The sequence below is a fragment of the Camelina sativa genome, chromosome 2, assembly GCF_030686135.1.
Source record: "Camelina sativa cultivar CO46 ecotype springtype chromosome 2, ASM3068613v1".
NCBI classification, from domain to species: domain Eukaryota; kingdom Viridiplantae; phylum Streptophyta; class Magnoliopsida; order Brassicales; family Brassicaceae; genus Camelina; species Camelina sativa.
The window spans coordinates 3327918-3380005 of record NC_141881.1 but is presented as its reverse complement, the minus strand read 5'-3'; the positions used below and the strand labels follow the sequence as shown (position 1 = coordinate 3380005).

At 33.9% G+C, this 52088-nt stretch overlaps 6 protein-coding genes, 1 long non-coding RNA gene and 3 pseudogenes across 14 annotated transcripts in view; 7 read left to right on the top strand and 3 right to left on the bottom strand.

Moving 5' to 3' along the window:
- LOC104716671 (uncharacterized) overlaps positions 1 to 813 on the top strand; it is a 1026-nt gene extending 213 nt beyond the window's left edge. The window contains exons 1-3 of one of the 3 annotated variants that reach the window (XR_015576861.1): positions 1 to 35; positions 275 to 413; positions 492 to 813. The exon at positions 1 to 35 is cut by the window's left edge and continues 213 nt beyond it. This is a non-coding gene — a long non-coding RNA (uncharacterized LOC104716671). The other 2 variants (XR_756130.3, XR_015576850.1) reach the window with 2 other exon arrangements.
- Positions 814 to 2005: 1192 nt separating this feature from the next.
- On the top strand, positions 2006 to 3631 carry LOC104747887 (putative F-box protein At3g23950 pseudogene; annotated as a pseudogene).
- A 2835-nt stretch (positions 3632 to 6466) lies between these two features.
- On the bottom strand, positions 6467 to 7088 carry LOC104716660 (uncharacterized). Its single transcript, XM_010434082.2, has one exon. The coding sequence runs from the start codon at positions 7073 to 7075 to the stop codon at positions 6575 to 6577; it is 501 nt and encodes a 166-aa protein (XP_010432384.1). The 5' UTR covers positions 7076 to 7088; the 3' UTR covers positions 6467 to 6574.
- A 2463-nt stretch (positions 7089 to 9551) lies between these two features.
- Positions 9552 to 13977, top strand: LOC104716603 (sugar transporter ERD6-like 14; annotated as a pseudogene). Its single transcript, XR_015576819.1, has 18 exons — positions 9552 to 9848; positions 9959 to 10027; positions 10160 to 10250; positions 10349 to 10408; positions 10521 to 10586; positions 11063 to 11128; positions 11220 to 11295; positions 11413 to 11477; positions 11770 to 11862; positions 11962 to 12087; positions 12136 to 12220; positions 12307 to 12350; positions 12470 to 12532; positions 12615 to 12674; positions 12762 to 12815; positions 12903 to 12962; positions 13064 to 13178; positions 13704 to 13977. The product of XR_015576819.1 is annotated as a sugar transporter ERD6-like 14 (transcript).
- Positions 13978 to 14206: 229 nt separating this feature from the next.
- LOC104716612 (sugar transporter ERD6-like 14) lies at positions 14207 to 18166 on the top strand. 3 transcript variants are annotated; one of them, XR_015576768.1, is made up of 20 exons: positions 14207 to 14345; positions 14461 to 14564; positions 14674 to 14835; positions 14929 to 14991; positions 15121 to 15210; positions 15311 to 15370; positions 15502 to 15567; positions 15700 to 15765; positions 15856 to 15931; positions 16036 to 16100; positions 16248 to 16340; positions 16444 to 16555; positions 16638 to 16722; positions 16797 to 16840; positions 16955 to 17017; positions 17128 to 17187; positions 17302 to 17355; positions 17467 to 17526; positions 17620 to 17734; positions 17838 to 18166. XR_015576768.1 is itself a non-coding variant. In XM_087480012.1 (20 exons), exons 3-20 carry the CDS (start codon positions 14686 to 14688, stop codon positions 17978 to 17980), a joined length of 1422 nt encoding a protein of 473 aa, XP_087336138.1. In that variant the 5' UTR covers positions 14207 to 14345; positions 14461 to 14564; positions 14674 to 14685; the 3' UTR covers positions 17981 to 18166. The 3 variants fall into 3 exon arrangements, 2 of the variants coding, with proteins under 2 accessions (XP_087336138.1, XP_010432317.1); XM_087480012.1 differs by having other exon boundaries at positions 15502 to 15546; positions 16444 to 16533; XM_010434015.3 differs by having other exon boundaries at positions 16444 to 16533.
- Positions 18167 to 18502: 336 nt separating this feature from the next.
- On the top strand, positions 18503 to 23699 carry LOC104716622 (sugar transporter ERD6-like 15). Its single transcript, XM_010434026.2, has 18 exons — positions 18503 to 18829; positions 18964 to 19026; positions 19140 to 19229; positions 19339 to 19398; positions 19545 to 19610; positions 19815 to 19880; positions 19954 to 20029; positions 20142 to 20206; positions 21726 to 21818; positions 21907 to 21996; positions 22095 to 22179; positions 22277 to 22320; positions 22425 to 22487; positions 22582 to 22641; positions 22736 to 22789; positions 23019 to 23078; positions 23161 to 23275; positions 23424 to 23699. Exons 1-18 carry the CDS (start codon positions 18686 to 18688, stop codon positions 23564 to 23566), a joined length of 1437 nt encoding a protein of 478 aa, XP_010432328.2. The 5' UTR covers positions 18503 to 18685; the 3' UTR covers positions 23567 to 23699.
- Positions 23700 to 30334: 6635 nt separating this feature from the next.
- LOC109126298 (secreted RxLR effector protein 161-like) lies at positions 30335 to 31003 on the bottom strand. Its single transcript, XM_087465769.1, has 2 exons — positions 30824 to 31003; positions 30335 to 30655 (listed from the first exon to the last, which is right to left on the bottom strand). Exons 1-2 carry the CDS (start codon positions 31001 to 31003, stop codon positions 30335 to 30337), a joined length of 501 nt encoding a protein of 166 aa, XP_087321895.1.
- Positions 31004 to 37212: 6209 nt separating this feature from the next.
- Positions 37213 to 43851, top strand: LOC104716625 (sugar transporter ERD6-like 14; annotated as a pseudogene). Its single transcript, XR_015566258.1, has 9 exons — positions 37213 to 37275; positions 42482 to 42565; positions 42652 to 42706; positions 42826 to 42901; positions 43008 to 43059; positions 43155 to 43207; positions 43294 to 43353; positions 43455 to 43568; positions 43687 to 43851. The product of XR_015566258.1 is annotated as a sugar transporter ERD6-like 14 (transcript).
- A 342-nt stretch (positions 43852 to 44193) lies between these two features.
- Positions 44194 to 49641, top strand: LOC104716629 (sugar transporter ERD6-like 15). Of its 2 annotated transcripts, XM_019233833.2 has the most exons (19): positions 44194 to 44586; positions 44696 to 44844; positions 44950 to 45012; positions 45168 to 45257; positions 45377 to 45436; positions 45554 to 45619; positions 46080 to 46145; positions 46219 to 46294; positions 46399 to 46463; positions 47731 to 47823; positions 47910 to 47999; positions 48092 to 48176; positions 48270 to 48313; positions 48419 to 48481; positions 48569 to 48628; positions 48732 to 48785; positions 49009 to 49068; positions 49166 to 49280; positions 49385 to 49641. In XM_019233833.2, the coding sequence occupies exons 2-19, from the start codon at positions 44707 to 44709 to the stop codon at positions 49525 to 49527; spliced, it is 1431 nt and encodes a 476-aa protein (XP_019089378.1). In that variant the 5' UTR covers positions 44194 to 44586; positions 44696 to 44706; the 3' UTR covers positions 49528 to 49641. The 2 variants fall into 2 exon arrangements, with proteins under 2 accessions (XP_019089378.1, XP_087336139.1); XM_087480013.1 differs by lacking the exon at positions 44950 to 45012 and having other exon boundaries at positions 44279 to 44586.
- On the bottom strand, positions 49551 to 51731 carry LOC104716648 (iron-sulfur cluster assembly SufBD family protein ABCI8, chloroplastic). The gene is made up of 2 exons (XM_010434072.3): positions 50134 to 51731; positions 49551 to 50002 (listed from the first exon to the last, which is right to left on the bottom strand). Exons 1-2 carry the CDS (start codon positions 51571 to 51573, stop codon positions 49784 to 49786), a joined length of 1659 nt encoding a protein of 552 aa, XP_010432374.2. The 5' UTR covers positions 51574 to 51731; the 3' UTR covers positions 49551 to 49783.
- Between the last annotated feature and the right edge of the window lie 357 nt (positions 51732 to 52088).

Sequence of the window (52088 nt, the reverse complement as noted above, 5' to 3'; positions counted from 1 at the left end):
TTTAAGTCAACCAAATGTGGATAACGTATTTATTGGTATGTTTTTTCTGCTACTCTACATTTCACTTTACTCTGAAATTCTCCATGATAAAACGACAGAAGGATTTGTTTAAAATTAGTCAATTTATATCTGTTATTACTATGTTTCTTCAGGGTTGTTTGTGTTTCATTATCGGAATTTGAGTCACAAACTTAAGGGCCTGAGCTTTGTATTATCCACACGATTTATTCATCTCACTGTAGCCGAACTCCTGATTTTGAACCGCATCTTGCAGACATCGAGTTTTATCGGGCGAATCAGAAGGATTGATACGATCTACTTGACGAGGGCTTCCAAAGATGACGAGTCTGGGACTTGGATGATGTTCCACTTCCACACTTCTCCGCCTCTTCTTCGTCGTGGCTTCTTCATTGGTGAGTACAAAAATTAGTGGCTTCTGATTTTAAATTTGTAACAATATTGTTGTGACTTGTGAGTGACCCTTGAAACAGAGGACACAAAGAAGACCACAACAACAATTGAAGAGCAGCCCAGTTAAACAAATGAAGCACCCAAGCTACACCACAGTCAACACGTCTCTTCGTGTATCAGATTAGAGAAGCAGGCCGGTGCATGTGCAAAGATGAAGGAGCAATTCATCACTCCAAATAGGTTTGATATTCTCCATTCTCAAGCCAATCACTCAACATTTGATAAGCATCGTTTGAAATCAATAATATTGAGATTTCATATTGTTTTACTTTGGTGTATAAAACCCTTTTGAGTGAATGTAATACGTAAGATGAAACCAATAATATGAGATTTTTCTATAAATTTATTTTAATTCACAATGGCAGCATCCTTCTGTGTCTAAAATTCTGTCACCACTCTTTTTCTTATTTAAATGATTATATTTTGTTTGCAAATATCATGTACAACTCATGTAAGTTTCGGTTGGAATTTCTTATGATTCGTTTTCGAAGTTTTGCTTACATGTCTTTAGTCATTTGAGCCAAAGCTCTTTGTAAGGCTTGTGATAAAACCCAGTAACCAAAAGACTTGGGATTATAATATTCCAGAAAACAAATCCTCTCTATTTTTTTTCAATAACTGTATATGTTTAACATATTTAAGAATTCTCTTCTAATTTTTTACCAAAAAAAAAAGAATTCTCTCCTAATACTTTGGTTCTTTCTTCCTGAATTGTCAGGTTTATCAGCGAAAGAAAAAATAAAAAGAAAAGAAATTGGATCTGTTACGTGTTTATTGCTCTAATGTACAGTTAACAAATCACTGGTTTGCGAAAACTCTAATTTTTCAACTTAATATTGTTTTGGAAGCCTTTTCAGAACATAAATGTATTACTGTATATATCATTAATTATTGTTAGTGTTGAAAGTAACTTCTCACGAAAAATAAATCAGTTGGTTCACTTCTTTCTGATTTATATGGAGACTGGAGTACACAAGAATTCCTAACGTTCCTAAAAAATAAAAAATAAAGCTTTATTGCTTTAACTCCAGTAATATTCGATGATTAAACTATTACTTACTTGAAGTTATTTTGTGAGTTCATGCGATTAAATGAATCTAAGCCTATTGTAAATTACATGATTAATTATCTTGATTTTCATTTTCTTAATATAAAATTATATGTTGACAAAAAAAATATATATAAAATTATTTGACAAATTTTGCCCCGAAGTATGGGCTTAATACTAGTATCATATATTGTAACACTTTCTACGACGACTAACAAAAAAAAAAAAAATCCCTAGATCTAAATCTAGAAAAGTATAAAAAAAATTATTTGGTTTTAAACTTTTTCTTTTAAATTAAGTTGATTATGGTGAATACTGATGAGTTATTTAAATTTTAATTAATTTATTTTATAATATACTTTTAAATATTGCTTTTTAAGACATGTTATAAAATTAGTTTAATTTTTCTTAATCGTAAAGATAAACCTGGAAAAATCTGAAAAGTTTTGTATTCTTGACTTCCTGTTAAGGTCAGGCTGCGTCTAACTCAAACATATACGGGTTTTGTGGATTTCGGGCCGAACCGAGCCGGACCACCCTGATTGACACCCCTATATTCCTAAGGAGTTCAACAAAAGCTGGTAGAACAAACCTAATCTAACTACTGTATATTGTAACACTTTCTACCACGACCAAAGAAAAAAAGAGAACCCTATCTGGATCTAATAAATCTAGGAATGGAGAAAAAACAAAAACAAAATTTGGTGCCAGAGGAAGCATGGGTGAAGATATTGACTAGATTATCATTGAGAAGCATCGCTAGATTCAGATCAGTCTGCAAAGAATGGAAATCTACGATCGATTCCGACTTCTTCCGAGATCTCTACGAGTCTGTGAGCTCTTCCTCATCCTCCGTTTCGTGGTCAATCTTCATGAACAATTGTAACAGAACAGAGATCATAGGACACCATAGATGCGAGAGATGGGGACTTACCGATTCCTTAGGCTCTTTCATTACGCGTCCCATTGAGACCACCACCACAGTGAGAAAAACTTGTGTCTTGAGCTGCACGGATGGATTGGTATTGCTTTACACCGAAACCATCGAAGGAGCACCAATGTATCATGTCGGAAACCCGTTGTTGCGACAATGGGTTCTGATCCCTTTTCCTCCGCATCTCTCAGGTTATGATGTCGTGAGGTTACAGGAGACTCAATATTTTAACGACAATGGACTGGTCACAAAGATAGAAAAGGGTATTGTCGTGGGTTACAAGGTTGTCTGGACGTCGGTCTCTCGTGTTGTGTCTAATCAACTCACTTTTATGATATATTCCTCTGAAACAGGATCGTGGATGACAAAAGAGGTTCGTTGTCGCCAAAGCTTAATCTGGACTAGATTAGCGCATTCGGTTCCTTTAAACGGGCGTCTTCACTGGCTTGCTACGATTGATAACTCCTCCATGGACGCAAATTATGTTGTCTACTATGATTTCTATAGTGGAGGTGATGAGTCTACTATGATTCCTTTTCCTGATATCCAACAATATCAAGACACTCGGCGTTTCAAGAGAACAATCACAACCTCTGCTGGATCCTTGATGTATTGCAACGTTTTCAGTGATAATAATAGTGCACTCTGTACAATCAGGGTTTGGAGGCTGGTCGGTACGCATGAGCATCCTAATTCATGGCATCTCTTTTGGCAAGTCATCGCCAGGGGTAATGGTGTTGATTATTTCCCCCTGGTGATGCATCCTTTCAACTCTGATATCATGTACTGTTGGAGTTGTAACAGGGACTCTCTGGTCATGTTTAACTTGAGGGCACGCAAGTGTAGTCTTTACAAGGAGGGAATGAAGAACAAGTCTATGGATGGTTGTATCATGAGAATTAGCGGTTGCAAGGAGTTTATGGACACCATCTATCCAAAGCTCGCCAATGATATGTACGCTCCTTCTCACAATCTCTTCGTTTCGCAGTTCGTTCTCCCACGCTGGCTAAACCCGCTCCCTCAGCTTGCTTCTTGATTATGCTGCATCTTTCTTAGGGTTTTTTTTTCTTTCTTTATGAGAAGAACCTTATTTATTAGGATTTCCATTGCTCTTTGTCCACCTAATTGGTCAGCATCTCTCAGATTACGTTCTTGCTTTGATTCGAGAAAACCGACAATGTTTTTTTCGTAGCTTCACTTCCCACAAACCCAACTCCCGCTTCCACAGTACGTAGCATGACCAACTCCAACTGTTTGCTCTTTTGAACACTGCGTAAATGAGCCTTTTAATTGAATTATGCGCTTATAAAACCTGATTCACATATAGAAGATTGTGTGAAACGTGAAATGCTTGTTTATACTTGATACAAATTAAAAGGCATGCACATATAATATATAGCGAGGGACGAGTTGGAGATGGCGATGAAGGAACATGTTGTGAGAGATGAAGGTAGCATGCATCAAACAAATTATAATTAAAGAAGTCTCTACCTACTACTGATGATGTTAATGTATGTTAGTCAGGTACATCAAACATTAAAATTAAGCTAGCATGATGAGCAGTACGCAGCCATAAGACCATCTTAGTGGAGGAAAGATGAAACATTTTTCAGGAAATTAAAAAATATATTTTTTTTTTATTCTTATTTATGTATTTTTAATATATTTACCATTGAGTACATGACACCTGTCTAATTTACTTCAAGCAACGTTTCTTTAGTTCCTTGCACAAGCACCGATTCTCTTTGTTTTATGTTCTCTGTCTTCTTTTTATTGTTTTTTTAATAAGAGCATTTCAATGAGTAACCCCCAGTAAAACTGCCCTAAGGGGGAACTTCTTCCTATCAATTGTTCTTGTGTAACCCAAAATAGCGGCTTAGGAGAAAAACGAGGTTGAAAATTAAAATTTAATCAATTTTTTTGTAAAATCCACTTTAAAGAGTATTTTTTTTTTTGGGTAGGAATAAAGAGTATTTCTTTTGGTATTTGTTTGCTTGTTTCCCTTCGAAAGTGGGTATCAATTAACTTTAATAAGTAAACTGACATATATATGAATATGGAAAATGATTTTAACAGAAATATTCACACAAACCCAAGGATATGTGAAAATGACTAAAACCTTTCAAAAATATAAATTTAATGTCTTTTGTCCATTTTGTTGAAAAATATAAATCTAAAATATAATGAAATTTGACCTTTAAAATTTTCAAAGGAATTAATGGTAAAAGTTTTGAATTCTATCTTGTTTTAGAAAAGAAAACTTCTATTTTTATGTTGGAGAATATTCCACTTCATAATTACAAAACTTTTGAATTTCGAACTGTGAATATTGATTTTTTGTTTTCCATATAGTATATCAAATCTTTTAGCTTGAGAAAAATATATGGAGGTTTGAAATTGGGCCTATTGAAAGGCCTTAATGGGGTCTTTTACAATATCGAATCATCATTTTGGCGATGGTTGATGAGTGACGAGAGAAAGTTAAGTTTCATAATTGGGCCTTTTAATAAGTCGGTTATCGTTGATTTTGTTTTGTTGGTTAAAATATTTAAAAATAATTAATTATAATACTGTTATATGCTTAAACAAATCTATAATAAATAATAATTTTTTTCAATTTAGATTTGTTTTATCTACAATATACTGTTATGATAAATAATTATTTTTTATCAATTTAGATTATACATAAAAGACATGATAAAAAGAACTAGGTCAACGTTCTACCCAAATAAAACCGTAAAGTCAACAGTAAAGAGCTAAAATGGCTTTGAAAGTTTGATCAAAAGAAGTAAAAGAACCGACAAGATCGTGATGGATGAATGAGTTATGTGGCCATGTTCGGTCTTACAGCTTTTTCCAGTTTCTCTCGCACACAACCATTTTCCCATTTATTCCTTCAAATTGTATAGTTTTAAATTGAGTTAAAGTATATCATATTTTCCAAAAGATTAATAAAAGTCGTAACGCATTACAACTATTTTCCCCTCGTCATTCTTATGTGGTTGAGAATATTATGACATTTTGCTTTGGACGAAAACAAAATTTAGGTAAAACATAGTTGTCTTAATTTCTTGGACCATAAGGTACGTATCAACGTATGGCCCTGCGTATATGGCAAGCTAGAACTTCCAAAAATATATGTAGTTTTTTCAACTAGACTGCGACTTCCATCTGCTATACTTAGACGATGTCATGTATACAACAGAATATGCTCAGCATCGTTATCCTCGATTTTGAGTGGTGATATCTCAGTTAAAACCACTTTGATTCACGACTGATGATAAATGTATAATGTCGTCATAGAGTCATAGTGCACTGCATATAGAAATATGTTTCCTTTGCAAATAGATGCAACAAATATAATATTCTGGTCTCTTTCGTACTCACTTTCGTCGTCTTTCAACTTGTGAGTAAGAGTAAGGGCCGATATGTTTGACAAAATTTGCTTTAATTTACATAATGTATATATTTTGGGTTTGGTTTTTTTTTTTTTTTTTTTTTAAATCTCAGTACTGAAATGATGACAGTTTTTATGTTTTGTTGGCTTTCCATAACTAGAATTGATATCTCGTCAAATTTCTTAGTTTATAATAATAAAAAGTTTGGCATGATTAAATTAAAATATCATCTCTCTAATTCTTCACTTTTTCGTTCTCTTTTTTTGTTTTAAAACCATGCATTACTTAAAAATTAATTGGCTCGTTGAGGTCGTTCAATGTAGACGAAAATAATGAAACATCATATATATATAGTCACTTTTCATATAACTTATTTGATAAAATGTATTTTCCTGAAGTCCTAACTTTCTCATGGGCCCGCTTGAACCTACTTCCAGTCTAACAAGTCATATGCATGCGAGAAACCTTTTCACTAAATCAATTATTCCTCAATATACATCTAAAACATGAGCTCTAAAAAAAATGAAGTGTCTAACATTTGAAATGTTTAGTGACCTTCAAAGGTTAATCAAATGAGTCTTATGATATTTCAACCACAATGTTTTAACAATCAAAGATCCCAAAGCATATTTTAGCTCGATATCATATATAATTATATATTTTTTACAATAGGAAGCATATATCATCATAACATATAATATTAAAACAAAAAGATCAAGATCATCAAACTTGTATAGAGAAGAGAGGAGGAAGATCAGAGATAGTTCGAGAAGAAGAAGATGAAGAAGTAGAAGAACACAAGAAACGTTTAAAAGATTTGAGGAAACGAGAGATGAGATTATTGCAGACACAACTGTTGTTCTTCCTCAGCTTCCTTAGCTTCTTACCAATTCTCATTCGTATCCCAACCACTCGGATCATAATCAACGGTCCAGATGATCTCCTCCTCTGTTGCTGCTGTCTGGTCTTGTTGTCGGCTCGTTCTAAGACCTTCTGGATTAGGAACTGAGCTCTTCTGTGAATTAGCTCCTGTGGGTCTTCTTTCTCCATCTTTGTGTACTCGTACGGACGATTCTTCACCATTAATGCCATTGATTGATCTTTTTTGAGTTCTTGTTCTGTTGAAGTATTAAGAAAGATTGAGTAGGCTATAATAACATGAAGTACACAAACATTTATAGTATGAGAGGGAGGGAGGGAGAGAGAGAGAGAGGGAGAGACCATGTGAGGATTATTAATTAAGTATATGACTATACGAGTTATATTAATGTGCACATACATGTGTATTAAATTATATACTATTATTTTCTAAGTTTGCCTGCCAATACTATTCACTCACACACGCATATATAAAACACAGCGTAATTATTTGATTAATAGTCCTTTCATTCATTAAAAAATTTGAACATGTTAATGTCATTCCACGATGAACCATTAAACCTGCAGGGAAAATTATAAATTATAAAAAGGCTTTTTTCTTGGATTATAAATGTAAAAAACTCGAGTCTAGAAAATTATCTCCTAAAAATATAAGATTGACTACCTGCAATAATTCGCATATTATACAAGACCTCAGATTTTAAGAAAGCCATTTTATCTATAAATTATACCATATTATAGAAAGAAAAAAAGAGTTGATGTCAAAGAAAAATAAAAAAGAGAGTTATTTTCTATATTTTTCATACTTTCATTTTCACAAAAAAAAAGAGGTGAAATGATGTAATTAAACCAGTTAATATCATGCATGGATAAACTTTCTAGTCTCGGTTAATTAGTTTGATATGGTTTATCAAGATTAAAACAACGTTAATGGCGGCCGTGTCCTGTCCATAACATTGATAAATTTAGCAAGCTTTGACCTCATATGATTATAAAATAAATCATTATTGACCTTTGGTATATGTTAATTATATGTTAAGTTTGCTTTGGTTTTTTTGCCTTTTGGTGGCATTTAGATGGCACGACTTGCATGCATGTAACTCTCCTTTTTTTCTAAGGTATCCGATGATGGAAGCAACATGATAAGGAATCTCCCATTAATAATATATTGCATTAAATAATATATTACTCGATGAATATCCAACGACGAAGTAAAACGAATGAACAGCTACCATGAGTAATTAATATTCTAGTTTCTTTATCAAAAGTATTTTGAAAATGGTGAAACGTAGATGACAAATACAATTCGCTATAGTATTTTGGTTGTTCTAATTTCTAAGCAATATTTGATATAAAATAATTTCTTTACGAAAAACTCAAATTTATATATAAATTTCAGCATTTGAATTGAAGAAATCGAACGTTCAATACTATTTTGATAAAATTTAAATATTATATATAGTGCATTACTAGTTGCTTGAAAGTTTGTTTTGGTCATATATGAAATTGGTAAATATTTTTTTCTTACATATGCTATATATATAAGCTGTGAAGAAAGTGATGAGTTCGAAAGAATTACATTTGTACATGATTAGATCTGGATACAATCAAACACAACTTTTTCACCACTAATCATCATTCGTCAGACGCAATTATGTGAAACTAAAAATAATTGAAAAAAAAATACATAATCCTATATCGTAGCTGACGCATTTATTTCATACAGCATGCCGGCAAAAACGTCAACATAAATTAAATAAAAATGAAAAGACAAAATTTTCCACCGGCATTAAGCTTTAAAAATTATTTTCCTGTCATCTCATATGCTACTACTAATAATAATAATAAAGAAAAATAATGATGATGATAATGAAAAACAAAACAAACGGTGTCATAAATAATGATGGGGACAAGGTGAGTTCAGATCTGTGTGAGTGATTACTTGAAAAGTCAACTCACCGGCTAAGGAACTCGGCTTTTGCCAGCTCTCTCTCTCTCTCTAACGCTTCTTTAGCTCAATCATATGAAACAATCCTCTTGTATAGTTGGAATAAGCTACAAATTTTCTATGTATTTTTTATATTAGAAACTAATGCAACTAATTGTTTAGAACAACCATTTTTTGGATTTGAATTTTGTAACAAGGGTTATTTTCTTAACATTCAACTTTTATTTAGTTTTTTTTTTTTTTAAGTTCTCAATTTAAGTAGGGTGAAATGAAATAAGAGTAGAGTTATTTTACATAATCCAATTAAAATATTGAGTTATTTTACATAATCCAATTAAAATATTGAGTTATTTTTTAAAAATTTTCCCTTAAAAATAACTAAAACTTTTCTACTATGTTTACCCGAAATGATCATACCTTCTAGGCTTCTATTTTAATTTTAATCGCACCAAATTATATATATCTAAAAGAACGAAAAGGAAAATAAGAATAAATTATAAACAATAATGAATACATGTTTCTTTAAACGGGCCTGTGTAAGAAGGAATGCACATACGATTTTAATCTACGTGTAACCATTGGACTATAAAAAGTTTTTTCAGTAGTCCACAAGCCCATAAATCCATACGTTGAGGTTGAATAGACTCAAGTTCCCAACAGACGGTGTGGATGCTCTGAGTCCGAGTCCGAAAGACGCAAAAGATTTGTGGGGATAGGAGGTAGTTGACACGTGATTAAGTATAACCCTTGCGTGGAGCGTGGTTGTTAGGCTATGCATTATTGTTTGTTTTGATGTGCCCCACTCCCCACTTTGGATACAACGTACATGGTGTCGTTAATGAGCTCGACGTTTTCTACAGAACACAAGTAATTAAAGCCTCCATACATTATCACAATTTTTTTGTTTCCAAGATTTTATCTCTTCTTTCTTTTAAGAGATTTTATGCTTTCTTTTGATTGTGTTACACTGTTGATTTTATAATCTCAGATTCTAAAAAACAAAAAATGCCGGAAGAATCTTTATTATTACATTCTCATACAGAAGATTTATCAAATGCTTCTCCTACTAAATCTTCTTCACTTCTGTCTGAACTATCAAATGCTTCCACGAGACCTTTCGTTCTTGCCTTCATTGCATGTTCTTCTGGTGCCTTCAGCTATGGTTGCATTGTGAGTTCAGTTTAAAAGAACAAAAAAAAAATTCAGATCGAAATCAAATTTGGGTTAATGGCATGTTTTCAATTTTAATTTTCAACCAACCAAAACTTTTGTTTCTACAGGTTGGGTATACGTACGGCTCCTACACAGACCAGTATCATGAAAGACTTGAATCTATAGCTGATGCAAGTGTTCAATTATTACTTTGCTCTTTTGGTTTATTCCGGTTATATGTTTATGGTTTGATTGGATTTGGTTATGGTTCAGCTAATTTTCAATTATTTGTTTTGTTTTTTTTTTTTTTTTTTTGTCGTTTTTATCAGTTTTCAATTTTTTTGATCGATATTGACGGTAGGGGTAATCCTTGGAGCATTGGTTTGTGGGAAATTAGCAGATTTGGTTGGTCGTTTCTATGTAAGTTTCCAATTCAAAAACAATGATTAAGTTATCTCGGTTTACAAATTTTAATTATTCAGTTAGGTGTGTAAACCCATTTTTTTTTCTAGAACTAGACGATATGGATTACAAACACTCTCTTTTTACTCGGCTGGTTCGCTATTGCATGTGCCAAGGTTTGTGATTTTCTGATTATTCTTTTAATTATGAAATGCCGTTGTTAAATAAACTCGATAAGTGGTTTTAATTATCTTTTTTTAAAAATCTTTTTTTGTTATGTTACAAAAGGATGCATGGCTGCTCAATGTTGGAAGGTTATTGCAAGGGATTTCGGGAGGAATTAACACATATTTGGTATGAATAAATAATTAAAAAAAACCCTAGAGGTGTCTAATCAAGAAAAAATACCTTAAAATACTCCAAAACAAGTCTAATTAGATTTAAGTAACCATTCCTCAATCTAAGTTTTGTGGATTTGTTGGAAGTTTTAAGGTCTCTCTGTTGGCAATGTTGGACATAAAATGTGTAGTTTTATTTCCACCGAAAGTTAACCTTTCATCAAAAAACTTTGTTTGATTTTGGTTTAGTAGGGTTATATGTTCTCTGATATTTTGGTCTGACAACTCTGATGCATGGTGGGTATATATATACCATTCTTTGCTTGTAAATGTACGTGTTTAGTTTTAGATGTGTTATATGGTAAATTCAAAATGTGTAACTTTGACATTTGGATTTACTGAAAAACGAGATTTTCAAATAGGATTCTGGTAATTTCTTGGCATGGACTTTTGTAATAAAGCATATAATCTATGATAATGATTTAATCACAGGGGCCTATTTACATCAGCGAGGTAGCACCAAAAAACTTACGAGGAACTGTTTCTTCCTTGGTGCAGGTAAACTTATATATGAGAACCAAAATCCTTTAAAACTATTAGAAAAAATGTAATTACCTTCCTACAATACAAGATTTTGAATGTTCTACAGTTATTCCTTGATGTTGGTATATCGGTCTTTTATGTACTTGGAACACTAGTTGATTGGCGCAATTTAGCCATTTTGGGTATGTAAAGGAGACTTGTTCATATCAATTCACAGATCGAACATTCTTGTTTGTTTCCTTCAAAGGAGACATAATATTGTACTAATGATGATTTTGTGTTCTGTCATTATTGGACAGGATCTATACCTTCTCTAGTGGTTCTACCTCTTCTTTTCTTCGTCCCAGAATCTCTTAGATGGCTAGTAAGCACTTGTTTGTTTTATCCATTTGCATTTTGCTTGTTTGGTAAAAATACATTTGCATTTATGCTTGTGTTCACATGCTTAGTTTCATATATAGGATTCCAGTGTCCCTTATATACTATTCTAGGTCGTCCCATTAAACTTCACATGTAAACATAACATTGCATTATTAAAAAAAATCAAATCCTGTTTGCTTAGCATAATCTCTTGTTTTCTTGTCCAACCCATAAATATGATAAAAGTACCAAAGGCTTATAAAATACTCTTTATCATTGACAAAATCTGTTTGTAGGCTAAAGTAGGAAGGGGGAAGGAGGTTGAGGCGGTTTTGTTAAGCTTGCGAGGAGCAAAGTCTGATGTATTAGATGAAGCAACACATATATTAGTAAGGATATATAAATCTATATGCACTGAATAGTCATGATATATGATAGATCCATATATATACTTTACATTGATTTCCCAACACTTTGATAATTATCAGGACTATACACAGCATGTTGAGGAACAACAAGACGTTGAGGGACATGGTTTCTTCAAATTGTTCCAGCGAAAATACAGTAACTCTTCAAAAAGAGGTTTAACTAAAACTGAAACTGAAAACATTACTGTCTTTGCATTTTCTTGATTATATTATTTAACACATTGTTTTACACAGATTGGAGTTGTTCTTATATCTATGCCTCAGCTTGGAGGTCTTAATGGTTATACTTTTTACACTGATACAATTTTTACATCTATCGGTAAATAAAAACCTTATTATTCTTCTTCTTCTTTCATATATCTTTTTTTTCTTTTTTCGAACAATCAATGATTATATGATTAACAGGTGTATCAAGTGAGGTTGGATTCATATTGACATCTATTGTTCAGGTTGTACTATTGTAAGATCATAAAGCATCACTATAAGTCATACATATTATTCTTTCCTTTTTTTCGCTTAACACACAATACATATTCTTTTAATGATCATTTAAAGCACATTCTTGTAGATGTGTGGAGGCATTTCAGGTGTTGTGCTTGTGGATATATCCGGAAGACGTTCTCTCCTACTGGTAAAAAAAATTAAAACCTAAACCGCAAGTGTAATTTGAGAAAATTCTTTCGAAAAATATTTTTTTTTGGGAGTGATTGTAGGTTTCTCAAGCTGGAATGTTCTTGGGTTGTCTTGTAACAGCCATCTCATTCTTCTTGCAGGCATGCTTTACTAATCTATATGCTATATGGTTTCAATTTTGAAAAATCGGTATGTAATCTTTTTTTTTATTATTATTACTCATGCAGAAGATCAATTGGTGAGGTAATGGAACACCAATATTGGCTCTCATTAGTGTTATGGTAATATTAATAAACAATTTTAATCAGAAGACAATTATTTAAACAATGCCAAAGCTATGAAATTGTGTTTTGTGTATATCGTATTAGGTGTATTTTGGATCATACGGATTAGGCATGGGACCGATACCATGGATGATAGCATCAGAGGTAAATTAAACAAAATTTAACAAAAGAAAAAAAAATCAAAATAGCTAAATTGTTAATTCATTGTAAATTAAAAATTTATTTTTTACCATTATCTTTGTTAGATTTATGCAGTAGACGTGAAAGGAGCAGCAGGAACAGTGTGTAACTTGGTCAGCTCTATAAACTCATGGCTTGTTACTTACTTCTTCAATTTCTTGCTTCAGTGGAGTTCCACAGGTAACTAATTAGTCTATACTAATAATAACCCCTTTATAATAAAACGGAAGTACACAATCTTTTTTTTGTAGACTATATAATATGAGTTATAAGATTACTTATTTGATTATTTGATAGATTATAGGTTATATGAGTTGTAACCATTAGTTAAATCTTGATTTTAAATAATATTCTAAAAAATAAAATAAAATCTCCACAGAATATTTAATTAACCATATATAGACAACAAAATCTCAAAAATTAATCACTCTTCTGCGGATTAAGAGTGATTTTTGATTATACTAGCACGGGTCTTAATCTAGCATAACCATGTATAGGACACTATAAATTATCCATATTATTTATGTTTTATTAGATAAATAAAAAGAATTTCAATCTGTACTCAAGCACGGGTCCTAATCTAGTATATATATATATATATATATATATATATATATATTATACACAAAACAATGTTATAAACTATCTACAAATTAATGATCTTCTTCATGCATGAACTTGGGAAATAAAACTATTGTATTGCAGGAACATTTGTGATATTTGCGGCAGTGTTGTGCATTGGATATGTGTTCACTGCCAAGCTTGTTCCAGAGACCAAAGGCAAATCTTTAGAAGAAATACAATCTCTTTTCACCGATTCTCCTCCTGAAGATTCTACAATTTTCTGAAAAGATAAGTATAAAAGGACCATGTGCTTTTCTACAATAGTTAAACTTACGATTGAGACAACAAAGTGGTTCTTGATATGCTTTTTACGATTGGGCCATGTGCGAATTAATATGTTAAATATTCCCATAAATTACGTAGGGTTTTGATCGCCCAAGTATATAAATTAAGTATAAAAAAAATAATCGCGCGAAATTATATTAAGGGAAAAAGGAAAATAAGAATAAACAATAATGAATATACACATGCTTCTTTAAATGGACATGTGTAACAACTAACAAGAAGTGCGCAAGTTATTTAAATATACATGTGGAATCATTAGGACTATAAAAGTTTATTCATTAAGCCACAACTCACGAGTATACAAGCCCATAAAACATACGTTGAAAGTCTCAGGAGTACTCTCAACTCTCAAGTCACACAACAGCCGGTGGATGCTCTGTGTCCGAGTTCCGAAGAAGCAAAAAGTTGTGTGGGGGATATATATTTGGTAGTTGGCACGTGAGTACATGACCCTGCGTGGTTGTTGGCTGATGATAGTCTTTATTTGTTTTATTGCTGTGCCCAGCCCCCACTTTTGTTACAAAATTTCTTGCTAATTAATTCCAACTTACAGCATAAAAGGGGAAAGGGGAAACACAACCTGTGTTTTTTTGTGTAGTTCCCACTAATTCAGGAGACCAACAATCTTCCAAATTCAAAAAAAAAAAAAAAACAAAGGTTTTTTACATTTTTCCAAGATTTATATATATATCTCCTTCTTTCTTTGATGAACTTTAATTATGCTTTCTTGTGATTGTGTTAATTACACTTTGATTTATAATCTCAGAGATTCTAAAAGATGGCAGAAGAATCTTTATTATTACAATCTCCAAATGCTTCTCCTAGTAAATCCTCTTCACTTCTGTCTGAAATATCAAATGCTTCCACGAGGCCTTTTGTTTTTGCCTTCACTGCCGTTTCTTGTGGTGCCTATACCTTTGGTTGCATTGTGAGTTCCTAACTCAAATTTATTTATTTTTTTTTAATCATCAACCACATGTTTCAATTTTAATTTTCATCAACCACATTTTTTTTTCTACAGGTCGGATATACGGCTCCTACACAGACAAGTATCATAAAAGACTTGAATCTATCCATAGCTGATGCAAGTGTTCAATTATTAATTTTTATTTTATTTTCTCTTTCGGTTTATTCCGGTTTGATCGGATTTTTTTTTTGGTTCAGCTAATTTTCAATTATTATTAGTTATTTTTTTCGTTTTTGATTCTCTCAGTTTTCATTTTTTGGATCGATATTGACGGTGGGGCTAATTCTTGGAGCATTAATCTGTGGGAAATTAACAGATTTGGTTGGTCGTGTCTACGTAAGTTTCTACCGAAGAATGATTAGTTCTCAATGTTAAAAGTTAATTGTAGTACAATTAGTAATGGTCTAATCTTTTTTGTGATTCTTTTTCAACCCAGACAATATGGATCACTAACATCCTCTTCGTAATCGGCTGGTTTGCTATTGCATTTGCTAAGGTTTGCGATTTTTATTGAGTTTTCTTAATTTATGCTACTTACGTTACAATCAATAATGAAATGCAGTTGTTTAACTTTATAAGTGATTTTAATTCTCTTAAATATTGTTGTTATTCCTTTTTGTCACAAAGGATGTTTGGCTGCTCAATGTTGGAAGGTTATTGCAAGGGGTTTCGGTAGGAATTTTCTCGTATTTGGTATGAATGAATTAAAACCCTAGCTAGTAGCTAGAGGTGTTTAAATGAGATTTCAAATTAGATTTGAGTTATTTGTTGGCATGAAATTTTGCAATAAAGCATATAATCTGATAATGATTAATAAAATCATAGGGGCCTTTTTACATCAGCGAGATAGCACCAAAAAACCTGCGAGGAGCTGCTTCTTCCTTGGTGCAGGTAAATTAAGGGAACCAAATTCCTAAAAAAAACTGTTATAAAAAATGCAATATACCTTCATACAATAAAATTTTTAAATGTTCTATACAGTTATTCACAGGTGTTGGTCTATCGGTTATCTATGCACTTGGAACAGTCGTTGATTGGCGTAATTTAGCCATTTTGGGTATGTGAAGGAGATTGATTCATATCGAATTGCACAAATGGAACATTCCTTCAAAAACTAAATTTGTACTAATGTTTATTTTTGTGTGTTCTGTCGTTGGACAGCATCTATACCTTCTCTAATGGTTCTGCCTCTTCTTTTCTTTGTCCCAGAATCTCCTAGATGGCTAGTAAGCACTTGTTTGTTTTATCCATTTGCATTTACTTGTTTGGTCAAAATACATTTAACTTCACATGTATATATATGGATCTTAGCATTGTTAAATTCTTGGTCTTAAATGATGTTATCATTGATTATAAAAAAAATCGGTTTGTAGGCTAAAGTGGGAAGGGAAAATGAGGTTGAGGCGGTTTTGTTAAGCCTGCGAGGAGCAAAATCTGATGTATCGGATGAAGCAACAGAGATATTAGTAAGGATATATAAAAATTTATATGCACTGAACATATATAAATATGATCGGCTATATACATATTTTACATTGATCGATTTCCAAACATTTTGATGGTCATCAGGAATATACACAACATGTTGAAGAACAACAAGACGTCAATGGCCGTGGTTTCTTCAAGTTGTTCCAGCGAAAATACGCGTTACCACTTACTGTAAGTAACTCTTCAAAAAGAGGTAAAAATTGAAACAGAAATTGAAAACATTATATAGTATTTGTCTTTGCATTTTCTTGATTTTTGTTTTCTTGCTTATACAGATTGGAGTTGTTCTTATATCTGTGCCTCAGCTTGGAGGTCTAAATGGTTATACTTTTTACACCGATACCATTTTCACTTCTACCGGTAAATAAAATGTTCATTCTTCTTCTTCTTCCATCTTGCTTTATCGACCGGTCAATAATTATCTAATTTAACAGGTGTATCAAGTGACGTTGGATTCATATTGACATCTATTGTTCAGGTTTTACAGTTTTACTAATATAAGATCATAAAGCATGTATATATATATTTTTTTGGATAACACTCGGAATACATTCTTTCTAACCGATCATTAAAAACACATTAATTCTTGTAGATATCTGGAGGCATTTTAGGTTCTGTGCTAGTGGATTTATCCGGAAGACGTTCTATCCTACTGGTAAAAAAAAAAAAATAATAATAACCCTAAAACCGCAAGTGTAAATAACCAAATCGATAGATTAATTATTTTGATTCGAAAAATAATTTCTTTTTTGGGAGTGAGTGTAGGTTTCTCAAGCTGGAATGTTCTTGGGTTGTCTTGCTACAGCCATTTCATTCCTCTTGCAGGCATGCATGCGCTTACTAATCCTATTACCTATACACGACCCTTACTAAACCGGTGGTTTGGTTTCAGTTTTGAATAACCAAGATGTAATCTTTTTGGTTTTCCTACTCATGCAGAAGAACAATTGCTGGGAAAATGGAACACCAATATTGGCTCTCAGTAGTGTTATGGTAATTAAATAAACCGTTATTAACAGAAGAAAAGACCATTATTTAAACAATGCCAAAACCATAAAACTTGTCCTGCTTTTTGTATTAACTTTAGCATATATGTTACATTAGGTGTATTTTGGATCATACGGATTAGGCATGGGATCGATACCATGGACTATAGCATCAGAGGTAAACTAAAGATTAAAAAAAAAAATCGCATTATCTATAAATTTTAATTCACTGTAAATTAATAGTTCACTTTTTTCCCATTATCTTAACTAGATTTATCCAGTAGACGTGAAAGGAGCAGCAGGAACAGTTTGTAACTTGGTCAGCTCTATAAGCTCATGGCTCGTTGCTTATTCCTTCAGTTTCTTGCTTCAGTGGAGCTCCACAGGTACATATTTAGTCTTTACTAATTTATATTATACACACACACAGGAAAAAAGTTATAAACTATCTAAAGCATGAACTGGGAAAATAAAAATATTATATTGCAGGAACATTTCTGATGTTTGCCACAGTGACTGGCCTTGGATTTGTGTTCACTGCCAAGCTTGTTCCAGAGACCAAAGGCAAATCTTTAGAAGAAATTCAATCTCTTTTCACCGATCCTCCTCATGAAGATTCTACAGTTTTCTAAAACAATGAAGCAGGAAAATTTAAGATACTACCTCTAAACTTTGAGACCTCAAAGACGCAAGCTATATTAGCTATATATATTAGACAACAAAAGTGGTTCTTTGATATGCTGTTTACTATAGGGTCATGTGCTCATATAATATAAATATGTTAAATATTCCCATAAAGTAAGTTCTTTGTTGTTATATATTGCGATCTCGAAAGTGATCTTCGGTTAAGTTTACTACATTAAGGTCTACATCAGTTAAGGCATAAAGTAGTTAAAGTGCTTTGTGTTTTACTTGCCCTCCATTGCTATTTAAGTATTTTCTTATATACCATACAACGCATCTTTTTAAAAATTTATATGCCCATGAAAAAAATAAACAAAAGCAAACGTGATATAACCATTACAAAAATAAATAATACTTGTAATAAATAAGAAAAGGAAACATGTACAGTTTGTGTGTTTTCAGTTCCGCAATTTCTTGCTGCACGAGTTACAAGATTAATCTTAATTCATAAAATAATATAAAATCTGGTTGTTCAAAAAAAAAAAAATAATATAAAATCTAAATTAGCTTTCCGATCTCTTTAATATCTCTCATCTACTTCTAAAACAAAACTTACCAAACCTTTAACAAACTTTTGTTGTTGTTGTTGTTGAAGAACAAAAGAATGTAATGTAAACGAAACAAATTTGATTCGTAATATCACATTTCGTAAAATGGCAGAAGAAGGTTTATTATTAGCATCTCATAGTAGATCATCATCTTCTTCTCTTCTGTTGGAAATATCAATTGCCTCTACAAAACCTTTTGTGCTTGCTTTCATTGTCGGTTCTTGCGGTGCCTTTGCCTTTGGATGCATTGTGAGTTCAGAGTTCCTAGGCTTGATTTTCTGATTCTTAATTTTTATAATCGAAAACTAAAATGGTTTATGCATGTTCAGTCGTCAGTTCCAGATTTTGATAAAACTTTCGTGTAATTAATATCATTTTTACAGATCGGATACTCAGCTCCTACACAGTCCGGTATCATGCAAGACTTGAATCTCTCCATAGCTGATGTAACAAGTTCTATTTTATTTTATTTTCTCTTTCGGTTAATTCCGGTTATCTGTTTGGATTTGGTTCTGGTTCAATTAATTTTCAATTATTGTTTTTTTTTCAAAAAATTCAGTATTCACTGTTTGGGTCGATATTGACGGTTGGATTAATCCTCGGAGCATTAGTCTGTGGGAAATTAACAGATTTGGTTGGTCGTGTCTACGTAAGTTTCTGCCGAAGAATGATTAGTTCTCAATGTTAAAAGTTAATTGTAGTACAATTAGTTATGGTTAAATTATACTAATCTTTTGTGTGATTTTTTTTCGAACCAGACAATCTGGATCACTAACATCCTCTTCGTAATCGGCTGGTTTGCTATTGCATTTGCCAAGGTTTGTGAAATTATATACTCTTTTTTTGGACAAAATGTGAGATTAAACATTGGTTTAAATTTTAATAATGAAAGTCGATAAATTGTTTCTGTTACAACTTATTGTATCTTATTATTATTTTTGTTCTTGAATTGTTTGAACAAAAGGGTGTTTGGCTGCTTGATCTCGGAAGGTTGTTGCAAGGGATCTCGATCGGAATTAGCGCATATTTGGTATGAATGAATAAAACTAGAGGTGTTCAATCAGATTATTGTTTTGAGCATATTTTGTAAGTGTATTTTTTGGGGTTAATTAGATTAGATACAATTCAAAAGGTATTATAAACTTCTGAGACTTATTGAAAACAGGTATTTAAATATATTGGTTCTTTTATTTTGTAACAAATTATATGCTGTGACAATCGTTATTAATCACAGGGACCGGTTTACATCACTGAAATAGCACCAAGGAACTTGCGAGGAGCTGCTTCTTCCTTGGCTCAGGTAAATTATAAGAGAATTAAAATCTTGAAAACTATAACAGAATTTTATTATATAATTTTTGAATGTTCTACAGTTATTTGCGGGTGTTGGTATATCGGTTTTTTATGCACTTGGAACAGTCGTTGCATGGCGCAATTTAGCCATTTTGGGTATGTAATTAAGGCCAAATCTTATCGAAATGCAAAAATCAAACTTTATGATTTCATTCAAATACGTGAATAAGTAGTTAAGTACTAATGGTTTTTGTGTTGTGTTGGACAGGATCTATACCTTCTCTAATGGTTATGCCTCTTCTTTTCTTCATCCCCGAATCTCCTAGATGGCTAGTAAGCATTTGTTATTCACTTATTATATATTTTGTGTTTTATATTTATGTTAGACTAGGATTTCACCCGCGGTACACCGCGGGACTAAGTTATAAATTATTGTATTTTAAATAATACTTTTTAATTTATTTAGTTTTCAAATTTTCAATTAATTAACTTTTTATCTAATTAATTTAGATTTTTGTTTAGATTTTTTTTTCTTCCTACGTTTTATAAAGTTTAGAATCTAATTACATTAAATTTGTTATTAGATAGAATATAAATTAAACAGAGGTATATGCCTATATAGTATGTTAGTGTATATATTTTTTTTTTGGAATATTAAGAATGTGTTATAGTATGTGTAATATTTTGTAGTTCATATACTAAATAATTTAGAAGTTAATTTTCAAAACTATGATTACAAATCTATAGTATATATGAGATAAACTAATAGTTTTAGTGTTGGTTCTATATTCCAAACCCGTCATGTCAGACAACATATTCAAAGATTTTTAATCAGCAAAAACTCATCATATGAACCGTGAAAGTAAAAAATTATTTTTAAATACGTAGTACAAAATAAAAATAAATCTGTGAGCAAGCAATATCTTTTATATTTTATTATTATTCTTTGAATAAGATATCAAATTGAATGGTAAATATGTTTGTTACCTTTTAAAATCATACCGTTAGTTTTTTTGAATAATATATTTTATATTTGATTTTGAACATATATTTTAGGAGGAAACCAATGTGTTGAGATCAAAAATCTCGACCAAGGATCCTCCTCCAAGATCGAAAATCAATTCATTTCTTGGTAAGACCGATTGTTTAGGAAATTTGTGTATGGAGAAAATATTGTTTTGTTAAATTGGAAACTTAGTATTAATTAAATCAATTATAAATTTAATACTTAATGTTAAAGGGAGTGATTCTAATTGTTTTGGAAAGTTATTTAGGAATAAAAATTTTGTTTTCAAAAATAGAAACTTAATATTAATTAATGGAAAACAAATTAATAATTAATATCAATGGCAGTCTTGTAAATAGGTGGTAACTTCAAGTTGCTAAATGTAATTGGAAAATGTATATATAGATTATTGTTTTCATTTTAACGTAAATCATGATTTAAGAATACGGTATCTTTATTTTTTTTATTTTTTATTTTTTTGTGTTTTTGTCCAGTATATTTTGGATACTACAAAACCAAATCTGTTAGCCTCAGACATTTATAGTGTGTAATTGTGTATCATCTACAATAGTGTGTATTTACCAAATGTAAAACATAACAGTTTCATCTCTGTATAAAACCTTACAAATTTTTTTTTGACATTTAAATTACACTTTGTTTGAAAAGTGTAATTAAACATGATACTTTTATCACTGAATTAATGTAAATCTCTTCCTTTAACCAGTTAAACACGATATTTATTGGCCAAAGGGTTAGTGCTTTTTTTTTTTTTTTTGGTGAGCACCAAAGGGTTAGTGCTCTGCTAAACCTTAAAGGTTAAATCAAATAAACTAATTCATTTTGTAGGCTAAAGTTGGGAGGGAAACGGAGGTTAAGGCGGTTTTGTTAAGCCTTAGAGGAGAAACATTTGATGTATCAGATGAAGCAGCAGAGATATTAGTAAAGATATAATCCATATGATCTACATATATAAATATATATATATATATTAATAACATAAATCTCCTAACAATTTGATGATAATCAGGACTATACAGAACATGTTAAACAACAACAAGACATCGATGGCCGCGGTTTCTTCAAACTATTTCAGCGAAAATATGTGTTTTCACTTACTGTAAGTAACTCTCTCTTCGTAAGGTTAAAAATAACTTCAAAAGTGTTTATGGTTTTACATTTTATTGATTTATTTGTTTCAATTGGTCTATAATACAGATTGGAGTTGTTCTTATAGCTTTGCCTCAGCTTGGAGGTCTTAACGGTTATTCTTTTTACACTGGTTCCATTTTCACCTCTACCGGTAACCATTCTTCTTCTTCAGTGACCATCTTGGTTTTATATTTACCATAAGGATGATTTAAATTCATCGAATGGTCCTTAATTATCCGATGATCCAGGTGTATCGAGTCACTTTGGATTCATATCGACTTCAGTTGTTCAGGTTATACTAATAAACCATAGTTTACATATAATTCCATAGTTTTTTCGATATAATATTCGATACTTTTTTAGTTTTACCAATAATTTTAAAGCACATTCTTGTAGATGTTTGGAGGCATTTTAGGTACCGTGCTTGTGGATGTATCTGGAAGACGTACGCTCCTATTGGTAGGACAAAATCTAAAACTTGTGCAAGAAATCGATAGATTAATTTGTTTGGTTTTTAAAGAAAGTTTAGGATTTTTTTTGGGAGTGAGTGTAGGTTTCTCAAGCTGGAATGTTCTTGGGTTGTCTTGCTACAGCCATTTCATTCTTCTTGAAGGCATGCTTACTGTTCCATCTTCCATACTAAACCGGAAATTGGTTTTAGTTTCTTCATACCGGACCGTAAATTTTTTGGTTATTTCGTTCTACAGGAGAACCATTGCTGGGAAACAGGAACACCTATCCTGTCTCTGATTAGTGTTATGGTAATTACTATAATTGATAATACATCTAAAATTTTATATCATTTAAAACAACTAGGTCAATTTCTTTTTTAGGTTTTTTAAGTTTAAGGATTTCTAATCAAAAGTTTTGTTTAGATTTTAAAATATATTTTTAAATATAGTCTATAAATTATCTGATCTGATATAAAATATTAGGAATTTTCATAATCTCCAGTAATAAACGTCGTATTTTTTGTGTTTATTTAATTAGGTGTATTTTGGATCATACGGATCAGGTATGGGAACAATACCATGGATCATAGCATCAGAGGTAATAATAGATATAGAAACATCACAGACATCTAAAAACTGCTAAATCCATTACATAAGTAATGTTTTATTTCCTTTACTAGATATATCCAGTAGACGTGAAAGGAGCAGCAGGAACAATGTGTAACTTGGTCAGCTCTATAAGCTCATTGCTCGTTGCTTATTCCTTCAGTTTCTTGCTTCAGTGGAGCTCCACAGGTATAATATTTAATTTTGTTTTAAAGTGTAATTAATTTCTGAATCTTGAAAGTAAAGTTGTTGTCACCTAAACATGGTCTCTTCACAATTTCTGAATCTTGAAAGTAAAGTTGTTGTCACCTAACTAAAAAAGTTTTACTTATTGCAGGAACATTTCTGATGTTTGCCACAGTGATTGGCCTTGGATTTGTGTTCATAGCCAAGCTTGTTCCGGAGACCAAAGGCAAATCTCTAGAAGAGATTCAATCTCTTTTCTCTGATCCTCCTCCTGACGATTCTACAATTTTCTAATATTTACCAAGAACTGTATTAGAAGAAAGAAGTATGTGCACAAAAAAGTTTTATTACAAAGATCATTTCTGTAAACATTATTGTTTTCATGTTTTTAGCAAGAGTTATACTATTAACAACACCTTTCACAAGATTCACATAAAACTACCAAAACATTACATAATACAAAGTTTTACAGAGACTGAAACTACAAATGTTCTTATAGAGAAGCACAAACAACTCTGTCTTTTTTTCCTTAACTGTTCGGTCGTATATGAAATAGATAAACAATTTTTTTTTACATATGCTATATATAAGCTGTGAAGAAAGTGATGAGTTCGAAAGAATTACATTTGTAAAGGATTAGATCTGGTGAAAAAAAAACTTTTCCTTAACTTTGGTGAAAAGATATTTTCTCATTAATGAACCAAAAACTATACAAGGAGTATTTATAGTCTGTACAAGTATAGTAGTAGAACTAAGCTAAAGGAGACTTAGTTATACCAATACACTATGATAAACATATAACTATAATAACTCAATATACCCCCCTCAAGCCAATAATCCTTGAGTCGAATAAAGGCTTGAAATGGACATTCGTTGAAGGAGATGATGAAACGGGCCAGGATGCAATGGTTTTGTAAGTATATCAGCCAGTTGATTCTCCGAGCTTAGATGAAAAAGTTTGAGGAATCCACCCTTGAACTGATCTCGTGTAGTATGGCAGTCTATCTCCACATGCTTCGTCCTCTCGTGGAAGAGATCATTGTTCGCAAAGTGAAGAGCCGACTTGTTATCACAGAACAGCTTTGCCGGTGCAACTGGCGTGATTCGTAGATCCCGCAGAATCTGTCGAAACCATAGCAGCTCCTTCGTTGTCTGAGCCATGCTCCGATATTCAGCTTCAGTGCTACTAGAGCTGAACACATCCTGTTTCTTCGACTTCCAAGAGATTAACGATGTGCCAAGGAAGATACACATACCAGTAATCGATCGTCGTGAGTCTTTGCACGTTCCCCAATCAGCATCTGCGAATCCATTCAAACAAATTTCTAAGGAGGCAGAGTAGAAGAGACCTTGTCCCGAATTATTCTTCAAGTATTTGAGAACATTGCGTGCTGCTTGAAAATGCACATCCGTCGGACACGAAAGAAATTGGCTTAGCTTGTTGACTGCAAAGGTGATATCCGGTCTTGTGATGCATAGGTACAACAAATGCCCAATCAACTCTCTGTAAGGATGTTCGTCAGTCAAAAGGACCCATGTCTCCTTAGTAAGTGCGACCTTGGGATCCATAGGAACAGAGTTGGGTTTGCAACCTAGTAAACCAGAATCTTCCAACAAATCTAAGCAGTACTTCCTTTGAGAAACAGAGATACCATCAGCATTTCTAGCTATTTCTAAGCCTAGAAAGAATCTTGCTGGACCTAAATCTTTCGTCTTAAACTGTTTGGCCAGACAAGTTTTTACTGCTGCTACTGCTTCATCATTATTACTCGCAATCAAGATATCGTCCACATAGACAATGAGAGCGATATAAGAAGTACCTTGTTCTTTGACAAATAAGGTGTTGTTAGCATACAATTGGGAAAAACCATCATCTAGTAGAGCCTTTGAGAAGCAACGATACCATTTTCTAGACGCCTACTTCAAGCCATAAATGGACTTGTTGAGCTTGCAAACTGCATTCGGTGGTAAGGTGCCTGACGATGGTCTATATCCCTGAGGAAGACTCATGTAAATCTCCTCATCAAGTTCACTATGCAGGAAGGCACTCGTTACGTCCATTTGAGTGAGACTCCAACCTTTCTTAGCTGCCAAATCGAGAATCAACTTCACACTAGCAAGTCTAGCCACAAGGGAGAAAGTATCGAAGTAGTCAACCCCCTCTTGTTGTGAATCCCTTAGCAACCAATCGAGCCTTATATCTCTCCACTGATCCATCTACATAGTATTTTATTGTGTAAACCCATTTACACCCCACCACATTCTTACCAGGTGGAAGTGTAACAGCATCAAAAGTCTTGGTACGCTCCATGTTGCCCATTTCCACATTCATAGCCTGTGTCCACTTTAGTGATGCTATAGCTTGTTGGAAATTTTTAGGTTCTGTTTCGAGAGAAACAGATAGAATATAGGACTTATATGATGGTTTGATATTAGAGTAAGTGAGATAAGATGATAAGGGATAAGGAGTAGTAAGCTTTTTAGGAAAAGAAGAAGTGGGTAATGAAGATGAGGAAATGAGAGAGCAGTGATAGTCAGAAAGATAACCTGGTGCTCTAGCGGATCGCCTTGGCCTGACACTCGATGGTGGAACAATTATTGTCTCAGTAGTCACAGTCTCATCAACAAAAAAGTCACCAGTGGTATTTGTGCGGGATGCATTAGAGGTGGATGCATGAGACGTATTCGATGTATAAGATGCAGGATGATGAAAATAATCAACATTATGAGGAATATCTAATGGTAAGATAGACATGTCAAAGGGATCAGTAGGAGTCGAACTTGTTTTGTGATCAACAAAAGGATAGACATTTTCATGAAAAATAACATTGCGAGAAACAGATATCAGATTACTATCGAGATGAAGTACTTTGTAACCCTTGTAACCAAAAGAGTAGCCTAAAAAGACACATTTATCAGCCCTAGAACTAAACTTATGACGATCCTTAGCAAGAGTTGATGCATAACATAAGCAACCAAAGGAACACAAAAAAGAATAGTCTAGTTTCTTGTCGGAAAGAAGTTCATAGGGTGTTCTATTTTGAAACAATGGTGATAGTGTTCTATTAATAAGGAAAACGGCAGTGAGTAAGCAATCTGACCAATATGACAGAGGAATATTAAACTGAAAGAAAAGAGCACAAGCCACATTAAGAAGATGCTGATGTTTGCGTTCAACAACAGAATTCTGTTGAGGTGTATAAGAACATGAAAACTGGTGAATGAGACCATGAGTCTTAACAAGATCAGTAAAAGCGAGTTCAGGAGCATTGTCAGTCCTAATCTTTTTAATTTTCTTATTATATTGAGTAAAAACATATTTCATAAAGTTTGGAAAGACAGAAATAACATCATTTTTATTACGTAATTGGTAAACCCAAGTAGCCCTAGTACAATCATCAACTATAGTAAGAAAATACCTAAAACCTTCGACAGACTCAACAGAGAATGGTCCCCAAATGTCTAGATGAACTAAGTCAAAAGAGGACGAAGACAAATGATTATTAGAAATAAAAGGTAAACGCTTCTGTTTAGCTAGAGGACAGACATCACAAGGTGTATCATGCCTAAGATTAGAAGGAAATAATGTACCAGTAAGAAGCTTTAACTTGTCAGGGGATGGATGTCCAAGGTGTTGATGCCAAAAATGTCCATCGACTTCCAAGGATCCAGAAAAATGATGAGTAGATTCAGATGACGATGACGGAGTGATGAGTGCAGATGATGAATCAAGCTGTACGATGTACAGATTATGCAACAAGTAGCATTTACCAATCATCAAGCCCTGAATAGACTCTTGAAGATAACAAGAATCAGGATAAAAATGAGCTGAGCCGCGGTTATGTTGCAAAAGACTACTAATGGATATGAGGTTAAAACGAAAATATGGGACATGCAGAACATTATGCAAGACAAGAGTGTTTGTTAACGGAACAGTGCCACAATGTGTGATGTCTACCTTTTCCTTGTTTGGTAATGAGACTGTAACACCGGAGACCGAAACTGTTTCACTAAAAAATGTCAAGTCTGAGCAAACATGACTAGTTGCTCCAGTATCTATGATCCAACTACCATGAGGAATGTGTTTAGAGAGGGATGAGAGACATTGATGTTGGAAAGTAAGGTGGTTGTTTTCAAAACGTAAAGAAAAAGAAGGAAACGAAGAAGGAAACGAAGAAGGAAAGGAGAAATGATTACCAGAAGTGGATTGAATAGCCATAGCACCATGTTCTGTAATGGACGAGACTTGTGAAGATGAAATTGGACTCTCTGAAGTTTTAACCTGAGCATTCAATTGTTGGAGAAGGGTTTGAATCTGTTGACCAGTCAAAGAGTTGACAGCAAAGCCTAAAGTAGGAGTAGACTGTGGATAAGTAGTAGTCTGCTCGGCAATGACATTGGCAACAGCATGTGTCTGAGGACGAGGATGATTAGGAGCTTGTCCACGAGACTGAGTAACTGGTGTAGAAGAACGTTGGCTCGCCGGATAGTTGGCAAAAGAGCTTTTAAAACCCGGTATATACCCCGGTGGATAGCCATGTAACTTGAAACACTTTTGCACCACATGTCCAGTCTGACCGCAATGTGTGCACATAGGACAAGAACCCCTTGGACGATAGTTGTTTTGAACAGCAGCATAGGCAACATTGTCATAGGGTCCTTGATAAGGAACACTTTCTTGAGCAGGAACTAAAGTCTGAAAGATCATACTGTCAGGCTTAGGCTTGATCGTCTTCTGTCTTTCATCAGAGGTGACCATGTTGAATGCTTCCTCAATACTCGGGATGGGTTTCAACATCAGAATATGCCTTAGACTCATATGACTCATTAAGCCCCATCAAGAATTTTGTCACTCGACTTCGTTCCTGTAACTTCTCCCATAGTGCAGCGGCATTACACTCACATTTACCGCAAGTGCAGACTGGTAACTCAACATAGTTCTTATACTCTTCCCACAATGTGACTAAGAGAGTATAATAAGAGGTGACATCCAATGACCCTTGCTAAATTGAACTCAACTTCTGTTCTATCTCAAACACCCTCGGTGCATTATCCTGTTTAAAACGTGACATCAAATTCTTCCAAATATCCTCTGCGGTAGAGATGAACAACAAGCTTGCTCCTATTTTCTTATCAACTGAGTTAATGATCCATGTGGATAAAATATCATTGCAACGAGACCAAGAGCCAAAATCACAATGATCATCAGGCGGTTTCTTGATTGTTCCATCTATAAACCCTAGTTTATTCCTAACATTGAGAGCTACACAAACTGACCTTCACCAAGAGTAGAAATCAGCTCCAGACGTGAGACGATCGGATACGATACTCATCCCCGCATGATCTGAGCTGTGCAAGAAGAAAGGATTCTCATACTGATCCGTCAGATTCGTCGGTACTGAATTCGTAACCGGAGGAGTCCTAACGCATATCTGAAACAAGATTGTGCGATAAGAGGCAACAACCCAAGCTCAGTCAACCAGAAGAAAGCGATTAACCCCAAAATGACTCGGGTAATCAAAGAAGAACACATAATCAACACAATCACAACAAGATTCACAACAACATCATAAAGGATCTGAAGAATCGAGGCACTCATCAGAAAACAAAAGGAACCAAATCGGAGTTATAGAAGATTGATTCGAGAGAAAGAGAGACGAAGAACAACACTCAATCGAGAAGGAAGCAGCTCGAATTAAGGATGAGAACGAAGACGAAGCTCAGAATCATCATCAATGGTGTGAGAAAAAAAGTTTGTTACGCGGAAAAGAATGAGAAATTAATTTTGCTCTGATACCATGTTAACTTTAGTGAAAAGATATTTTCTCATTATTGAACCAAAAACTTTACAAGGAGTATTTATAGTCTGTACAAGTATAGTAGTAGAACTAAGCTAAAGGAGACTTAGTTATACCAATACACTATGATAAACATATAACTATAATAACTCAATACAATCTAACACAAATTTTTCACCACTAATCATCATTCATCAGACGCAATTATGTGAAACTAAAAATAATTGGAAAAAAAAACATAATCCTATATCGTAGTTGACGCATTTATTTCATACAGCATGCCGGCAAAAACGATGCTTAAATGGGGTTAGGATTATTTTAATATTAAATTTTGAAAATTGTTTGGTTAAAACTTTTTTTAAGAAACTGTAAAATTGTATCTCTCCAATTGTAGATCATAAATTTGGATCTTTAAATTTATTTGAAAATATTATTTTGAAAATTATAATTTTAGAAGTAGAATTTATTTTGTATAAATATAAACATTTCATATTTTACAAAACTTAAAAATTATTGCATTTTATAAAACGTTTAAACAATCATTACATAATTCTTTCTGAATTTTTCTCTGAGAAAATGGGGTCAAGGGTGAAGAGAAGAAGAAGAAAGTGATCCATCAAAGCTCAACCTGAGAGAGTATAAAACTATAGATTTAGTTTGGACTTTTAAACCAAAACATTACTGTCGAAGCATAGCAACAGAGAAAAGCATAGCAGTCATACCTTAATAACAAAACAAGAATGGGACAGAAATAAAATCAGTACTCCAACGAGGATGAGTTGCACAACCTCATTTAGCACTAACCCTAAAAGGAACTGAATCCTCAAGAAGCTTGTCCATGTTTATATCCATCATTCATGATATCCCACCACTCTCATTTGTATAAAAATTTAGAACACACTTAGTTTATAAAGAATTGCTCTCTTTATTAATATTTAGAAAATATCTCTCTCAAAATTAAACACTCTTAAGCTCTCAATGTTCTCTCTTTCGATTGTCACATCTCAACAATTGTATTTATAGAGTTAGCACACCTTTGCTAATCCTATTCCTATTAGAACTTAGAATTACATTTGCTTCTCATTTCGCAAAACTTGATCTTCGCCAATGCCTCAGTCAAGATATCCGCTTCTTGATCTTCTCCTGGTACATGCTTTACATCGACAAGCTCTCTCGCAACACACTCTCGTATAAAATGGTAGCGCTTGTGTATGTGTGTGGTTCTACCATGAAATACATGGTTCTTGGAGAGCTGTATTGCTGACTAGTTGTCGATCCAGATGGTGATCTGCTCCATCTCTTTTCCGGTTATCTCGCTCAAAGTGTCCTGCAACCAAATAGCTTGTTTAGCAGCCTCCGTCACTGCCATGTACTCTGCTTCGCATGACGAAAGAGAAACTGTCCCCCGTTGTTGTGAACACCAACTAATTGGTGTAGCTCCAAAACAGAACATGTGACCCGTGGTGCTTCTTCTATCATCCGGATCAATGTTGAGACTGCTGTCACTGAAACCATGAATCTTTTTTGATCCTCCTCGACCATATTTTAAACCATAAGACACGGTTCCACTAAGGTAACGAAGTATCTGCTTCATAATAACACCATGTGAATGCCGAGGACTCTGCATATACCGGCTAGTGACACCAACCAAGAAAACTAGGTCTGGTCGAGTGTGTAGTAAGTATCTCAAGCATCCCACATTTCTTCTGTAACTCGTAGGATCTATCTTTTATTCCTTTTCAGCTTTTGAAACCGTAAGTCCAAACTCCATAGCAATCTTTGTTGAATTATATCCTTCTAACCCAACTTCTCTTAAAATCCTTCTTGCATAAGCTTCCTGTTTGATTTCGATTCCATCATCTCCTTGATATAATAAGATGTCGAGATTGTATGTGAGCTTTCCCAGGTCTGACATCTCAAACTTAGATGACATCCCTATCTTGAAATCTTCTATGGCTTTAAGAGTATCTCATGTTATGAAAAGATCATCAACATAAATTGCATCGTCGTGATTATTAGTGTTATCATCTTGTTCTTGATCATCATCATCATCTTGATTATCATCCTGATTATTCTCGTTTTGATTGTTGACAACAACCGGTCCATCACCTGCATCTATAACTTCTCCCCACCTCATGTGAAACATTCCCGGATTCCCACTTGATCCACTTATTGCTTCATTCCAATTCCAGCTTGTAGCTTCGTCAAAAACTACATCACGGCTTACTACAACTTTTCTTGTAGGTGATCAATCAAGAATTAATGTGAAGAATAACCTATGATGAAGATCTAGAAAGAAAATAAATCCTAAATAAACAGATCTAACAATTCATAAAATCCCTGTGAAAAATCCTGAACCTAACAAACAAACTACTCAGATATATCCCCTGTTTTAAAAATCCCCGCCTAGCACCGATTACGCCCCGCAAAATCGCTAGGCCCACCCTCTCCGCCTCGATTAATGACTAATCCCCGCCTAGCATCGATTATCCAATTATATCATCCAATCCGATTACTTCCCGTTTAATTTTGTATATACCAATAATTTTTGAAGCCAAATATAAATCAATTATATATATTTTTTGTTATTTAAACATTGAAATTACGAATTTATGATGTTTTATAATAACTAATGTACAAACTATTAATTAAAATCATATTTTTTTTTAAAAAATTACGTTTTTATGTGTTTACCGTCAATTTAAAGACAATACTATAGTTTTATATTTTATTTTATATTTTTCTTTTCACATAAACAGAATTATACATATATTTAGTACTATATATCTTATTTTATTATAAATTTAATAGAATAACCCTAAAACTAGTCACCGATTAATCCCCGTTTAATCTCCGATTTTCTCGCTAGGCGCTAGGTCTACCCCGTCCGCCCGACTAGCGCCTAGCGATTTCTAAACCAGAGGATATATCTAATGAATAACAAAAAATAATTCTGAATAATAAGCAATTGAAATTAAAAGAGTAAAGAGGGAGTTCAAGAATTCTTCTCTACAAAGCAGATCTCTCTCTCCCAAAAGCCCTCAAAATCTCACAGGATTGCAGAAAAATAAAACTTGCTAGAAAATAACTTAAGGGTTTGTAAAACCTAAAAATACTATATATATGTCCTAAAACACGTCAGGGACTTGTGTTGTAAATATAGAAAACTTCGGGCAACTTTGTAAAACTTCCAAAACTTGAGTCTCTCGTTGGCTAAACACAGTGTCGATCGATGCTAAGGCAGTGTCGATCGACACTCCCTCTCTGTTCTGACTCCAAGTTTGTTTCTTCGAGATTAATGCTCCAAAATGATCCAAATTGCTCCACTTTGCTCCATCCGTGCCAAAATCCTAGATAACCTGTAAAGACTCAAAACAACCTAGAAAACAAATCAAAAGACTCTAAAAGACTCCTTATATCATGGTTAAAAACCACAAAAACCATGATATATGATGACCTATCATCCAACTTCTTTAGATTTGTTGATTCAATCTTTGAGTAAGCTCGACAACCGAACACGCTTAGATGCTTTAGGTTCGGTTTCTGTTCTCGCAAGCTTTCATAGGGAGTTTTATTCTCAAGAGCTCTCGTTGGTACCCTGTTAATTATGTATGTGGAGTGTCTAACTGCTTCCCCCCCACAAATAATTAGCTACCTTCATTGCCTTGAGAGTGCTTCTTGTCATTTCCATTAGTGTTTGATTCCTTCTTTCCACAACTCCATTTTGTTGGGATGTGTATGGTGCCGTTAGGTGCCTCTTGATTCCACTTGTTTCACAAATATCATGAAACTCCTTGGAGGTAAACTCTCCTCCTCTATCAGTTCTGAGTATCATGATTTGCTTCCCTAGATCCTCCACTAGTTTTTAAAAATTTTTGAACATGCTGAATGCATCGCTCTTCTCCTTCATCAAGATTGACCGCATGTATTTTGAAAAATTGTCAACTGTAACAAAAACATACCTGTTATGAGCGATGGTTGGTAGTGTAATCGGACCACAAAGATCAGAATGTAAGAGTTCTAGTGGCTTGGAAGCTTGAAACATGGTTTTCTTTGGAAAACTTTGGTGAGCCTGTTTTCCCACTAAGCATGATTCACATATATGATTCTCATCACTGATTTTAGGCAACCCTTGAACCATATCTTGTTGTGACATAGTTTTAATTGTTTTAAAACTTATATGTCCTAGTCGTGCATGCCACTTCCATGTCTCATCTTCAAGTCTTGAGCTTAGGCACATAGGCTTACCAATTTTTAGATTAACTTTGTAAAGCCTATTCTGAGTAAGATTGACTCTTACTAGAAATCTCCCACTTGGATCATGAACCGTCAAGTAGTCTTGTCTCATTCTCACATCACAGCCGATTTCCGTAGCCTGTCCTAAACTTAGGATGCTGCTCTTGAGGCTGGGATTGAAATAGATGTTTGTGACCATCTTTTGTTCACCTGTTTTGCCTTGAAAGAGGATCGAACCTTTTCCTTCTATCTTGACATAAGAGCCATCTCCAAACTTCACCTTGCCTTTTAGTTTCTCATTTATTTATGAGAAATAAGACTTGTTTCATGTCATGTGGTTGCTTGCTCCATTGTCTAAGTACCAAAGTCCTTCTTCCCCTGTTTTATTTTCGTCAACCTTCAGTATTAGTTTTTCTTCATTCAAGAACACCACCTCGTGTATGTAAAATGCTGATTCAGCATCGTCTGTCTCCACTTTATGTGCTTCATGTGATTTTTGAACTCTCTCAGGACAATTAGAGGCGTAGTGGCCAGCCTTATCACACCGAAAGCAGATAATCTTCGAGACATCCTTCTTCTCCTTATCTTGTGTTTAATTTTGCGATCGATCTTGTGAATTAAAACTTTCCTCTACCACGTCCTCTGCTTCCACGTCCTCTGTTTCCGCTTCCTCTGCCTTGTTTAGCTCCAAAATCTTGTTGATAAGTGTTAGCATATAAAAGCTTTCCTTGTGTGTCTCCACCGTTTTCTTCAGCGAGAATTCTTTCTTCGTAAGCTTTTAATCTTCCAACAATGTCTTGATAACCTGTAGTATTTAGATCCAACACTTGCTCGAGAGATGCTATGATTTGTATAAACTTGTGTCTTGGTAAACTGTTGAGAAACTTTTTCACTAGCTTGGATTCCTCAATAGTTTGTCCGAGTGCAGCAGATTTAGATGCAATCTCCAATAACTTTCTCGCAAAGTTATCTACTGTGTCCGATTCTGTCATCCTCATCTTCTCAAAGTCGGACATCAAAGTTTGAAGCCTCGCTTCCTTCACACGATCAGCTCCCATGTTCCTTGATTTTATTGCTTCCCAAATTCCTTTGGAAGAGTCATGTTCACCTACTTGCAAGATAAGACTCCCTGGAATAGCTTGAAACAATAAACCCATGGCAAGGAGGTTCTTATCTATATCTCCAGATCATGGTTCGATTGTATCCCAGACCTTGTAAATCCTTAACAAGATCTTCATCTTCATGGACCACACCATGTAGTTTGAATCTATTAGCATAGGATATTGAATCGATGGTGGTGACAAATCCTTCAGTCGAGTTGTGATGTCGTCTTCCATGGCTTGATTACGACGACTGTATGTTCGAATAACCTTTGTGATATTTTAGAACTTTTTACGATCAAAACCTAAGAGCTCTGATACCAAATATAAAATTTAGAACACACTTAGCTTATAAAGAATTGCTCTCTTTATTAATGTTTAGAAAATATCTCTCTCAAAACTAAACACTCTTAAGCTCTCAATGTTCTCTCTTTCGATTGTCACATCTCAACAATTGTATTTATAGAGTTAGCACACCTTTGCTAATCATATTCCCATTAGAACTTAGAACTAGATAACTCCTAATTCTTATTAAGTCTCCTAATCCGAACTTGATAAGGATCTCTAAGACTTCAAGGTATGTTGAAGCTTATCCAACAATTTGTTCTTCTTTCTACACAACAGACCAAAAGGGCTGAGTTAAGTATCCATATGCACATAAACACTTAACCGGTGTATCTAAGTATCCACCACCATTCAGAAACTATTCAAGTTTGCTATCTACTAATACAAGCTTTATGTCTGCTATCTACTAATACAAGCTTTATGTCTGCTATCTACTAATACAAGCTTTACGCAACACAACCACATGTAAACAAAGAAAAAAAAACTGCAACGTGCTAGGTTTTTGTTTCAAACAAATGTAGGTTGCCAAATTAGACAAGACTACTAATACTCTTTTACATCTTTATTGTCTCCACAATCAAAGAATTCAAACAGCCAATTAAACATTAACCATATCAATCCCTATAACATAACTCAAGTGAGAACCTAAACTCATCCATTTTGACTATCAAAATTCAGAAAAAAATTATCATCCAAGAGACAATCAAAGAATCTATTGTTTACAAAAAACTGTAAATAAGCAAGCATATAAAATTAAAGAAAGTTTCTCCTAATTGTATATAAGCAAGAACCCTAATTCTCCTAACATCAATTTCAATGTTCAACCCTAATATATTCACATCAATTAACCCTAATGCATAATCTCTACAATTGAAATCAGATAAATTATTACCAAGAGAAATAGAGAGCTTCTCAACAATTAAAGCATCAATGAACCAAACAATCAGAGATTTGGTCACTTGAATGTTCTACAGTTATTCATTGGTGTTGGTATATTGGTCTTTTATGTACTTGGAACACTCATTGATTGGCGCAATTTAGCCAATTTGGGTATGTAAAGGGGACTGGTTCATATCAATTCACTGATCGAAAATTCTTGCTTGTTTCCTTCAAAGGAAACATAATCGCCATTGTTGGACAGGATCTATACCTTCTCTAGTGGTTCTACCTCTTCTTTTCTTCGTCCCAAAATCTCCTAGATGGCTAGTAAGCACTTGTACTGTTTTATCCATTTTCATTTTGCTTGTTTGGTGAAAATACATTTACATTTATGCTTGTGTTCACATGCTTAGTTTCATATATAGGGTTCCAGTGTCCCTTATTTACTACTCTAGGTCGTCTCGTTAAACTTCACATGTAAACATAACATTGCGTTATAGAGAAAAAACAGATCCTGTTTGCTTAGCATAATATCTATTTTTCTTGTCTAACCCATAAATACGATAAAAGTACCAAAGACTTATAAAATACTCTTATCATTGAAAAAATCTGTTTGTAGGCTAAATACGTCTCTGAGTTCGTCTCTCAAATTCACAAGTTACAAACATTAAACCTATGGAGAACTTGGCTTTTTCTACAAGCACCTCATACTAAAACCATGCATGGATTTAGTATTTTATGTTCATGCTATTTTATCTCATAGTGTATATATTTTTGGATGATGATTTGGTTATTTTGTGTGCCAAAGTTTGTAGATTTTTTTTATGATATTAGCTTCACAATTTTTTTTTTTAAATAACACAAATTTGAGACAAGACTAGCCAATAGATTAGCTTCGCAATTATATGTTATCAAGACTACATGATTTTTACAATAAAAAGAGTAACAAATTTGAGACACCTAAACAAGATAGGTGACGACCTTCTAGTCACCATTTCTAATGATTTCTAATTGTAATTATCTCATAATTAGTGAAAAGCCCGAAATGTTATAAGAGTAACAAAATACAACGGTTATGAACGAGATTTTTAGTTGGTATTTATGACGAAGGAACAGGTGATGTATAGTGATCATTTATGACAGTTTGAGACTATATTTTTGTCATAAGGAGTGACAAAATTGTAACATTGTGATGGTCACCGAATAGGACGCTTTTGAGACGACAATTTTAGTAACTAATTGTAACAATTTTACGACGTTATTGTATCGTCATCACTTGTGACAAAACAGTTACTAAATTTATTCGTCATAATACAAACAAAAATTTGTGACGATTGTATTGTTACATTTTAAAAATAGTCACAAATCCGTAACAATATTTTTATTGTGACAGAAAAAATGTTATTGTGACGAAATATTACGTCTTAATAAAATTATTTTGTTGTAGTGGAAGCAACTCATATATTAGTAAAGATATATAAATTTATATGCAGTGAATAGTCATGGTATATGATAGATCCATATATATATATTTTACATTGATTTCCCAATATTTTGATGATTATCATAAATATACACAAAACAAGACGTTGAGGGACATGGATTCTTCAAATTGTTCCAGCGAAAATACGTGTTGCCACTTGCTGTAAGTAACTCTTCAAAAAGAGGTTAAAATTAAAACTGAAATTGAAAACATTTTTTTTTTCATCGAAATAGTAATTATATGATGAATTGAAATGATCCTAATACAATTGTTGCATTAGCCAAGGAGGAGGCGAAAAACAATCAAAATAGAAATTACAATAAAAACATCCATGTTTTGCTAATAGATGAGCTACATTATTACAACATCTCTTTGTGTAAGAAAAAACAATATTGTGAAAAAGTGTTGCCCAAACTCTGATGTCTTGTATGATCCCATCAATGGATATATCAGTGTGTTCATTATTAATGATTTTTGTTAAAACCATACATTCTCCTTCAAAACAAACAGATGTGAAGCCTTTGATCCAAGAATGTTGCATTGATGATAATAAAGCTTTTGCTTCTGCCTCCAAAGGACTTGATGTTGTGCCAAGTTTTATGGAACCCCATCCTGATACCCTCAGTATTTCTCAATATCCAGCCGCTTGTTACTTGGTTTGTATGATGGTCAAAAGCTGCATCATAATTACACTTAAATGTAGTGCTAGAGGGGCGCCTCTAAGTAGACTGTTCTTGACCAAGATTTTGTGTTGGTAATTCCATCAACGAAATGTGGTGTAATCATTCTTGGACATCATTATGAGCTCTTTGCAGGATGATTCGTGGTGAGTCTGAAATACCTTCAAATATAAAATTGTTCCTTGATTTCCAAATGTGCCACATTAGCCAAAGCAGTACAAGTTTTGTGGAGTCTTCCAGAGCATCTAAGTTTTCCATGTCTAGTATAGCTGTGAGTATGGTTTCACTATCAATTGTGTTATGTCATTAGCTATGTGAACTGGCATATTCGACAGATCCTAGATTTGTTTGGCATGTGGACAGTGAAATAGATTGTGTTCTATCGATTCATCAGTTCGAAAACATCTTGGACATACAGGATCAAGATTCTTACCCGAATAGTTTAATCTTGTTAATGTTGGTAAGGCTTTAGATAACATTCTCCATAAGAAATGTTGAATCTTGGGAAGAATTTTTGATTTCCATATTCTGTTTTTTAGAGTAATAGAGCCATGAGGGATTGGTGGTTGGGTTATATTCATATCCTCATTGTGTATTGTTAACCAGTAGCCTGAAGAAACAGTATAATCTCCCGATTTTGTGTAATGCCATACTAGTCTGTCATCTTTTGGAACCATTGGTAAGTATAATGATTTAATCCTCTCCTGATCCTCTAACCGTATGTGTGTTGTGATATTTTCCTCATTCCATAATCGTTGTGGACCATAAGTTGATATGAAATCTTTTAGCAAGAGGTTATCACCATCCGTCGAGGAGCTGTAGACAGGCTTTGGAGAGTTACTATCAGTAATATTATCAATGTTTACACGCACATAAGCTCCATTTCCAACTAGAAATCTTGAACCTCGTTTAATCACTTTAAGTCCCTCAAGTATGGAAGCCCATCTATATGATTGTTTAGCTCTTGGTTTTGCATCCAGAAATGAATCATCTTTGTAGTATCTTGCTTTCATTACTCTCGCAAAAAGAGTGTTTGAGAATTGTATCAATCTCCAGACCTGTTTTGCTAGTAAGGCATCATTGAACTTCGATAAGTTTTTAAAACCGAGACCACCCTCTTTTTTTGAATATTGCAGTCTTTGCCAAGTAATCCAAGGAATTCCCCTTTCGTTATTATTACTCTTCTCCCACCAAAACTTTTGTAAAACAGAGTCAATCTCCGAGACTACACCCAATGGAAGTTTGAAACAGGACATAGAGTAAATAGGCATAGCTAGAGCCACTGACTTCAGCATGATTTCTTTTCCTGCTTGAGAGAGACATTTTGTACTCCAAGAGACTGTGTGTTGTCTTACCTTATCCACTATATACCTAAACATTTCTGATTTTTTTTGTACCAAATTGTTCAGGTAACCCAAGATATTTTCCACCACCTCCTTGGTTAGGTATATCCAGTATTCGTTTTAGACGATCTTGAGTTGAACCATGTACTCTTGTGCCAAAAGTTATCATTGATTTGCTTGTGTTGATTTTCTGTCCAGAATAGTATTCATAGACATCAAAAGCTTCTTTTCTTGCTTTACAGTTTCTTGCATTTGCTTGGCAAAAAAATAGAGTCATCTGCAAACTGTAGATCGCTTATTGCAGGAACACCATTTCCAATTTTGATTCCATTTCCAATTTTAATTTCACTTCTCGGACAATGTCTTCCCCTATTATGTTCCAATAATGCTTATAGAAACGGGCTGTGAGTCTGTCTGGTCCAGGTGCCCTATTCATCACCGATAAAAGAAAGAGCTGAATAAATTTTCTCTCTTGTAAATTCTTTTGTCAAAGCATTATTGATCTCTGTCGTTACTGTTGGAGGAAAATCGCCAAAGTCAATCGGGGATACAGGAACTCCGCTTGAAGCGTATACTTTTGTGAAGTGTTGTTGAGCATGAGAGCCAATTTCCTGATCTCCTTTGTAAATCTTTTGTAGATCATCTTGAATGGCCGTAATGTAGTTTCTGGAGTACCTCGACTTTGTACTTGCATGAAAGTAAGCAGTATTGCGATCACCTAAATGTAGCCATTTGTTTCGACTTTTGTTCTTCCAATAATATTCCTCATCATGATACGCTAAGCTTAGTTGTCTTTGCAGACTCGGTATTTCCATTCGCGTTTGTCGGTTTAGACTCGCCATAGCCGTGTTCAGTGCAGCCTGAAAATAATCTATACGTTTTGCCGCATTAATATTTGCAGAGTGTTTGCCTTTTGCCATCGCCTGACGGCATTGAGCAATCTGATCACATATTGAGTAGTATTCTTGATCTTTGCAGGAATTCCATCCTCTCTTGACCACTAGCTCAAAATCCTTAATGTGTGTTAGACGTTTATCAAAACGGAAAGGCTTATAAGGACCAGTGTTTGTGGAGTTAAACCTTGTTAATATTGGCTTATGATATGATCCATTAAACTCTAAAAACTCGGCTTCAGCACTGGGGAAAGTTGCAGACCATTGTGAGTTGATCATAACTCTGTCCAAGCAACACTTGACAATATAATTTCTTCTCTCACCAACCCAAGAGAATCTATCTCCTTTTGATCTTAAGTCAGAGAGATCACAACATGAAATCATTGTGTTGAAACGTTTAAAAGTCCACTCTTCACGTTGTGGTCCTCCTATCTTCTCATCATTATTAATAAGTTCATTGAAATCTCCAGCCAACATCCATGGACCATTACGAGTTTCACTTATACTTTTTAAATGTTCCCAAAAAAAGTGTCTCCAACTTTGAACCGGATCACCATAAACACCAGAAAAAATAAAAGCTAGTATTATTAAAGTCAATATGGGCATCAATCATTCTCTCATCTTGATACAGAGGTGATAAAGAGACATTGTTAGCCCACATTAGTGTTAAACCACCACTCCTTCCTTGAGGGGGTTGAGTTATTATATTAGAGTATCCTAAAACAGAAGCAAAATCACACACAACTGAACTATTATTTAGAGTTTCACAAAGGAAAAGTAAATGTGGTTTTAAAATACGACATAGATGCTTAAGTCGAAATTGTGTCAGCAGCGAACAGATGTCCTAACAGTTCTAAGAGACGACTCTCATGGAGGCATTAGGGGTACCGGGCCCCCGCGCCTCCGTTCACAGCTATACCACTGCAAGAACCTGCATACTCCACTCTCCCTTTCTTGTTGATCTGATTTAGGACCATCAGATCTTCAGCTTCCTCACAGCGTTGGTAGTAGTGCTCCATATCTTCACGGCTCCGTTCCGTGGATTGATTTTTTTGGTTCTCCATTGGATAGTAAACATGAGTATATGGAGTTACCCCTTCTGTAGTCTTTCCCTTTGCATATTTAACGTACATGTAGTTCAGACTTTCTCCAGTCAGTTCTGAGTCCTCAAAAACGCTGGGGATAGATTCAGAATCCGATTCCATGATGATGAACTCACGGTTAGCATTTGAGGGTCCTACTCCAGGTATCTCGCCATCCGGTGCTATGGTTTGCAGAGTGTTAACATCAGAGTCTTGATCATTTGGGTGATGATCCTCATGGCGATCAACATCATGTTGATCAAAATCATCCGGATCATATCCAGCATTTCCATCCTCATCTGCATCATTTGGTTCATCATCAAAATCCAGAGGACACTCTTTTGCATCATGTTGCAGAGAACCACACTTTGAACAGAAATTACGGAGACGTTCATATTTGAACTTCAGGATTGTGTTTTCATCTCCTCCAAACTGGAAATTTCGCTGAAAGCGTAGAGGTGTGTCAGTGTTCCAATTAATACAGATTCTCACAAACTCCACAAGCGCTGCATTCTCATCGAAGTCAACCTCTGCCACATGACCAATTTGATTGCCTATATAGTTGACCATCGCTCTGTTGAGAAACTAAACCGGGATACCCCTGACTTGAATCCAGAATGGAATGATCCTCATTTCTTCTTCAGAGATATTGGGGTACCAGCGATGAACCGACAGCATCCATTCATTGCAAGTCCAAGGTCCTCTACGTAGAACAAGATTGAGAGCCTCCTCTGTTCGAAAGATGAATAGGGCTTTCCCTTCACCCAGAATCCTTCCGCGACACGCATTAGCAAGACCCCCTATTTTTGGCATCTGACCGACAATAGCCCTAAGGTTTTCCTTCTTTGGATTCACTACAGACACAATCAACGAGAACCTATTCTCGTTGATCGCTCTGCCACACAACTCCGGGGGTAAAGCAATTGGTGCATCATTTATACCTAAGTCGAGATTCTGAAGAGACTTACGAATGTAATCACTCATTGTTTGTGGAAGATATATATATTAGAGATGATGGGAAGTGATTGTAGACATGGTGTCGAAGTCCGAGATATATATATATATATATATATAGCATTAACCATGGCGGTTTCTTTCGACAGTTATCTCACGACAAAATCGGGGACAGAAAACTGCCAACAGTTAACCTTCGCAGACTACAACTGCCAGAATCTAAACTGTAAACTCTTAGATTTGTCGGAAATATACTCCAAGAAACATGGAGAGAAGAACAAAGATGTCGGCGGTTAAGAAATCGGGAATCGCCTTCGAAATTGTCTTTCGAGAGAAAGGGTGCCGTTACTATGATTGAAAACATTATTGTCTTTGCATTTTCTTGATTATATTATTTAACGCATTGTTTTACACAGATTGGAGTTGTTCTTATATCTATGCCTCAGCTTGGAGGTCTAATGGTTATACTTTTTACACTGATACCATTTTTACCTCTATCGGTAAATAAAACCATATTATTAATTCTTCTTCTTCTTTCATATATCTTCATTTTTTTCGAACAGTCAAATGATTATATGATTAACAGGTGTATCAAGTGACGTTGGATTCATATTGACATCTATTGTTCAGATTGTACTATTGTAAGATCATAAAACATCACTATAAGTCATACATATTATTCTTTTTTTTTGTTTTCACTATAAGTCATATTGTACTATTATTCATACACAATACATATTCTTTTAACGATCATTTAAAGCACATTCTTGTAAATGTGTGGACGCATTTTAGGTGTTGTGCTTGTGGATATATCCGGAAGACGTTCTCTCATAATGGTAAACAAAAATTAAAACCGAAACCGCAAGTGTAATTAAATAACCAAATGGATAGGTCTTTTTGAGAGAATTGTTTCGAATTTTTTTTTGTTGGGAGTGATTGTAGAATGTTCTTGGGTTGTCTTGCAACAGCCATCTCATTCTTCTTGCAGGCATGCTTTACTAATCTATATGCTATACTAAACCGGTGGCTTAATTGGTTTCAATTTTGAAAAATCGGTATGTAATCTTTTTTTGTTCTTACTCATGCAGAAGAACAATTGGTGGGATAATGGAACACCAATATTGGCTCTCATTAGTGTTATGGTAATTAATAAACAGTTTTAATCAGAAGACAATTATTTAAACAATGCCAAAACTATGAAATTGTGTTTTTTTCATTATCATATTAGGTGTATTTTGGATCATACGGATTAGGCATGGGACCGATATCATGGCTGATAGCATCAGAGGTAAATTAAACAAAATTATAAAAAAGAAAAAAAATCAAAATATCTAAATTGTTAATTCATTGTAAATTAAGAATTCAGTTTTTAACCATTATCTTTGTTATATTTATCCAGTAGACGTGAAAGGAGCAGCAGACACAGTGTGTAACTTGCTCAGCTCTATAAACTCATGGCTGTTACTTACTCCTTCAATTTCTTGCTTCAATGGAGTTCCACAGGTAACTAAATAGTCTATATATACTATATATATTATACACAAAACAATGTTATAAACTATCTAGAAATTAATGATCTTCTTCATGCATGAACTTGGGAAATAAAACTATTGTATTGCAGGAACATTTGTGATATTTGCGGCAGTGATGTGCATTGGATATGTGTTCACTGCCAAGCTTGTTCCAGAGACCAAAGGCAAATCTTTAGAAGAAATACAGTCTCTTTTCACCGATTCTCCTCCTGAAGATTCTACAATTTTCTGAAAAGATAAGTATAAAAGGACCCTTTTCTACAATAGTTAAAACTTTGACTTCTCGGTATTAGCTAGATTGAGACAACAAAGTGGTTCTTGATATGCTTTTTACGATTGGGTCATGTGCGAATTAAGATGTTAAATATTCCCATAACGTAGGGTTTGACTTTGATCGCCCAAGTTATATAAATTAAGTAAAAAAAAATAATCGCCGAAATTATAGTAAGGGAAATAGGAAAATAAGAATAAACAATAATGAATATACACATGCTTCTTTAAATGGGCCTGTGTAGCAAGAAGTGCCCAAGTTATTTAAATATGCACGTGGAATCATTACGAGTATAAGTTTATTCAATAAGCCACAACTCACAAGTAAACAAGCCCATAAAACATACGTTGAAAGTCTCAAGAGTACTCTCAACTCTCTTAAGTCACACACAACAGTCGGTGGATGCTCTCAACTCTCTCAACTCTATCCGAAGAAGCAAAAAGTTGTGTGGTGGATATATATTTGGACCATTTGGTTGATTGTCAAAAAAAAAAAATTGGACCATTTGGTAGTTGGCACGTCGTTGTTGGCTGGTGAAAGTCTTTATTTGTTTTACTGTGCCCAGCCCCCACTTTTGTTACAAAATTTCTTGCTAGTTAGTTCCAACTTACAGCATAAAAGGGGAAAGGGGAAACACGACCTGTGTTTTTTTTGTGTAGTTCCACTACTTCAGGAGACCAACAATCTTCCAAATTCAAAAAAAAAAAAAAAAACAAAGGTTTTTTACATTTTTCCAAGATTTATATATATATCTCCTTCTTTCTTTGATGAAGTTTAATTATGCTTTCTTGAGATTGTGTTAATTACACTTTGATTTATAATCTCAGATTCTAAAAAGATGGCGGAAGAATCCTTGTTATTACAATCTCCTAGTAAATCCTCTTCACTTCTGTCTGAAATATCAAATGCTTCCACGAGGCCTTTTGTTTTTGCCTTAACTACGGTTTCTTGTAGTGCCTACACCTTTGGTTGCATTGTGAGTTCCTAAACTCATATTTAAAATCTTTTTTAAAAAATCATAATTGTGGTTAATGCATGTTTCAATTTTTAATTGTCATCAACCATATTTTTTTCCCTACAGTACGGATATACGGCTCCTACACAGACAAGTATTGTAAAAGACTTGAATCTATCCATAGCTGATGCAAGTGCTCAATTATTAATTTTTATTCTATTTTCTCTTTCGGTTTATTCCGGTTTGATCGGATTGTTTTTTGGTTCAACTAATTTTCAATTATTGTTTTCTTTTTTTATTATTCGTTTTTTTTTTTAATTATTATTCGTTTTTGTCTCTCTCAGTTTTCATTTTTTGGATCGATATTGATGGTTGGATTAATCCTTGGAGCATTAATCTGTGGGAAATTAACAGATTTGGTTGGTCGTGTCTACGTAAGTTTCTGCCGAAGAATGATTAGTGGTTCTCAATGTTAAAAGTTAATTGTAATACAATTAGTTATGGTTATAAATTATAACATACTCATCTGTTGTGTGATTCTTTCTCGAACCAGACAATATGGATCACTAACATCCTCTTTGTAATCGGCTGGTTTGCTATTGCATTTGCCACGGTTTGTGAAATTATATTTTGGTTTAAATTTTAATAATGAAAGTCGATAAATTGTTTCTACTATAACTTATTGTGACTTATAATTATTTTATTCTTTAATTAATTGTTTGAACAAAAGGGTGTTTGGCTGCTTGATCTCGGAAGGTTGCTGCAAGGGATCTCGATCGGAATTAGCTCATATTTGGTACTCCTTCCGTTTTTTTTTGTTAGTTGTCGTTTAAGGTTGTTTCATACAAATTAAAAAAACCATTAATTTTCTTGTTTTATTTTTTTCTAATATATTTTCTATTTTTTTTATTGGTCAAAACATTAAAACAATTGGAGAAAATTGGAATATTTACCAAATATTTGCATTGGAAATCTAAAACGATAAGTATTTTGACACAAAATTTTAACTCTAGAACGACAACTAATAAAAAACAGAGGGAGTATGAATGTGTAAAACTAGAGCTGTTTAATCAGATTATTATTTTGAGCAGATTTTATAACTGTAAGTTTTGGGGTTGAATAGATTAGATAATTTGGTCAATTCAAAAGGTATTATAAACTTCTGAGACTTATTGAAAATAAGATTTAAATATAAATATATTGGTGCTTTTATTTTGTAACAAATTATATGATGTGACAATCGTTATTAATCACAGGGACCGATTTACATCTCTGAAATAGCACCAAGGAACTTGCGAGGAGCTGCTTCTTCCTTGGCTCAGGTAAATTATAAGAGAATTAAAATCTTGAAAACTATAAATGAATTTAATTATACAATTTTTGAATGTTCTACAGTCATTTGCGGGTGTTGGTATATCGGTCTTTTATGCACTTGGAACAGTCGTTGCATGGCGCAATTTAGCCATTTTGGGTATGTAATTAAGACTAATTCTTATCGAAATGCAAAAATCAAACTTTCTGATTTCATTCAAATACATGAACAAGTACTAATGGTTTTTGTGTTCTGTTGGACAGGATGTATACCTTCTCTAATGGTTATGCCTCTTCTTTTCTTCATCCCCGAATCTCCTAGATGGCTAGTAAGCATTTGTTTATTCACTTATTATCTATTTCTGTGTTTTATATTTATGTTATATATGTATGTTAGATTATTATTTTCACTCTTAAGGTAACACATAACATAAGAATACAGTATTTTTTTTTTGTGTTTTTGTGATTTTGTCTAGTATATTTTGGATACTACAAAACCAAATCCGATAGCCTCAGACATTTATAGTGTGTATCATCCCCCTTTTAATAAAACGGAAGTACACGAATTCAAATTGGTAGACCATATAATATTAATATAAATTATAACTAAGATTAATTATTTGATAGGTTATATGGATTAATTATTTGATAGGTTATATAATAAAATAACAAAGAATAAAATAAAATCTCAAAAAAAAGAAAAATAATTTTTTTAAAAAAATCTCAAATAAATTTAACTAACCATATATAGACAAAAAGATATATCAGAAATTAATCACTCTTCCGTAGATTACAAGTGATTTCTGATTATACTAAAAGAGAAAATCTTACCTAACTTTATCAGAAAATTTTGACTGAATAACGAGTCAAAATTTGAATATTTAAATTCCTTTCATATATTTTTTGTTGAATTGTATAGTTTTAAATAATGTGATGAAATTAAAATATAAGATGTTTTAAATTAAAAATTACTAAATAAACAAAATGAATCAATTTCAACTCATGCTCTAGCACGGGTCATATTCTGGTATACAATAGTGTGTATTTACCATATGTAAAACATAACATTTTCATCTCTCTGTAAAAACTTACAAAAATTCTTTGACATTTAATTTACAGTTTGTTTTCAAAGTGTAATTAAACATGATACTTTTATCACTAAATTAACGTAAATATCTTCCTTTAACCAGTTAAACATGATATTTATGCCAAAGGGTTAGTGTTTTTTTTTTATCTTTGGTGAGTCAAAGGAAAACATTTTGGCTGCAAATGGTTGCTTAAAATTGAAAATATGAGTTGAACAAAATTGAGTTGGAAAATATTCAACCCATTCATCTCCAAAATAGTGGTTGAACAAGTTGAACATTTTTGCTGTAGGATTAGTTTATTTTTTCAACTTTTTAGATTGAATGGGTTGAATAGATTTTTCCAACTTCTTCAACCTCTTCCAATCAAATGGTGAAACTTGGTTGAATAATTTTTTTCAACTCCTTCAACCTTTTCAATTGTGCAACCATTTGCACCCTATATCTTTGCATGAATACTTGCTCTGCAAAACCTTAAAGCTTAAATCAAATAAACTAATTCGTTTTGTAGGCTAAAGTTGGGAGGGAAACGGAGGTTAAGGCGGTTTTGTTAAGCCTTAGAGGAGCAACATCTGATGTATCAGATGAAGCAGCAGAGATATTAGTAAGGATATAATCCATATGATCTACATAAGTATATCCTTTTTTTTTTTAATAACATAAATCTCCCAACAATTTGATGATTATTAGGACAATACAGAACATGTTAAACAACAACAAGACATCGATGAGCACGGTTTCTTCAAACTCTTTCAGCGAAAATATGTGTTCTCACTTACCGTAAGTAAATCTCTTCAAAAAAAAAGACATCAAAAGCGTTTTTCTTTTTACATTTTCTTGATTTATTTGTTTCAATTTGGTTTATAATACAGATTGGAGTTGTTCTTATAGCTTTGCCTCAGCTTGGAGGTCTTAGCAGTTATTCTTTTTACACTGGTTCCATTTTCACCTCTACAGGTAATCATCCTTCTTCTTCAATGGATCTTGTTTTTATTTACCATAAAGATGATTACTTTCATCGAATGGTCCTTAAATTATCCGATGATCTAGGTGTATCGAGTCACTTTGGATTCATATCTACTTCAGTTGTTCAGGTTATACTAAAAGACCATAGTTTACATATAATTCCATAGTTTTGTTCGATATAATATTCGATACATTTTTAGTTTTACCAATAAATTTAAAGCACATTCTTGTAGTTGTTTGGAGGCATTTTAGGTACCGTGCTTGTTGATGTATCTGGAAGACGTACGCTCCTATTGGTAAAACAAAATCTAACCACTCGTGCCTAGATTAATCTATTGGTTTTTGAAGAAAGTTTTAGGATATATTTTTGGGAGTGATTGTAGGTTTCTCAAGCTGGAATGTTCTTGGGTTGTCTTGCCACAGCCATTTCGCTCTTCTTGAAGGCATGCATGCTTACTTATTGTTGCATCTTCTCTACTAAACTGGAAGTTGGTTTTAGTTTCTATCAGACCGGACCGTAAATTTTCTGGTTATTTCGTTCTGCAGGAGAACAATTGCTGGGAAACAGGAACACCTGTCTTGGCTCTGATTAGTGTTACGGTAATTAATATAATTGAGAATAAATCTAAAATTTTATAGTATCATCTAAAAGAACTAGGTCAATTTCTTTTTTTAGGTTTTCGAGTATAGATTGCAGTTTCTAGGACTTATGGTTTAAGTTTTTGACTTTTTTAAAGATTTAGAATTTAAAGAGCTCGAGCAACTTAAATCGAATGAATTTTCATAATCTTCAGAACCGTATTTTGCGTGTTTATTAAATTAGGTGTATTTTGGATCATACGGATCAGGTATGGCAACAATACCATGGATCATAGCATCAGAGGTATAATAATCAAAATTTCTAAAATAGATACAAAAACATCAGACATCTATAAAACGTTAAATCCATTACATAAGTAATTTTTTTTTTCCTCGACTAGATTTATCCAGTAGACGTGAAGGGAGCAGCAGGAACATTGTGTAACTTGGTCAGCTCTATAAGCTCATTGCTCGTTGCCTTTTCCTTCGGTTTCTTGCTTCAGTGGAGCTCCACAGGTATAGTATTTAATTTGTTTTTAAGTGTAATTAATTAAAGAATATAAGTTCTGAATCTTGAAAGTAAAGTTGTTGTCACCTAACTAAAACGTTTTTTATTGCAGGAACATTTATGATGTTTGCCACAGTGATTGGCCTTGGATTTGTGTTCACTGCCAAGCTTGTTCCAGAGACCAAAGGCAAATCTCTAGAAGAGATTCAGTCTCTTTTCACTGATCCTCCTCCTGACGATTCTACAATTTTCTAAAATTCCCCACAAAACTGAAGAAAGATGTAAACAAAAGAGTTTTATTACAAATATCATTTCTGTAAACATTATTGTTTTCATGTTTTTAGCAAGAGTTATACTATTAACAACACCTTTCACAAGATTCACATAAAACTACCAAAACATTACATAATACAAAGTTTTACAGATACTGAAACTAGAAGTGTCCTTATTGAGAAGCACAAAGACTCTGTTTTTTTTTTCCTTAACTGTTCTGTAAATGTGAGGTTTGTTTTTAACCCACTGATCCTTCAAGCTTGATGCTCATAAGCTGGTTAACTTCAGCTCCAAATTCATCAGGTAGCTTGTTGAAAACATCTCTGCAGAATCCAGAGATCATCGCTGCTAATGCTCTCTCGTGATCGATTCCTCTCTGCTGGAAATAGAATAGCTGATCTTCTCCAATCTTTGAGGTACTTGCTTCGTGTTCTACTTTCGCCGATGGATTCTTTACCTGTTATTGTTTCAGACACCCACAACAATTACAAAAGAAGTTCACAACCAAAATTTATACGCAATCAATCAAGAACTGGCAGACAAAAGTTAACAGCTTTTATCATAGCTTATAATCATAGACATATTTACCTGGATGTAAGGATAGGTATTAGCAGCTGCTTTGTCACCGATAAGCATTGAGTCACAAGTCGAAGTATTTTTAGCATTCTCAGCTCTGGACTGAACCTGAACAAGACCACGGTAACAGTTTCTCGAATTCCCAGCCGATATCCCCTTTGAAATGATTCTACTTTTTGTGTTTTTCCCTTTGTGAATCATCTTGGTCCCTGTATCAGCTTGCTGATAGTTATTAGTCAACGCAACAGAGTAAAACTCGCCAACCGAATCATCCCCTTCTAAAACCACACTCGGATACTTCCAAGTAATCGCCGACCCTGTCTCAACCTGAGTCCACGAGATCTTAGAACGATCCCCAGCGCAAAGACCACGCTTAGTGACAAAATTGTAAATCCCACCTTTACCTTCTTGATCCCCAGCATACCAATTCTGGACAGTAGAGTACTTAATCTCAGCTCCTTTCCCACAGTAAAGCTCAACGACAGCAGCATGAAGCTGATTCTTATCATAAGAAGGAGCAGTACATCCTTCCAAATACTCAACAAAACTCCCCTCCTCAGCAACAATCAAAGTCCTCTCAAACTGACCAGTCTCCATCGCATTAATCCGGAAATAAGTCGAAATAGGCATCGGACATCTAGTGTTCTTGGGAATATAACAGAAAGAGCCATCACTAAAAACCGCAGCATTCAAAGCAGCGTAGTAATTATCATCACTAGGCACAACTCTTCCCAAATACTTCTTAATCAAATCAGGATACTCCCTAATAGCTTCAGAGATAGAACAGAAGATGACACCAGACTTCTCAAGAGTCTTCCTATGAGTAGTAGCTATTGAAACACTATCGAGAACAGCATCAACAGCAACGTTAGCTAAACGTTTCTGCTCAGTCAAAGGAACACCTAACTTATCGAAATACTCAAGAAGCTGAGGGTCAGCTTCATCTAAACTATTCAAAGTTGGTTTCTTTTTAGGAGCAGAGTAATAACACATGTCTTGGAAGTTAATCGAAGGATACCTATTGTCTGACCATTTAGGCTCTTCCAGTTTCAGAAACTTCTCGTAAGCTTTGAACCTAAACTCGAGCATCCACTCAGGTTCCTCTTTCAGTTTCGAAATCGATCGAATCGTTTCTTCGGATAAGCCTTTAGGGATCGTGAAGGAGTCGATGTCTTCGACGAATCCGTATTTCTTGTCGTAATCGAGATTTTGAAAATACTGTTGAAGCTTATCGGCTGAGGTTGATGATGTATCGGTGGCTTCGATGGTGGGACGAGAGTCGATTCCGACATCGGCTCTGATTTTGAAGAGTGGTCTTGTTGGAATTAGGGATTTGGGAGATGGGAATTTGAAAGATTCGGGTTTTGGGTGGAACCCTTTTGGTGATTTTGAGGAATCGGAAGTGGGTTGTGGTGAGAAGCCGGAGATACCGTTTGCGAGAAGAGACGCCATTGATATGATGTTGTTGTGGCTCTAAAGAGAAGTTAGAAGAAGATTGTTTTTTTTTTTTTGAGAGAGAGAGAGAGAGAGAGAGAGAGTCGTGTGTTGAGAAAGCAAAGGATAGGAATAAAAATGAGAGATGAAATGTGAATTATTTATTGGATTTGTTTGTTTTTCTTAAATTGAAAAAAATGATTAATATTCATGGCCGTAGATTGATGATCGTCTCGTGTCCACCACGGGACTTGTTTTTTTCTTGGATTTTCATTTTCACTATTTAGCTCAATTATTATTAACCACATATGTTTTCCACTAACTATTTTTTTAAAAATGAAAGATAAAATAAAACAGTTGATCTCTTTTTTTTTTTTTTGGCCACTTTATAAAACACCGGTAGATAAATAAAATAGATGTCACACAAATATACTACTATCCGGTTACAATAACAAAAAACATAACAAACCGAGACTTAAATATAAGCATAAGACCCCAACTCTTGCCGACGAGACTTGTACAATAAGTTATAT

Bases quoted from the DNA above. Each gene is read 5' to 3' on its own strand.
- LOC104716660 (XM_010434082.2), bottom strand. From the start codon at position 7,075: ATGGTCTCTCCCTCTCTCTCTCTCTCCCTCCCTCCCTCTCATACTATA.
- LOC104716612 (XM_010434015.3), top strand. From the start codon at position 14,686: ATGGCAGAAGAATCTTTATTATTACAATCTCCAAATGCTTCTCCTAGT. The intron at 15,211-15,310 runs GTAAGTTTCTAC...TTTTCAACCCAG, and splicing joins ATTTGGTTGGTCGTGTCTAC to ACAATATGGATCACTAACAT. The intron at 17,735-17,837 runs GTACATATTTAG...ATTATATTGCAG, and splicing joins GCTTCAGTGGAGCTCCACAG to GAACATTTCTGATGTTTGCC.
- LOC104716622 (XM_010434026.2), top strand. From the start codon at position 18,686: ATGGCAGAAGAAGGTTTATTATTAGCATCTCATAGTAGATCATCATCT. The intron at 18,830-18,963 runs GTGAGTTCAGAG...TCATTTTTACAG, and splicing joins CCTTTGCCTTTGGATGCATT to ATCGGATACTCAGCTCCTAC. The intron at 23,276-23,423 runs GTATAATATTTA...TACTTATTGCAG, and splicing joins GCTTCAGTGGAGCTCCACAG to GAACATTTCTGATGTTTGCC.
- LOC109126298 (XM_087465769.1), bottom strand. From the start codon at position 31,003: ATGTCATCTAAGTTTGAGATGTCAGACCTGGGAAAGCTCACATACAAT. The intron at 30,656-30,823 runs GTTTCAAAAGCT...ATTATGAAGCAG, and splicing joins CTATGGAGTTTGGACTTACG to ATACTTCGTTACCTTAGTGG.
- LOC104716629 (XM_019233833.2), top strand. From the start codon at position 44,707: ATGGCGGAAGAATCCTTGTTATTACAATCTCCTAGTAAATCCTCTTCA. The intron at 44,845-44,949 runs GTGAGTTCCTAA...TTTTCCCTACAG, and splicing joins CCTACACCTTTGGTTGCATT to TACGGATATACGGCTCCTAC. The intron at 47,824-47,909 runs GTAAGGATATAA...GATGATTATTAG, and splicing joins ATGAAGCAGCAGAGATATTA to GACAATACAGAACATGTTAA.
- LOC104716648 (XM_010434072.3), bottom strand. From the start codon at position 51,573: ATGGCGTCTCTTCTCGCAAACGGTATCTCCGGCTTCTCACCACAACCC. The intron at 50,003-50,133 runs GTAAATATGTCT...AAACAATAACAG, and splicing joins ATACCTATCCTTACATCCAG to GTAAAGAATCCATCGGCGAA.